Source organism: Hippocampus zosterae, chromosome 12, assembly GCF_025434085.1.
Source record: "Hippocampus zosterae strain Florida chromosome 12, ASM2543408v3, whole genome shotgun sequence".
Classification (NCBI taxonomy): Eukaryota; Metazoa; Chordata; class Actinopteri; order Syngnathiformes; family Syngnathidae; genus Hippocampus; species Hippocampus zosterae.
Genome location: NC_067462.1, coordinates 5512110 through 5582964, shown reverse-complemented (window position 1 = coordinate 5582964; position 70855 = coordinate 5512110). Strand labels below are relative to the sequence as shown.

Genomic DNA, 70855 nt, shown 5'->3' with positions numbered 1-70855 from the left:
ATGAGTTTGGAAGCGCTTTGAGGAGTAAGCCAAATAGTCATGAGCTTAGCTAACATTTACCGTCTCTCTTATTCACTCACATGCAGGGAGAACCTGTTAGTAGATGTACACTGAGTGCGGGCCGTAATTTAGTCATCCGAGGGAATAAAACTGAACAAGTTTTCAGCTTGCGCTGTCTGTTTGACAAATGCATGTGGTGTACGAATGAGTTAAATTAATTTTGTGACCACACTCAGAGCACCTTTCTCCATTGAAATGGATGGAAATGGCATTAATCCGTTCCAGCGGCCCAACAAAAACAACAATGAATTCAAGTGATAGCAACCAATAGTATTGTACATGATGAAAAAAGTCACCAAGTTCCGAATTGTTATGCAGATTATTTTTTTCTATCAAGTTTATAAATAGTCTGAGCTGTTGAGAACCTTTGACGCAAAGAAGATCTCAAAAGTAACATATTGCGCATGCTCCGTCATGTCCAAATGTTCCAGTGGAGGTGCCCCGGCCTTACGCAAGCTTTTCAGTGTGACGGCTCAGCGGCGAAAAGCAAAGCTGCAGTGGCAGCGCTCGTAGCTTGAGGTGACAGAATGTTGATGATCGTCGCAAGGACGATGCCCCGCATGTGTCAAACAATTGGCCAAAGAATTGATGTCATCTTTTCCACTGTTATTTCCGCGGAGGGGGCACTAACTGTGTTGCCGATATCAAAGCTCCTGCAGGGGAGAAGGCGAAGCCAGGGATGTGCAACAATAAGACGGATGGAGGAAGCCAAGAAGAGAGAGTGGGCCATGGGGGCGGAGGGGTTGGGGGGGGGGGGGGGTGCCAGGCTCGCCATAGGCGAGGAGACAAAACACGCGTGGCCGTCATTTGTCCGACACCTTACGTGATGCGAAGGCCTTTCTCTCGCCGCGCCAAACCCGTGTGGCGGATGATGTATGTGTTTCTTCAGTCCCGTGATTACTAGCATGGAGCTGCGGAGCGATGCTCTTCACATCATCAGTTCCACAGGCTGGGCTGCGAGGTGGCTGAGGGATTCGCCGCGAGATGCCTTCTGACACGCAGCACAACCGGGGCGTGGAGCGGCGTGAATATTATACAGTGCATTTCACCACAGCCACCCACGGTGAACAGATCAATCGAGGTGGATGAGGTGAATTACAATTTTAATAGGGTGCCCGGGAGCAGTAATTAAAAAGAATGATTAGATTTTTCACTAAATGTATGAAAAGGTGAACGGTCCATTGGGGCGGTGCAAATCTGCTTTGGTCTAATGTATAATGCCCGTTTGCCTATTTGCCTTATGTGTCCTTTGTGGAAACTTTCCATACTCAACTCCAGTGGCAGCGCTATTGTGATTATTATGGTTTTGTAGAATCCTCATCAATTTCTTCATCAGCCTGTCGGCGATGTTCATGCGTCCCTATGATGGGGCCGACTGATTTTGAAACACTGTAAACATCTGGATTGCGCTTACGCATTGAGCACTGAGCTGAACAGACTTAGCTAAACCAAAGCTATGTGGAGGGCGGCCCGGTAGTCCAGTGCTTAGCACGTCGGCTTCACAGTGCAGAGGTACCGGGTTCGATTCCAGCTCCGGCCTCCCTGTGTGGAGTTTGCGTGTTCTCCCCGGGCCCATGTGGGTTTTCTCCGGGTGCTCCGGTTTCCTCCCACATTCCAAAAATATGCATAGCAGGCTGATTGATCACTCTAAATTGTCCCTAGGTGTGAGTGTGAGCGTGGATGGTTGTTCGTCTATGTGTGCCCTGCGATTGGCTGGCAACCGATTCAGGGTGTCCCCCGCCTACTGCCCGGAGACGGCTGGGATGGGCTCCAGCACCCCCCGCGACCCTAGTGAGGATCAAGCGGTACGGAAGATGAATGAATGAAAAAGCTATGTGGTTGATTTAAACCAACGGTGTGTCATTCTCTTTGTTTCATGTTTAATTTGGCATCAATTTCAACTTGCAATAAACAGATTAAAGCCTCTTTAAGAAAGACTTGACGACTAGCTACTCGCATTAAAGTGTGTTAGTGCGAAGATGTAGAAAGCATTGTTGGGCCACCGCACAAAGCAGTTGACCTGTAAGTAACACTGACACCTCGTCGTCCCGCACCCATTAATCACTTCCTCGATGTATGTCGAACATCCATATTATGTTTCACTTCATTTGAAACATCACAGGCCCGCTGCTGTCTTTTATAAAACGTGGACGATGCGCAATGAAAGAAGCGGCTCATCCAAGAAGATCACTGTCGTCTTCAATCGTTTCAAATCCAATGTGTGTCTATGGGTTGTTGTTGGGTTTTTTTTTTTAATGTTAAGCAAACTTCAAGTGTAATGCCAAACAAACCCCGGTTCAAAAGCTTGACCAGACATTGGTCATGATTAATTTCCAACTGCAATCGGTCTGACACCAAGAGACTCTTGCCAAGTTGAACAGCGGGACAGGAAGGATGTTGTCACTTGAAAGTTCACGACTAAATCTTCCTCGCCGAGCTTGGACTCATTTAGAGTGCTGTGGGCTGTCTGTCAACAAAAATATCCGTCTGTCTATCTGTCATTGTTCACCCGGAGAGCGAGAGAGATGTTTTTGTAAGGTGACCCTGCCAACTATTTTGTGTCAACTGGTGTCAGGATACAAGTGCAATATTAGAAGCCTGCCTTCAGGCTCAGCTCCAAACTGCAGCCCCTTATGTCCCGAACGACATCAGCAACTATTCGGTTCCTGAGAGGGCCAGCAGAGGCGACACAGATGCTGTGACCAGACGGGAACACACTTGGCCGACCTTTGTTGTTGAAGGCGCAGATGAGAAAAAAGGTGTCTGCACTGATAAAAATGTCCCACACTGTCATCATCATATATGTCGTAAGAAAAGCCATTTGAATATACGGTCCTTGACATCCACCTTTGGTTCCATGTTCTTATTATGAAGATAATTCAGTGCACGAGTAGAACAACCGTGTCCAAGTAGCATGGGCGGGCGATATGATCTTAACCCTTTCTGGGACAGTGGTGACCTACAGTGGACAGCTTTTCATGTTATGGGGTCACAGGGTGCGTGAAAAGGTTCAAATAATAATAATTTTTTATCCGTTTGTGTTCATATTGTATTTAATTGAAAGATGTTTGTTGTTGTTTTTTTTCCCTCTTTCTCCTTTCTTCTTTCTACATACATTCTTGCTGCTGGAGGCTGTAAATTTCCCCATTGTGGGAAGAATAAAGGATATCTTATCTTATAAAATCCTAGTTTTTATTTATTTTATTATTTTTTTAACCAAAATCAAATTTGATTCTTCACGCCAGCATATTAGGGTCAGCGGGTACAGAAACCCCAAAAGAAGATGAGATTTAAAGTCATCATGGCGTAGTCAACAAGATGATATTTTAAATAGTCGTCGCAATGAACGGTTGATGAGAAAATCCTGAAGTAGGACATCCGTGGCAGCATTTTAAGTGACCGGTCACGGTAAGCTTTGTCATGTTGAACCTTAGTGTAAAAATTGCATATCAGCATGCTAGAGAAGCCAATAAGTGATGGGCGGGGTTGAAAATTAACGTGACCTCCCACCAGAAAAAAAACAATATCAATGAAATTAATTATTCCCCCAACCCGAAAAAAAAATACTCAAATGGGTTTGCGTAGTTCCACAAGACTTCCGTTCCTCTGGGAACGGAAGCTTTCTTTCCCCATCAAAGAAGAGGAATTGCCCGGCTGCTGACATGATGCCGTGCCCCCTTCAGCCTCTACGACGCAGCACCTTTCATGTCGCGGTTAAGAGGAAGAAGAACAAGCCAACAGCGCTGCCTTTGACCCCCCGACTATTTCTCAGAGGCTCGCACGTACGCTCCGCAGACACGACATGAAGCACGCCGGGGCTCTGTCCAATGAGATGCAAAATTCCGAGAGAAGAATGCTCCATTTTGACCGACAGTCGGAGCAGTATTAACTTCATCCGTCAATTGCAAAACCAGAGGTTATGCTGTATACGGTACAGGGGGGCAAGGTTTATATCCACAAATAAATAAAAAAAAATATCACTCGTTTCTGTGAAAGTGCTGCAAAGGTCTCGCTTTGAATTGAAAATGAAAGAAAGCCGATTGAGCTATCAGGGCAAAAGCTACGAACTATAATGCAAAATACATATCTGTTGGACTAAAGCCAAGAAAGTGGAATTCATCCTTTCATGCACCCTGGAATCGGTTACAGTATTATGATAAGATGTCCACTGTCGTAAGCGCTGTCCCTCGAAGGGCTAATATTCATCTCAGCCCCCCCCCCCCCAACAAAAATTTTTTAATCGAGTCACTGGCGTTCTCTTTCAGCCCCCCCCCCCAACAAAAATTTTTTAATCGAGTCACTGGCGTTCTCTTTTGAGATTGCTCGACACCATTTTAATGAGTTGAAGAAGCCAGAATCTTCACACTGCAGATGATTTTCTTTCGCATGTTTTTTTTTTCCATAAGAACTCTTTGACAAATCTTCATTTTATCATATTTAATATCATCGAGGTGAAAAAATACCAAAGCCAGCAAGTATAAAACCGAAAAGATGTATAAACATTTGGAAGTTTTGAGAGACAAGACCAAAACCTTCAAAATCTGGTCACTAGACCAGGTGCAGTCTTGAGTGTTCCGACACTACTTTTACGTATGTGTGCCATAGAGCAATTTGAAAATTGTATTCGACTACACTCACTGCATTGCCAATTTAATTTTGATTACGTATTCAGCCCTGGCTGTTTTTTTTTAAACCTTTCATGCAACCTGTAACCGGATAACATGATAAGCTGCCCATTGTAGTAACCAGTCCTTGAAAAGGTTGATCTTAACATGAGATGACCGCAATATGTAAGTGTGATGTCAGTATCCATAGCCAGTCACCAAGCATATATTAAAAAAAAAAAAAAAAAAAGAAACTGGTTGGATTATTTTGAAAGGACAAAGTCTTATCCCACTAGCAAAGTTTTCCTTCTTCTCATTTTTGCCTTGCGGATACAAAGCAGGCCATCCAGTTGAGTGAGTTTCAAAATGGGCTGCGGAAAAACTCATTAGGTTCCCCCTGAACCTCCCTCAGCTGCGGTTGAGCCGCAGCAGGTTAAGTGTCATTCAGAAATTAGCATTCTCCTGCCGAAGCGCCGGACGTCAAGTCGGCTGTGACCATTTTTTTTCCCTTCAAACTACATTAAACAAACCCTCCGAAGGCTTCAATGATGCATGCAATCTTAATTTTTATTACGGCAATTTATTATGCACTCCCCGAGTTTATGACAGCCCCGACTGCCATTAACAGATTAATTAGAATACCCCCCCATCCCCATCCATGCCTCCCTCTCACCCCACCCCACGTTCTCCGAGTTAAAGAGAAACAGGGAAGACATACGGGCTTCTCTTCAAAACAGAAGAGCCGATTCCAACGGCTTTTTCCTTCCCCGGAACGAAATTAAATGAAGGAACTGGGGCTCTGCTTTGGAGTTGCTGTGCATTACAAAGCGCGCGCACACACACACACTTCAAAAAAGACACCACGACCAACACCACCTCCCAATTCATCTTGTCAACTCCTCCTTGCTTCTTCACCCACTTTGCAGCAAATCTCCGCACACATGTTGACCCTCTCTTCAAACTAGCAAGAAAGAAAAAAAAAACTTCTACGTGATCACATTTCCTCATCGCCCCAGGGCCTATAGCATCCTTTTAACTGTCTCTTGCAGAAAGACACAGTGGCTGTCTTGACCTGGACAGCAATAAGCAAAATGAAATTCAGTCCGAACAATACTGCTCCGCCTGGAGCAAAGCTACAAAAAAAACAAAACTAATCATTGTTTTCACTGCTATAGTGCATTATTTTACACGTTTCTGCTGTTTATTGAACGCCGGGAGAACAGTTATACATATAAAGACATTTGCTGCTGTCGGCCACAGCTCACACCCAGACACTCGCACAAAGACCACACATGCTACCACAAGAGTGTCAAACTCATTTTTGTCGCTGGCCACTTTTGAGTTACGTGTTCGGAGAGCCATGACAGTGAAACCAAATAAAAGTTGAATCATCTCATTGTGTAATTATTTGTACACAAAAACTGTTTTGTCACTAGTTTTGAAATCAGTTACCTGTAATAGTTTGTTCAATGATCGTTTAAGTGAGCGTGAACAGCGTGAGAAAATTATTGCAAAATCTCTACGTTATTTATTCCACACTCAGTTATTTTTTTCATTTCGATACAGATTTTAGCAATCGTGGAAGTTGACACACATGATTGGATTTCGCGGGCCACATAAAATGACGTGGCGGGCTGGATCTGGCCCCTGGGCCTTGAGTTTGACACCTGTGTGCTAGCTCATTTCTTTTAAGACCGTTTTCAGAGCACAATGCCGATATTAGGTTGTACCGTCCTTGTGTGCCATTATATATTTTAGAAATACGTCTTTAGAACAACATCAAATTTGTCAATTCGTTCACGTAAAAAAAATAAATTAAATTCGGCTGCACTGAAATGTGCCATTTGATTAGTGAAACATTTTTTTGCAATCATTGCTTCGCTGCTCTTGGATGTGAACAAAGGGCAAAGTGAAAAGATGACATTTGCAGTGGAAACAAAGCGAGCGTTTTGCCGGCTCAGCACGTTTGCGAGGACGTGACACCGCTCCCTGGTTTGTTGCATGAAAAGTTCAATTTCTCACCACAGTGGATTTGTTATGCACACGAACCAAATGGCACAACAATTCATTTTCAACGATCGTCATTGAAATCTGATTAAGCGTCGAGGCAGCGAATACAGCCACAGAATTCATAAGGCCACATGTTTCGCTACTGTTAATTACATAAACGATGCTGCACTTTTTTTTCCAAAGTATTTTCCCAAATACTTTGGAGCCTAAATGCTCCTCACGCTGTTCCTTGACGATACGGTCGACACCTCGTCACACGGAGGATGCTGTTCCACTACGAAAAGGTGTCAACAACAGTCCCAGCAGGACCAGTTCCTCAACCTAAATTTCCCACGTCCGAATCAGGTTCATTTTCAGAGGAAGAGAGAAATTCCGTTTTCACCACCCTTCAAGTTTACATATTGCAAATCGGGCAGAGTCGTGAGTGGCGTCACATCGCCAGCGTATGCTGAGCCAGCAAAACATTTGTCTTTGTTTCCAGTGCTAATGTCACATTTTGACTTTCCCTTAGCGTTGTCCTCCGAGAGCAGCAAAGCAATCGGGGAAAGAAAAATAATTAAAACTACACACAGTTGATTGTTAATCTGCACTCAAAAACTGTCAGCTTTGATTTTTAATTTACACCGGAGGTTATTTAGGACTGTGTGGGTGTATTATGAAATTAAACCTGGGGGGATGAAACTTGTTCTGTTTGATCACATAAGTGTATTTTCCTTTATCTGTACCATCACAAAATAAATAATAATATATTATATGAAATTAATGATACTACTAATCGGCTTGTCCTCATTTTATCGCTTAGTGTCCAGGGTGATACGATTATTTTAAAAAAAAAAAGACTAATTTTGGTAGTTCCCAAAGACCACATGTGGAACCTGCAGCCTCCTGTATAAATAGCCCACCAGTGGTGACACAATGTGATTTGCCCGGAATTTTGAAGAAATTATCATTGAAAATGTTCAAACTTGCAGTGATTGTAGACGTGTACAGTAATAATCTCTTTCCTAACTCCTTGATAATGTGAGAAATGTGATCAGTGTCTTCACATTGAATATCAATAATTATTCATACAGACATACAATTAAAGCTACTGTCATTTGAGCATATTTTGTTTTTGTTTTTCAAAAATGTGCACATAACTCGTCAACCTTTGCATTATTCATTATACAAAGAGTTTCAAAAGATTTGGTGACCTCTTTATTAGAAGCTTCAATAAGGCGTTGCAGTGTCTCACCATAAAGTCTTGAGCGCGTCCTTTGTAATTCGCGAAAACAAATAGTTGGTTGTTGTGTTTACAAGGGAGCAACACATCTCCCAACAGTCTTCTGATGTCTGAGGTGCTGTTGTTTTTGTCCTACTTTTTGCCTGGAGCGTATGCAATGCAACAAGAATAGCAACAGGAGTTGTCATGCATTGTCAGCACTGCTTTTCTCTGCAGCCCTTGGTTTGAGCATGGATAAAGCTCCTGCGTTCGTCTTTTAATATCAGTGCAATAAGCAGGCAACATGCTTTTCTGCATGTTTTATGTGCAGTTCACGTGCAGGTTGTCCTGACAGGGCAAGCTGACTCAGAAATGCCTTTTGTCATATCGTCACATAAAGTCGTCCGGTTTGAGAAAGGTTACGGGAACATCGGTAAAATTGCTGCGCTTTATGTTGCAATGCAAAGTAGTCAAACAAACAAATAGAATGGACTTATTTTATTAACTTGTGTGGCTGTACAATGCAAGACTCATATTTCTTATTTACGACATTAATATCTTGCAATGTGCTGTGTTGCTATCTATCTGTCCATCTAATCTTACTAGCTAGCCTCCTGGCTAGCGCTAGCTTCCTGGCTAGCGCTAGCTTCCTGGCTAGCGCTAGCTCCCTAGCTTGCTAGCTAGCTAGCTCGAAAGTGGGGCTATTAATTTATGTTCATCAAAACAACAGTGTGGGGTTTTGATTCACAAACAGTAACTTTGACACATGATATGTAAACTGCAGTTGACAATGGCGTAGAAGTGTGTATCATACCGAGGTGTTTTTAAATGTGATTTCTTTGGCGAGTGAGTCGATACGTTTAAGTTATATCTGAGCAGGCCACACAGTGACACGTTTATTCAGCAAGATAAGGGGATCACAAACTTGCCAGTTCTCACTTCTCACAGGAAGGATAGTCGGCGCTCAAAGCAAATATTAGAATGACAGATTGATACATGGGGACGCTAGACCATGATGATAGTAGCAATCTGTGTGGAGCACGGGCCAGAGAAGCAGCAAGAAATTACTTTTTTTTTTTTTTTTTTTGATGTGATGCATGGATCCCGCTGTTGAGCCTAGTTCATGGAAAGTTCACCTAAGCAGCCTGCTCTGTCATGGTCCTTTTTGAATAGATTCATTCTGCCCTATCTCCCTGGCAGGCCCGAGGTAATGGATGAGGTGCAAGGCTCTAACAAAAAGCACATCTGCATGCACACGATAACGTGTTTCACAAAGGAGTGGCGGCTTGCTTTGAACAAGGACCCTCTTGGAGATTTCCACACATGGTCCTCATAAACAGTTGAGATCCACAAGTGACCGAAATATTCCCGGACTGGGGTGGACTGCTTGTATTATGCACTTTTTTTTCCAGTTGCTATATCCCACTACACCTAGAATGTAGATGTACAACTTGGAATTTGAACATTTGGGGGAAAAGCATACCTCTTAAATTGCAGGACATTGCAAGATGGCAGAACGTTATGTTGGGTCCCTTTGGTCAGCGTGAGTTTGGTTTTTCTTTGGCTCTTGATACCTTGTTTGCACGCTTCTTGAGTGAGTGGTTACATGAAATATAGATAAACATGTCATGGGAGATCTCAGTGTACCTCACAAAAGCGCAGCGCCGTAGGTTCTTGTTCTTTGGATTTTAAGGTGGGAAACTGGATTGTGGACATAGGTGTGTTTAACTTAGCCCAATGAAAACTCAAAATGGAAGTCATAGCTTCTGTATGGCCATGTGGGTACCCAGTTTATATTGTATAAACTACCAGTTTTGGGCAGTAGCGGCATTACAATTTTAACTACCGGTACATTTTCCCGTAGTGTTTTCATAACACATGGATTAAAACTGCATGTACACAACATATCTCTGTTGAGTAGCATCGGTATAGTGATGCAACATTTAATGTAGAATAAATTAGCTCATTACATTTCCAAACAAGCTTGCTCAAAATTGTTATTAGCTGCAATTTACAACTTCTATGTGTTTTAGCCCAAGCCTTTCAGCAATTAGTCAATGTTTTCTTCACCAAAAGGGATTAATCTGCCACTTTCTGACATCATTGTTTGGCCGGTATAGAAAATCGAACAGCTGTGGGAGTCCATTTGCACTGATGCTAACATTTGGACACATTTTGCTAGACACAATAGTATGTGAACAAAATTGCTCTGATGAAAGTGCCACTGTGGCTATTAACCACTCCGAAATGCATTCCTTCTCTGCCCTTGCTTCACTGAGCACACGTCATTGCTCGGCATGCACACTATTGTATAATTGACTGGCTGGCCCTGAGGCAGCTGGAGGTGTTCGCCATCTCTGCGGTCACACCTCGGTGCCTCACAGTTGGCGAGGGCGTCCGTGCCACAAATCACACCCTGCTGACAGCCACGCTCTTTACCTCGCTTCCTGCGGAAATGCAGCCGCCGCTATAAAAGGCCTGGAAGCTAAGACAACGCCTTTGGAGCATTACACCAAAGTTTTGCCTCTGCTTTATCTGCAAAACCAGACCTGATTAACTGTGAGCAAATGGCGGTGGCATTTACCCCGCCCGTAACCTTTAAAAATGGCTGAGGAAAACCTCTACTCCAGTCAAGAGGATCTTTTTGTCACAGAAATGCATTTCGTCACACTCCCGAGAGGGAACAGATGGGGGCGAGTGCTTATAGACGAGCCGGCAGCAGTCGAGAAAAGGATGATTGTACATTCATGGTTCCGAATCGTAGGCTTGAAAAGTCAGAGGATTTGCAGCGGAAATGTCCTGGATTGACAAATACACATTTATTACAGGGGAAGCCAACGCAAAAATGTTCTATGCAGCACCACCAGTCTAAATACGGCATTCTGATTAATATCACCTATGGAGAATACAAATTAAGCAGTAAAATCCATCCGTTTTTGTTCACCTCAGGGGGCGGCCATTTTGCCACTTGCTGTCAACTAAAAATGACATCACAGATACTCAGGGCTCAGGAAACAACCAATCATGGCTCAGCTTCAAAAAACAGGTGAGGTGTGATCGGTCATTACCAGACATATACAGTATGCATACACACACACATAGATTTATTATTTGTGTGAGTGTTGTGTAAATAGCCCCTGAGGGTTGTAAGGATAATAATTGGTGCATCTCGAGCAGGGGACCGCAAATGCATTCAGATTGTGCCTGGTGGCTTGAGTGCATCCCAAAAATGTTCAAGTTTGATCGGAATCCCATTTATCATTATTCTCTTTGGCAAACACAATAGCAGTCCTTCCCAGAGGAATTAGGGCAGAACTGCAGAGGACAAATAATTTACTAGCACTTTGCCTCACTGAGCAGCCCTGTCAGCCTGCCAGGAAGCATCCATTTTAAAAACGTACGTCTTTGCGTCTCCAGGCGACACGATAACTCGCCGCGTTCAATAAATTCAGGGAAATGATATACTTACTGTTGTTGTTATTATTATTGCTTTGCACACACTGAAATTTGCATTCGGTGTGTTATCATTCGTCAGGTTCTGTATTGATTGCTGCATGCAAACAAGCAAGCAAGATCATTGCACACCTTCTTTTCCATTCAATTCTTGTGCAACTAATGATGCAATTTTCATTTTTTACTGTTTGTCTCCGGTGAATGATCAGAACTGCCCATCACAGAATATAAATGGTACTACCCATCCATTGGTAACATCATACACATCCTTCATAGACCAGGAGGAGCAAATTCTTGGAGAAAGATAGACACCCCCCCCCCCAAATGTTATCACGTTTTTTTTTTAAAGGATCATGTTTTTCATGTCTTTTTCACAGTGTACATACATACTCTAATGCCCTTGTATGGGGGGGGGGGGCAGCCACATTCGCCAATTCAGTTCTTGAGCGCTTTGTCTATTCTCCATATTTCCAATAGGTAGCGCTAATGCAACCTGTGTGAGCGCCATTTCAAATTGACAAGAAGAAGACATTTTTCCCCCCCCAGCATTTATAACTACTTATCGTCTTCTAACAACTTTGTTTATCACTAATGACATGTTTTAGCATTAATGACACTTCTTCTCCTGTTGCGTGTCTCCCTCCGCATATAGAAATTGCACTTTAACTGGCTCCATTTTTAAAGGCAGCGATTCGATAAGATGCCCACTTGGCAGCTTTTTCTGCAATGACGCCTCCGTGCAGAAAGTAAATTAAGTGGGGAGCGGGTGCAGCGTGCCGCAGTGGGAATGTGGGGCCCGAGGCAGCCCCCGATGCTCCAGGGCAGCTGGAGTCCACATTATACTGCGGCGGCGCGAGCCACCGTGGCAACGGTGGCTGACAGCCCCGCGCCCTCGGCGGACGCTCTCGGACCGCCGCCACCATATTCTCGGGGCATTTACATTATTCAAAGATGAATGCATTGTCAATTTGGTTGTCTCCAAACACTAGATATGCGCGCCGCTTCACTCCTCCCGCAGCCAAAGGTGGACTCACCTCCGCCCGCTGCAAGACATGCTACAAATGAAATCAAATGTCTTCCTCAGCAGTGCAGAATTACTTAACCGCTGTGCTCTTGCTTTACACGGTAAAGACAAAAGCGTAGAGGAGGAAAATACGGGGAGTAAAAGTGTCGCTTTGTATTCAAAGGGTGGTTGTTTGCATCACCATAATGGCTAAACAGTGAGGAATCACAAAGGAGACTATTCTGATGCATGGGGGGAAAAAAATGTGTCAGTGCTGTTCCCTCAGGGATGGCACCTTTGACTACATTTCATAGATTGATTTCCAAAAATACATTCATCGATTAAATGTCATATTTTTATTGTCATGATGCCTTGATATACGAGTTTAATTCTTTCCACGACAGTGCTTGTTACTCAAAGCATTCAAATCATCTCTCTCCATTGAAATGGATGGGAATGCCATTAATCCGTTCCAGCCCACCTATAAAACATCTTCTTTTTTTTTTTTTTTATATCAGTTTTTCATCTTTGTCAATCATTATATATAAGATTTTGGGGTTCGTTTTGAATGAATGAATTTCGGTATTGCTGTATGTCCAAATCGAAAGACGGTCAAACAGTCGTTTGAGAATCATACCAGGCCAGCCCACAAATGGCTAAAATCAAGGTTTGTACATGAGGTTCCACTCAATGCTATTTTAATGAGATGGATCTGACTCTCTCTCATTTTCTCTGGCTCCGAATGATCTGAACTCCTGTCTTGATGCCAGTTCTGTGTTCAACCAGCACCTCTTCAACTTGCAACTAAGTAGTGCAGTTCATTTTTCTCACAATTACTCGATCCAGCCAACAAAATTGACCAAATTACTAACAATCACTTAATTGTTTAATGGATTACCCTGAGCCTCCCTTAAAACTTTGACTCCAGGAATCGAAAAGTGGTCTCCTCGTAAAATAGGATTTTGGATGGCACTCGCTACTTTTTCCCCCACATTGATGAGCTACGCAGACAACAACATTCGGTACAAGTACACAATCTGGTTGATCTTCCCCTAAAAAGTTCCTGAACTTCCTGCCTGAGATGAATTGGTAACTTTTAGATTAAAATTGTTATTCATTCCACAATCGCCCACGTATTGTTAAATTGCAGGCTACTTTATTGAAATAATGTGTCTGAGATTACAAATGAAAACGACCGGGGATCATTCTTTATCCGGAAGACAGATTAAATTCCAAAGCCTGTTACTGTAATAGGCGCACTTGTAGCTTGCCATGAATTAGAGCTCTAATTATATTAGGTACTGTTTTAAACAAAATAACACATTTCTTATGATCCATAGGTGTAATTTATAGCAAAGCCAAGTTCATTTTGCTGGGCAATCAATTCTGCTGTGTAGCAGAAGACTAATGTCATTATGGAAAGCGCCAAGAGCCGAGTATCGCACCGAGCACAGCAGGGGTTTTCCAAAGATAAATGAAGATGCAATATATTCACTCATAATTTTATACGGAAGGAAATCTGTTTGGGCATCACCAAAAGAGTGCAGGCGACTAATCCTGGGCAATGGCGGGGAAGGGTGGGGGGGGGTGGCGCTTGTGGGGCAGGCGTGGCTAATGTGTGTGTTACTTCAGGTTTCCTCCCATCACAGAGTTATCTCTCACCAGGGAGGAGGAGAGGAGCATCCTGGTCGGGCCCTCCTAAATCATAGCCGTGGGAGTGAGTCATTTATTTCACTTACAATTATATCTATCAGCCACACGTAAGAGCTGCCGTAAATCCCCACACTTGTGCTTCGCAGACTTCAGTTCACGTTTCTCAGCTAGTTACTCTTCTCCCGCTCACTGTTTCAGCGTCTTATGAATTGGCAAGCCTGTGTGTTTGGCTTTCAAGATGTAAAACGGCATTCCTCGAACTCGTGAGGCAATCGAAAAGGATCATCCACACTGGCAAGATTTGTTTTTATTTTGGTTTTGAGATGATGCCACCTGTGATTAAAAAAATATGGATTGTGAAGGCAGTAAATGTGTCTGTTAAGTCTACCCAGTAGAAAATAACTAAAGTGGCAAAGCGTAGACATTGACAACAAATGATGGAACAAAGTATCAAGTATGTATTAGGCTGTTTAAATTAACCGAAAGCAGACAATGTACAGTACATGCAAACAGCAAAATGTTCATATGTTGACAGGGCGGACAACGGCAGTGTGGACATTTTTGGCTACTGTAGGATTTAACGAGTAGATGAGTGGACCGCCACTTCCCAACATGATTCAGTTACAAAGTCGAGAGTGTATTATTTCAAATATATGCTTTTGAAATATCAAGTGATAGTGAACTATGACAAAGTGGATACGTTAAACGGCACACAAAAATCAGTTGATAATTACACAACAAAACCGTTATTTGTTTTTTTTTTCTGCTATCTTGCACTGTCTCGGGTTTCAATGAAGAAATGCAAAATGGTGTCACTGAAAACATTAAAAGGAGCGGACACTCCATGTTGACAGGGTGGACATCAGTCTCAAGTACACATGCAAAACTTACAATAAAAAAAAAAAAAAATTGAATCGTCGACCCCTGCATACTCGTGGAATATCTCTTTGCTGATTTTATTTTTCTATATTTCGAGCCGTGCATGTATATATCATATATGTATAATTCATCCATCCATTTTGATGGTGACTTTTATGATTCTGATGAGGATGCCGAACGTACTCTATCGCAATGTTGACCCATGTACCCTGTAAGTCGAGGTCGGTCTCCTGTGTTTTTCTTAGCGTGACAAGACGCACCTAGAACCCATCATGATTGTTCACATAACTGATTTAGTTGTGCTTTTTTTTATGTTTAAGACAATGTGGTGTCACGGGAGTAGCTCTCACTTGTGTTTTCAAAAGCAACCCTTTTAAATAAAATGCATTTACCAGCAGAAGGTTGTAAAAGACAGTAACGTATACTTTTGTCATAAAAAAAGTTAAGTGGCTCCATTAAATACAATAACAAAATATAAATACAGTATAGAAATTATTCACAACCTTACTGTGCCTTTTGACTGTTTATATTTCTGAACCTCCACATATTAACCACATGGGAGTCATTCAACCAGTAGAGTTCTTGTTTCAGGATATCATTTATTGTTGTAGCAATACAGAAGATTGAACTGATAGCTTCTGTTGTCGTCCGGTGTCCCAAAGCTTGTTTTCTTTTTACTGTATGCATGTTCTCAATCTGACAGCATCGTTAATGTAGGCGTATCAAATCAAAACAACATATCACTCTATTTTAATCAGCCTAACAGCAATATCAAGTTTTAGTACTGATAAAAAAAATAAAACACAAGTATTTCAAGTCTTTTATTGTACACATGAATATAACATTTAATACAAGTCTTTTTCTTCAGCATTACGTTAAAGAGCAATAGTAGTCCATAAAGTATACACCATAGGAAATCACTTGAAGTCATATTAGATTATTTACAGCATTAAATTGCTCTAGTGGTAGACGTGGTCATGTCTCAAACAAAAATGAACAATTTAATTCGTAACGAGCATTTTTTCCATCCTCTCCCGGATGTCCTAATTTTGACATCTCGTGCGCAGGATCAGTCCCAAAAGCAAAGAAGACTTGCACAGCACTTCACTTTACATTTAACAATCTCGCTTCTGTTGATTATGATGGGAGGGGGGAAAAAATCCTTCTGCGTGTCCCATTTTCAGTCATAAGTTAGTTCTGTATCCACCGCACCCGCAAGACTCCTGTTGTCACCAGAAGCAGCGAAATATAATTAAAAAGTTTTTGTTTTTAAAGTAGTCCCGCGGCGTGTCCATCCATATTCCACTCAGCGAGGCAAGCACAACATTCATCCTGACGGAATGGAGACGGATGCAGCCGGAAGTATCGCGAGATCTTCGTCCAGACCAAATTGAGCGCTCGTTTCTCCTCCAAATTGCATCTTTGTCGCTTTTAATTTCGACACCCCCCCCCCCCCCCCCCCACATCATCGGAGTCCGTGGAAGACCAACACGAACGTTAGCAAAGGGTGCGCGTGGACGTGTCGACGCCGCCACAGCACAGAGCACCCCTTGTTGATGTCCAGCCACTGCGCATGCGCTGCTGGAGCTCCAATCAGGGTCACAGCATGAGCACGAGGGCTGCACTTCACTTTCCATAAAATATAATTATATATTTAGAGATTTTTTTGGGGGGGGGGGGGGTTGGTTGACGCGTTTAAACTGACAGCCCGATTGGCTCAATGTATTTTACTAAGTGTTGTCCAACGAAAATGTCATTTTTAAAACCTTTTGTTTGTTTAAAATTCGTCCATTTTCACTGTAGGCTTTATTCAACAATGCCCAACGAAAGGACATCTATTTAGCGACATGATAACAAAGTACACCTAATTGTTGATTACATTATTTCTTCGATGGTATTTTCACTTGTTTATTCTTCTTTCGGTTGTTTGAATAAATTGAGTTAACCTGTGCAGAAAGCAGAGGTGTATATGGCAGAATAGATCACAGCAGTTGCACTAATGGTAGGGCTGAATAGTTTTGAAAAACAATCTAATTGTGATTACCCCCCACTCCTCATCAATATTGTGATTGCGATTTAATATGCTCTTATTTTTGAAGCAATAAATTAATCTGTGTTACAATAAGCATTATTAAATTTATTGCATAAAATGTTTTGGTTTTATAGCTTAAGCTAAGATGAATAGAATAACTAATATGAAAGCTACTTTATCGAGTTCAAATAGAATAGTTAACTTGGTAAACACTGATTTGCAAAACACTGTGTGAAATTGTCTAATTGCGCAGTGCAACATGAATTTTTTAAATCCATTTTATGACATTAGTTAAATATCGTTCATGTAATTGGCCTTTTTTTTCTTCCAACACTGCTGTTTTTAATATTTGCCATTAAGGTGGTACATGGATTTTTTATATATATATATATAAAACGTTTCCGAACCCTGCTATAGATATTTGTCATAATTTATTTTAAAAAATGGACTACACCATACCTTAACCATAATCGTAATTTCACAAATTATGACTACAACTCCAATTTGCGATGCCAAATGTTGAGTCGTAGGGGGGGACAGATTCATGGCAACATTTGAGGGAACAACGTGCACGCAGCGTGTTTATCGCCCCCTCCCCACCCCCGCCCCCCATTCAAGATTAGCCCGCACGGTTTGAAGTGTGTTCAGTGGATTTGGAATGCAGACGCTTTGTTGGCGAGGAGGAGGAATCAGCGAGGAGTCTGAAAGCGACGAGTTTTTGATTAATGAGCTTTGAAATGGCTCTCCAGGAGCAATAAAGGATGAACTGCTCTCTTTCTCTCCCACGTGAACGCGCGCATACATATTATAACGAGCACGCGCATTCTCTTTCTCCCTTTCCTCATGCTCGTCAATACATTAGATAGGTTTTAAAAATCCACCCAATCAATATAAGGATGGTGCTCATTTTCTTCTTCGTAATAATCAGACGTTCGTTGTCGTAGAAAATAATAAAACGTCAATAACCTGCTGGGGGGGCGGGCTTTTATATTTCGCTGAAATGCACTATATAAGTTGTATCTGCTGGTGTCTCCTTTATTGATCCTCTTCTCCTTGTTTGTAAAGTCCAGTGGCGGTCAATTGGTCCCCGGGTAGCCTGTAGCAAACCAAACAAGCCCATGGACATGATCTTTATATTCACAACGAAAACACACGCCGTCTCGTGGAAATAAAACCGTCAACTTTGAGCACTTTATTTACAAAATGTCCAACACAATAAAATAGAACATTTCAATCTCATCGGGGTCTGGTAATTTGATGAGTAACGACGGCAGACGATGAGTAAAAAAAACCAAAATGACATGCTGGTGTGTACAATATTTTGATACTTCGATAGTCTACGATTTGCTTAAGATTCCACACAAGATTAACCATGAACACATAGTGGTGCTTATACACTATAAAATGCCCCATTTGGCCCCGATGTACAATTAGATTTTTTTTTAATAACCCTGTTTTGCCATCAAGTGCACTGATCTGTCCAATCTTACAAAAAGAAAAAAAACACGTATAAATACTCGCTTATAAACGATAAATAATGTGCAATCATTAAATAATAAATAGATAAGAGCCCAAAAAAACGATTATTCAATAATCATGAAAATAAATAAATAAGATGACGAGGATGAGATCCTGACCAAAAAAAAACGGACTAAAAGTCCTTCTCACTACTGATGAGTTTCTACGTTCATCACCTACAAGCCTTACTTCAAGTCAAATATTCAGTCCAAAATGCGCATTGCACGTTATATATTTATATATTTTGGGGGGGGGGTCAAGAGCTCTCGGACACCCATCCCCACGTGTTCAATAACGTGGGAGAATTGTTTCAAAAAGAAAATGCACAATAATAGTCATATCAATACTGCGATGATGATAAGAATGCACACGACTCGCTCGGAGTTATTCGAATAGTGAGGTAATAAAAAAAGAGCGCGGCGTCTAAATATTGGCACACACACACTCACACAGATCCGCACTCCTATTACAAGTGCGTGAGCTTGGGTGCTTCCTGAATCCTTCCCTGAGTGGCTTGGTGCGAGGTGAGGTCCGTGTAGGTGGGGTGGGGGTCGCAGGGTCCGTGGTGGTGGTTCCCCGGGATCTGGGCGGCGCAGCTGTAGTCCACGCTGGTGGACGACGGGTGGGGAAGGTGGCCCAGGTTGAACACGGGCCCCGAGGCCGGCATGGAATCCACAAAGTTCCCTCCCACGTACACGGGGCTGCCCTGCAGGTTGGCGCCGGCGAAGGTGGCGCCGCTCTGCATGCCGTGGTGCTCGTACTCGGCGCTCTGGTAGCGCTTCTGCTGCGGCATGCAGCCGCCCAGCGGGGCCGTGTAGGCGGCCAGGCCGTACATGTTCTGCTGGGGCTTGGCGAAGGGCGGAGGCGACGGCGCGTCGTAGGCCAGCGAGCTTCCCAGCTGGCCCGAGTAGCCCATGTGATTGGCGCCAGTGAGCGGCGGGCTTCTGTCCGGGGAGTGCCCCAGGGGCGAGTGCGCGATCCCTTTGGACTTTTGGTCCTTTTTGTACTTCATCCTCCTGTTCTGGAACCAGATCTTGATCTGGCGCTCGGTCAGGTTCAGCAGATTGGCCATCTCCACTCTGCGTGGGCGGCAGAGGTAGCGGTTGAAGTGGAACTCCTTTTCCAGTTCCACCAGCTGCGCGCTGGTGTACGCTGTTCGGACGCGCTTGGACGCCGGCCCGGTCGGGCTCTTTTCGTCGCTTACCTCACCTGCGTGAAGGAAAAAAAATATATAGATATATAGATGAAACAATAAATAAATAAATAAATAAAACAATATATTATTTATAATATATAATATATATATATATATAATATATATATATATATATATATTAGCACAATTCGGATACTTTTGAGGTTCATACCGATTCTTTAGAAAAGTGACGGGTATTGCACCCTCCAGGTTGATTTTAGTGCACCAAATTAATCAACAACTACTATCTACTAAACAAACACCTGCTGTTATTTTTGGAAAAATGTATCAACATTTTTGCCTTTCCGACTAAACCAGTAACTGAATCATAATCCATTTATATTTGTGCACTTTCTGGGCTGTCATTTTGAAATAACGTGCAGTTGTTTTGATAAAGGGATGGAAATTAAAATGTCAAATAATTCTGACTGATTCATCAGTGGATAAAAAATGGCAAATTGATTGATTACTCAATAGTCTGTTGCAGCCCTAATGTACATACTTCCAACACATTATATATATCCAACACATTATATAAATAAATTATATCACAGAATTAATATTTTTGTCGTTTTATATTGATTGTCATTTGCTGATATGGGATATCCATATAGGTGGTGAAAAAAAGGATTTTGTAACAAAAACAATATTTTCACTATCTCACCGTAATCAAAAGCGGAGTCAATTCTTGGCACAAATTTTTGTAGCAAAAAATAAATAAAACAACGTGAATTAGATGCAGATGATTTGATTTATGGGCCACATGAAGTGGTGCGCAGCGGGCCTTATCTGGCCCCCATTCCTCGAGTTGGACACCCCTCGACATGATTACTAGGCGAGAGTGCCATAACGTGCACAAAGCATGTCCATCATACCTGCGGCGGGGCAGTTGTTATTTGTCTTCTGCTTTGCGTTCTGTCGCGTCTCCTTCATCCACGGGAAGATCTGCTTGGTCAGGGCGGGCGACGCGTTGCTGCTCCCCGGCGGAGGCTTCTTCTTCTGTGGCGCGGTGCCGGTGGATCCGGGCGAGGGTGGCAGCGGGGCTCCAGCCTGCTGCTGCTGCTCGGCGACACTCGGCGCTTGGCTGCTGCCGTTGCTATTGGGGTTATTGTTGCTTTGGCTACCGCCACCGCCGCTGCTGCTGCTGCTTTGCCGCATGCAGTCCCCATTTAAGTCACTCTCTTTGAGGGTCAGCGGCCTGACGGCAGGTGTCTGAATGGGGCACACGGAGCCCTGGTAGTCCGCGTCGATGTTGGCCGCGGGGTAGGGCTGGTGCGTGTAGTTGTACGAGTCAGCCTTGGGGTAAGTGTAACCCCCGAAGAGTCCAGAGTTGTCGTAGTACGTCGCTTTCTGCATTGTTGTTGGCTCACTCAAAGACAATCACGCAGGGAGCGTCTCTCCAATGGCATCAGTGGCGGTGCTTGTGTATTTTTTTTTCAAGTGATTGGCCTCCCCCACTTTGGCTCCAGTCTGTCACCTATGCGGCCCAAAATATGACGCACCATATTTGAAGGTTCAGAAACTCATATATCGTACTTCCCATGCAGTCACACTCAAAAGTGTGTTCGTTTCAGTGATGTACGTTCCAGCGCCAGTTAGGTCCTTATTCTTTTTTTTTTGGGCCACACAAAACAGTTAAAGTTTAACTTCAGCCCCAAAAGACTCTCTGTGGGGCTTCGGTGTGGAGCTGAATCAGCATTTGACACAGCAACACACAAAGGCCTTTTGACTTATCACAAGCTCTGACAAAAGCGCGTTGTGCATTGTTCAAGATGGAGAGACGCACTCACACTCACATGGATCTTCCAAAATACGATAACTGTTCATATTGATGCATGGAATGCAATTTGTGTGTGGGGGTTGGGGGGGCATACTGTGCTCGTCGGTGTGGGCGTGGTTGGCACAATTGCATATGATCTCAACACACCTTGCATAATCGAATACAATCGAATACTTAACAGTTGAAGCGCAGAGACGTTTCATTTCAATTTTAGCGTGGCGTGTGCAGTCTTGTTTCTAATGTTTTTGCACAAAAAATATAATTATTACAAACCTAATAATAATAATTATCATAATCATTCTATAATGATGACGATTATTAATATAATTATTATTTATTCTTATTATTGTTGTAATGACGTCCCTTTCCCTTATACATTTTCTCGACTTGCACACACATTTCCGTTCAAAAATAAACAGTGTGTGTGTGTGTGTACATATATAATGGCCAAATATGGTGAAGAATTAATTTTGCACAGCCGACCAGGTCGTAATCGGCGTCCTAAAGTCACCTCGTAAATATCAAAAGCAGACGGCGTCGTGTATGTTGGTGGTAGTACTCGTCGTGCTGCATAACAATTGCACCTGTCACTGTGAGCCGCCGCGGCCAAATTTATGAGCGCAAATGTGCGCGTCTTACACGCAAAGCAAAACACACACACTCACACTCACACACACTGCACTCGACTACAAGTGCAAAACAACGAAGCGTAGGTGGAAGGCAGGCGAAAGAATTTCATATGGTGCCGAGTTGCTCTTATAAAAGTGGGCCCGTTGCTGGCAGTGACGCAGAATTTTAGGCGCCATCAAGAAGATTTGCGTTAAAAATAATTCGTCGTTTTACGTTTGCGTGTTTATTGTTCGATCGGACGACGTGTTGCAGTTCCTCGGATATTGGGAGGCGAATAATGACATTTCCATGCCTCGTGTCTGCGTGTTTAGGTCATTGAAGGTTCATTTTATGTTGTTGGGGAGGGGGGGCGGTAAAACAAAACAACAAAAGGCTTTGTTTGTTGTGTGCATCGGTGTGTGTGTGTTACTCACCCAAATCTGCGCAAATGTCTGTGACGTCCTCTAAAAATACATCTCCCTTCCCAGCTCCACCTGCAAAACACAAGTACAATTTCTCACGGCACCAATCGTGCATCTATTGCGTAATAATAAACATTTCTACCCGTGACAAACATATATATTTTCATCCCTCGTTGAAATAACCGTTCGAGTCGTTCAAACAGCGTGTCACGTGACGCCTTCAACCCCTCGAAAAACTACCGCGTGTGCACTTTTAAACACAAAGACGAAATTCAGCATCCATAAGCTGTTTTTGCCTGACCTTTTGGGTCACGTGGCTTTGAAATAGACGTTTAATGAACAACGAGGAGCCGTTTGGAAAGCTTTAAGTAGAAGCCCGAATTGCGCAACAAACCCAAAAAAATAATCCGCCAACGACGCTTCACACCCGGCGGCGAGAAATTCGACCGCGTTATGGGAATGGACGGCTCGGATGTGGAATTATTTGTCAAAGCGGGTCGATAAAGGGCCGCTCGAGTGCTTCGGCCCACTGGGCGACTCGTAGCAGACATGCTCGCCTATTCAAGGCGCAGTGTTCCTCGCCTACGCGCTGCTACGGTAAGTTTGCTCCACACAATGGGCCCGACAACGCGTCGACACTTATTATCTCCACGATGAAGTACCGAATTATTTGCAGGGGGAAACGTAAGAGGAAAAAAATAATCGAATAAATAATAATTAGTCGTGAGTGCTGCGGTGAAGTTGGATAACCGCCGTTCAATCGAAATGTGGAGCTGCTCTTTGTATCAACTGCAGCCATTAAAAAAAAAAAAGCTCCGTTATGATTAAAAAAAATCACACTTCCGATTTAAATTCCTTCTTCCTAAGAAGAATCAAATTGTAATGCCGACTCTTTTTTTTTTAATTTAAGGCCATCGTGGCAGAAACTGAGAAAACTGTCTATAAATCGAAACGCGTTTCCTTTGTCCGTAAATCCCAACACATGACTTGAGGTTTTTTTTTAAACAAAGCCGCGCAGCTCAAACCACATAAATCACATCGAACGCCATTGTGACGGTAAGACAACAAATTAATGTGATTTACGATCCGGGAGTCAAAAAGAAGAAAAGTGCCTTCTACTTCTCCCTTCGCGATGGCTCGCGTGGAAATGAGCTAAAAAAGTGCAGCGGGTTCCGTTTCCATCACATTTCTCCTTCCCAAAAATTGCGAAGCTTCGTTTTTTTTTTTTTTTTGTAGATCTGCATCCACTGCATCCGCGAGCGCTTTAACGAGCATCCTCCACCTCCGCGTGGAATAAATCACGCTTGCATCAAATTAACCTGCATAAAGGTTGCTTTGCGCCATGCAGCTGCTTACCTGTGCGCGTCAATTCATCATTTACAGTAAAAAAAAGAAAGAAAGAAAAGAAAAAAAGCGAATGGCGAGCTCGCTCTCCGATTCCTTGTCGAATAAATCCTTCAGCCCCCCTTTTGTGTGCACACAATGCTGTCCTAAACCCGATCTTGCTCTTTTGCAGACATTTCCATACACCAGTGGAGACTGTATTCCCGAAAGAGTGCGAGGACTCAGCTACCAATAAACAGCCAACATTGGGTATCCTTATTTCTGCACAGCAAGGAAAGGAGAGAGGGTGGGGGGGGGGGGGGGTGGAAAAAAAACTCGCTGGCAATCAATCAGCAAGTGAAATAGCAGGAATTCAAGTGTAAGGCCCCGTATAGATTTGAGAGCTAAACAGTAGAATATTTGCTTTGGGGAGGAGGGGGGAGCTTTATGATGACAAATAAAGGCAGTGCCCAGCAAGATGCGAGCATATTTGTCCACGTGATTTGTTCTTCCTCCACCTCAGCGATCCGTTTGGACACAAAGGCTGCGTTCACATTTATTCCATTCATAAAATCTGCACGTTTCCAGTTGTAAACCTTTTTTTCGGGGTGGGGGGGGCAGGCTACTCATTTTACATATGACAAGCCATCTGGAAAGGTAAGGCCATTGTTCTCAGCACTGACAGGGGAGACAACAAGCGTGTCTTCTCCAACAACACAGCCAATGAGAAAGCATTTGTGGTGAGGAAGGTTTTTTGGGGGGGGGGGAAAGGCTTTTTGTGCTTGCTGTGAAGAAAAAGATTCAGCATATGTTCACAGGGTCATAAAAGTGAAAGATTTACAGTTTTCGAGCCCCCCCACCCCTCTTCTATCCTCCACCCCCTCCCCTTTTCTCCCACCCTCACACCCTTTCAGGAATTACATGGGAAGGATTTACAACCATGCACATTCCATTTCTACATATTTGTGAATTGATGGCAAATGAAATCGATGCACATGCACCCCCCCCCCCCCCCCCCCCGCCGGACAAAAATCCAAAATTAAGTGGCCACGCAAGATGCAGTAAATAATCAGACCTTACCCGAGCATCCATCGGTTCGGATGTGTCGCTCCCGACGCTGCTGCGCTGCTTAGAAGGTATTATTGCCCCCCACCCCCTACCCCCTTTCTCCTTCGGAAGATCTTTTCAGTTTTTCAAGTCTAGATAGAGTCCTCGCGATTAATGACGACGCCGAGCATCGAGGGGGGCAACGTGGAGCTGCATTAATTATCCGGACGGTCACGTGAGTTGCGGGGGGGCGGGGGGGGTGTTCGCAAGTTTCCAGCGAATGCTGTCGGCGTGGATTTTTTTTTTGTGCGAATGCCTCTCTACTCCGAAAAAAAATAAGACGACGCGCTGTTTGTAAGAGGCGAGGAAGGCGGAGGGGGGAGGGGGGGGGGAGAGAGAGGAGAGTCAAATATGGCCGGATGGGGAGAAGCAGCAGCGGGGAAGCAGCCTTGGCGCATGCGGCTGTCATTGCAAGTGGCAACGCGCCTTCGACTGCCATTTATTGGCGCTCGCCCATGTAGGTCAGCGCGGATGCTCACCCCAACACCAAGTAGTCCAATCACACACTTTCTTATAGATGCGAATGCTATCATGGGGGGGGGGGGGGAGGGGTCACCATGCATCTATCCGATGCGTTCAAGGACATCACTTTAATTCGATTTGGAGTCAAATACAGGAGAGCGTGCGATTGTGTGTGTGTGGGGCGGGGGGGGGGGGGGTCCACATGTCTTGTTCGAGGTCTCTCGTGTGATATTGATATGAGCCGCAACAAGGTGTGTGGCCTTTCTCTGTTCGGTGCCGTTTGAAATCGCGTTGGGGGATTTTCATGGGACTCGAGAGCAAGTCATCGGGTCTCACTTGAAATCATTTTATGTGGATTTTATGACCACGTGTTTTCCAAAAAGTCACTCAACGTTTACACCAAAGCACACACACAGCGCAAGCAGTCCGCTGCTTGCAATCATGCAAAGCATTTCTTTTCATTGTTATACTTTGCTTGAACTGCTCTCGTGAGCACGTCATTCGTCGTAAAATGCAACTTGGCTTGCGTTTAAATGAGAATGGTGGTTTGCACGCTGTTTAAAAAAAAAATAAAATAAAAAAAGTTGAGCGGATTCAAAAGTTCAACTCAACTCAAGGCTATACCAGCGTATATAAAATTGAAGTTGGATAATTTCAAAAACATATATTTTAGTTTTGCTCAGGTGAAAGTTGGCTTTCTCATATTTTCAACAAAAAATAAGCATTTACAGAACACATTTTCCATTGCATTGTCCCCACAACATAAAAGATACGTAAAAACAGCAAATTGTTTTGGAGCAAAAAAAAATTGCTTGTTTTGCTGCGCCAACCGACATTTTTACCATGGATGTCAATAAATTATCATTTAAATGTTGTACCAACACAAAAGACTGTCTTTGAAAAAAATCAAGTTGTGTTTTTGTCCAGTGCAGCTCATTTTGGCCCCTTTTATCTGAATCAGATTTACTTGAATAGCATATTCACTTCAAGCTGAAGATTTCAGTCTCACCTGGCAATTTCTACCATGTGTGTGTGTGGGGGGGGGGGGGTTATATATATATATATATATATATATTATATATATATATATATATTATATATGTATGTATGTGCTCACTACTTTACAAGACTGCGTTTGTGTTTTGCAACAAAGCATTTTTTAAAGGGACCTAAGAGAAATGAGGAGAGACTCCAAGCATAGAGAAAATGGGTCAATATAGTGTCAAATGTATTCTTACAGACACGGACCCTTTCCACGTGTATGCAACGTATATTTTTTTTCCTGAAGCATTTTAGTCAACGTTACCAATCAATAAGAGCAACCAAAAGGCGCACATTTGGCCGATGTTTTCCAAAAGCGCCCGTGCATGTGGCACCTCAGGCGTCAAAATCGACCCCCCCAAAAAACGATACGGTAAATATTTTCAAGCAACGCTGACACACATTTTTTTCAACCACTCGTCGTTTTTTTTGTGTGTGTGTTTACAAATTCCCTCATTTGAACGATTGAATTGAATTGACGGAAATCAGACACGTTTCTCCTTCTGCCATCATTTAAATGCATAATCAGTAGAAATCTTTATTTGTTTTCCAATATACTTCTCACATCCCGATGCACAAATACAAGGTTAGAAAGCATGTACAAAAATAAGACCAGTAAAAGACATTGCGTATTGACAATGACGCATCTATCCGAACATCAGAAACTGAGTATTTTTTTTTCTGGAGGTGGTCGTGGGGGGGGGGGGTGTAGAAAGAACTCCGTTGTAGAAATCACGCACATCGACTCGCTTTGAATATGCTTCACGGAGTTGTTTGTGACGGCGAAAAGGGAGAAAATGCAGCTCGTTCGGCCGGGTCAGGGGGTGTCGGGGTCATCCCTCGCGGCTTGAGCGTGTCCCCTGGATGAACCTGCCACCGACCTTCGTCTCAAATACCTCCCCGGCAAGACCTCCACGAGCTGGGACAGCTTTCTGGGCCTTCTCTTGTTTTTTGGACAATGACGGGTTTAAAACAAAACCGGGGGGGAGAAAAAAAATCTTTTTTTTTTTAAACCTGGCACGACACCCTCCACCCCTTTGTGTAACTAAAGACAAAATACATTCTCACATTAAACTAAGACGACGTAAAGCCATGCACAAATAGTGTCCTTTGTAAAAGATGACAAGAAGGAATAGAATTCACTTCATCGTGTCCGCGCGCGATGCAAAAAAAATGTACATCTTTTTTAATGACCAATAAATAAAAAAAAAAGTCAACAATTCTGCTAAATATGCGCAAGTGTTTCAAACGAACTCGGCGTCAGCTTCAAAAAGAAACTGGCGTGGCGCAGAGGTAAATATGAACAAGGAAGCATAATTATGGCTATTCGTATGCAAGGAACGAAGAAAAAAAATATTTTTATACAAAATAAGTTAAACAAGCAACGAAGAAGAGCGAAATATATAAAAGGAGATTTTGTTTTCCTGCTTGCGATTTTTCCTTCAAGTAAATTGTGCGTTGGCGAGAGAAGCTTTATTTTTTCTTTTTTTTTCTTTTGCCTGCGTGTAATTTTGAACGAACAGCCTCTCCGTGCTCAATAAAGCTACTTTTAAGACTTGAAGCCAGCGTGAATCCACGAGAGACCACGCTCTTAAATCCACTGACCCCCCCCCCCACCGCTCCGAAAAAACAAAACAAAATAAAATACAAAAAAAAATTAAAAAGGTTTGCTTCAATTTATGGGCGCCTCTTTACACTAAGTGTGTCGAACCTCTCTGGGAAAATACTGATTGGTTTATTTTTCAACGTCTCAGGCTCAGGTCAACACTGACTTTTGGTGTTAAATAAAAATAAAAGAGTAACATTAAAAAAAAACGATTTTCAGTCCATGCAAAAAAAAAAGTCAGATGAAGGTGAATTTGTTGTGGTTTATAAGGACGTGATGTCAGTGCTGTTGTCCTTGTGGAGGCTTTGCAGGTGGCCGTGGGTCGGCACCGACCTGCCTTTGGTGTTGGGCAGTTTGTGGTCCTTCTTCCACTTCATCCTCCTGTTCTGGAACCAAATTTTGATCTGCCTCTCGGACAGACAAAGCGTGTGGGCGATTTCGATCCGTCGCCTTCTGGTCAGGTAGCGATTAAAATGGAACTCCTTCTCCAGCTCCAGAACTTGCTGGCGCGTGTAAGCCGTCCTCGAGCGTTTGGGCTCGGACCCTGTGTAATCCGGATTCACTGTGCAAGGGATTAAAAAAAAAAAGTTATTTATGAAGCGAAATGTGTAAAGTGATGAAGGGGGTGGGGGGCGCGCAATTGTATGGGGTTTACATGCGCGCGCACACACACACACACACACAAAACCGCAATTGCAAGCACCCTTGAGCTTTTTAAACTCTCCTGTTTCGCGGCCTGTTATTCCCCCTCACCCCCCTTTCCTCAGCCATCAAATTTACGACTCGTGTAATTGGCAAGCCCTTTCAAAAAGCTCCCATAAACATCACACGGCGTGGTTTCGAAAGTAGAAGGCGATCTCACCCGTGGTGACGTGCACTTTCTTCATCCAGGGGTAAACCACCGCGGGCTGCTTGGCTTGGACTCCGTTTGGACTCTTGGCGTCCTGTTGACCGCGCGGCCTGACTCCGGCCGCTTGGAGCGACTCGCCCGGCTCCGTCCGCGCGCCGAACGGACTCGGTTGTCCGGCTCTGTCTTGGACGTGACCCCGCGGCTGCAGCGGAGACTCCCGCACTGCGTTGCAGCCGAACGCTTGCTCCGGGTAGTTCGCGCGTGGGTAAATGGCAGGGTGCTGAAAGTCAGCGTCCTGCGACTGGTTGAAGTAATCTGAGCCCCGCTCAGGTATGTAGTTATTCTGCGAATATTCCTCGCAGGGAGGAAATTTTGGATCCACATACTTGGAGTTGACCATATACGAACTCATGGCCATTAATTTGCGAAGGTAGAAAATACTAATTTTTCTCCAGTTGTCTTTTTTCCTGCCTCCATAAAGCCCTCCTACTTTTGGTGTCAACTGAATAAAGTTAGCGGACCATGTGACCGTGCGGGCCAATGGAGGTGACGCTGCTGCTCGCACGGGTAAACAGACGAGGAAAGAGCAATTTCATCCTCTCCAAAATATGCCCCTAATTAGACTCCTGGAGGAAAAAAAAATAAACCTTCAAACATCTGCTTTGCGTGCTGCGCGCCTGGAAATGAAAGGTCCCACCGCGGGGATTACAAAACCACTTGATATCTCGAATTATGCTCTAAAAGAAGACGTGCAACAACAACAAAAAATAATAATAAAATAACATAAGTCGAGCCTCCACCACCGAGCTCGGATGCGCTTGTGGTGTTGAAAAGCGACAAAGAAGAAGCCCCCCCTGGTATACAAGCAGAGTGAGGACAATTGATGGCGACTGTCTTTGTCAAGGGGTTGTGGGGGGGGGGGGGTCATCTAAAAGTTACACCAATCTCATCCCTTCATCTGCTGCCACATCTCGCAAACAATTGGCCGCCTCTGGGAATCATTCATTAAGGGCACAAACAAGAGGAGGGGAGGCGTGTGCGCCCCTTGCACGAGATTCGAACAACAACAACAACTTCTCTGTCAAAAACAGAACTAGCATTTTTTTGGGGTGGGGGGGCTACTATGGTGATTTATGTGCGAACAACTTCAAAATGTAAACAGTTCAAAACAACAACAGTTAAAGCTAAAGCTAAAGCTAGCAAGTTGTTGGCTTCATGCGGGGGCGATACAAGCACGATTAGTTTTGTAAACTCAAATTTCTTTGTTGAAAATGCAGTTGAGCCCCAATTTTCACATGAGCGAAACTTTTAATATTTTTTTTGAAAGGCCCAATTTCAAACTATCGACATTTCCCGCCTTGACGTTTTTGAGTTGTTGTGTAATTTGTCCTGAAACAGTCATTGAAGTTTGGAAAACCTTGAAGTATATATAATTAATTGAGTTTTAAGGCAACAATTTTTAGTTGGCCAGCTCGAAAACTGTTCGCCGAGTTGTTTTCTTTGAGTTTGGGGCTTCAATACAAGGACGACGGCTCACTGCTTCAAACAACAAAGCGTGTGACGGAAAAGTGGTTAGGACTGTACGACTGTCCGTGTTTTATGTTATGTGTTGTGTTTATTATTTTACTTTATGTTAACTATTTTGTTAAGCGCTTTGTTACAGCTGCCGCTGTTGTGAAAGCGCAAAATAAATCAGCATGAATTGTATTGTATTACTCCGAGTCTGAAGCTGTGCACTAATGCGTCAGGGGGGGATGACATATATATACATCGAAGTCTTTTCATCGACCATATACTCCCCTAGAATCGAATCTGTGACTGGACTTGCATCACACAAATTCGGTTCTACAGGGTATATATAGACGACGGCAGGCCTTCTCGAGCAAATGAACATGAATCAAAGTTGAGCTCAAGAAGAGACAAGTCATGCAAACTTCTTCACGTGGAACCCCCCTCTCGCCCCCCCAAAGACTTCCTTCCTATGTGTGTGTGTGTGTGCGTGTTTGACTGCAATTTCCGCCATTTTCCTGTTGATAATGACCCAGTTATTCCGGCCTCTTTTGGGCATTCCTCTCAATTAGAACTGTTTATTCACCTTTTCCAAGTTATATCGTTTCCTTCAGGTTTGCCTTTTTTTTTTTTTTTTTGCAAAACAAATTACGAGCCATCTGAATAAGGCAAAAATCTCACCAGCTGCTCAACTACCAAATTAGCATGGGGGCTGTTTTTCTTTAGCTGATTAAAGTTTTGTTTCACTTTTTAAGTGCTAGGTTCCTCCACATAGTGCCAAAAATTCTTCATGATAAACCAGATCTCTAGCCAACCTAATACTGCACCAGTATTTCACCTCCAAGTTATAGTAACTTCGTTATTTTTTTAATGCAGTAGGCTAATCATCTAATAGTGCAATATTTCCTTCAAGGGAGACATTAAAATAATTTAAAACAATAATACATTCAAGTATGCAGAACCATAAACCAGTGGTTTTATATACTCCACATCCCTTGAATATTAGTCCTCATATTTAATCGAAAGAACAAAATTGAATCCTCAATTTAGAGCTAGAAATTAACCCTAAAGAACCCAAATGTTGTTTTGCAAAATCTACAGCACCTTTATTTATATTTGTAAATAAACTGTCTGTGTCACCCAAGTCCTGGTCATCTCCACACAGCCCAGAGTTACCCCCCTGCCCCCCCCCCAAAAAAAATAATAATTCAGGCCCTCTGACAGCTCAAAGGGGGCATAAGTTGACCAATTCCCTTTTTAGCCATTAACTATAAGCACAGTGGCAGCTACTTACACAGCTCGGCAGCCAAGCTTTCACTCTTACTGATTAATTATTGTGCATAATAAACATCATTGACTTTTTTTTTAGATGTTCTTGTCATTTCTCCAGTGACCAAAACTATCCATTTAAAGTGAGCATGCATGTTGCTCCATAAGATAATTCGATAACTAACAGGTCATGTGCCTGCAGGAAAAGGCACTAGCAGGTTCCTTATTTTCCCCATATACCCCCAAAAAAATTTTTCTCCAAATGGAGTTTGGTAAACATTCTTGATTGGCCAAATTGAAACAAATATGAACGGGATGAAATTTTTGTACAGAGCATTTTAACTTGGCAAATTTCGTTCCAAATTCGTTGAAGGATAAACGTAAAAGAGGAAGACGCAAGACTATTAGCACGTGTGTGTCAGTGAGACAGGTTGACCTGTCTTTCACCTTGCCCAGGTCAGCCGGCACTTGAGACGGGTCAAAGCCGAAATGCAGCACAAAAGAATCATACAGTCAGCTTTTTTTTTTTCAGCGAAACGCTCCAAGCAAGTGTCTTGGCCTCTCTCCACTCAGCGGCATTTCTGAGGAATGCTGCTTTTAAAGAGGGCCAGAGAAGATCGAATTATTTGATTTCACACTGAGACGCGTTGTTAAATATCAGAAGGAAACCATCTGACTAAATTAGTTAAATTACTAAACCTAGAACGTTTTTTTGGGGGGGGGTCGTTTTTAGAGCACATCTCCGTCAGTTATTTTGGTTAAGAACTGAAAATAGGCAGAGAGGGTGTGCATCAGGCCCCGAGGCCACACACGACAAATATATATAATATAATATAGCGATGTAACGTTCATGCACCGGAGCAGCAGTGCAGATCAGCAAATTACCAGCGCTGGAATGTTCCAAATCGTGATGGTTCACGAACGTATTTAATTCCACGCGTTGAATTTGAATCACATTTGAAACAGGATAATTAAGAAGGGGGGGGGGGGGGTTACCATAATAAAGTGCTGTAAAACGTCATCTCCCGAACCCCTCCCAATTCCCCTCCACTCCAGCCGGCCCCATTTTCCTCGCAGGAATCAGCGTTTGGCGTGTGTGCGTGACATCATACGCCCATGCAGCAAATGATAAAACGCCGTCTTACCGCAGTACCGGCGACACACACACACACACCCCAGCACGACCGTCGCCTCTTCCACCTCCGTATCCGACACGCAGCCCCCCAGCGGCCGTCCGGCCGAGCGCGCTCCTCTCCGGCCCATCTGGACCCGCTCTCCGATACACAATGCGAATTTTATTTTGTCTTGTCAAGCTACGGGCCATAAAGCAAACTTTAATGGCGTCACGTGTTTCCTGCCAGCCACTCACGAGAGCGCGCGGCTCCTTAAATAATCCTCTGAAGTTGCACTTCTGCAGTAATGGCTGTGAGCCTGCGGAGCAGGCGAGGAAGGACGAACTAAGGAAGGAAGGACGATAGGAAGCATGGAAGGAAAAAGGAAGGAAGGAGGGAGGGAGGTCAATTTTCGTCACACCATTGGGGACACGTGCACTGAAATTGACAGCTTGCATTTAATCCTCCCTAGAAAATAATAAAATAATATCCATTCATTTGTATGTATTCTTGCTTAATTTATATTATTATTGTGATTTTTAAATTATTATTCTTAATAATAATAATAATAGTCATAGCAGTAGTAGTAGTTGATCCCGGAATTGACGTTTCATTAAAGTACCCCTCGAAAAAAGAGTTATACCACAACATCAATTATTTGTATTTTTATTGTAGAATTGTATTTTATTTTTATTTTATGGATAATAATAGTCATTTTTATCTTGTAATATAATAAATCACCGCAATAACAACCATAATGCTGATGAGTGGGAGCAATAGAGGAAAAATATCCATCATGAAATGGCTGATACATTTATGCACATCTAAAAATAATGGGGGAATAATATCCATTGATTTGAGTTGTTGTTTTTAATTTGTAGTCGTTTGTGTTTGTTGAGTTGTAGTACCAGCTGTGGTGTAGCAATTATCATTACTATCAGTAGTACTAATCCACGGGGTGATTGTAGTATTAGTAGTACTGTAGTGGCAGTACGAGTAACAGGAGGGGGCAATAGTAGTAGTATTGTCGTGGTAGTAACAGAAGTAGTAGGATAGTAACAGAAATATTAATAGTGGTAGGATCAGCGGGACTAGTAGGAGGAGGAGTAATAGTAGTTATCCTATTAGTAGTAGTCACAGTTGGCTAGTCTTAGTAGTCAGGGTAATACCGTAGTAACTGTAAGAGAAGGGCCAATCCTAGTTCTTTAGTCGTAGTAATATTAGAAGTAGCAGTACAAGTAGTCGAAAGGGTAATAGTAATATTAGTAATAGTAAGAGTGATACAAATAGTTGGAGGAGTAAGAGAAAATTGGAGAATTTCGCTCAGTTTAATTGAACACCTGCGTGGCAACAGGTGGACACAAACGTCAGTTGTACCTTCTGCCATCTAGTGGAAGAAATTTTCACTGTTCTGTCTGTCACTATATGTCGCTGGCACGGACGGATGAACACAGGTAGCGTGTTTGTGTACATCAATAACTATTTTCGGTCCAAATAAGCACATCTGATGATCCTTCACACAGTTGTTAGGAATCACTGACTTCATTTTCGTGCCGCCCATCAAAAGTGACGTTACACAAGCGTGCTGCCAATCCTCCCCCCTGTGAGGAACGTCAAGATGATAACGTTGATGGTGATGTATTCTGCATCTCACTCATCATGAATCTCCTTTATCAATTACTATATGGTTGAAGAAATACATCGCAAACTATTTTTATGGTTAAATTCATGCGGACAAATGCAGCATTACTGTCTAGGACTGTCCCATGAGCTCCTTTGAGGAGACGAGCAAAAGTAGTCACGTGACAGTGCTTTTCATCCAATCAGAGTGCAGCTCCATTAGCGAACGGGGACTGACTGTTGGGCAACACCGCCTCCTGCTGGAGGCTTGTGTATTGCACCCCACACCCCCTTTTCCACTCTCCCGACCTCCAAACGTTTGTACGCAGTAATGATGCGAGAAGAATGTTAAAGGAGGCACCTGTTGGAAATGTACATTAACGTGAACTTAATTTCGTTCAGTTTTACAATAGATTTCTTTGCCTCTGTTTGTCAGTGGCTGACTTGAAGCGTGTATTTCCTGCAGTGCATGTCTAAAGCCTTGACAGGCCTTTAAGGGGGAAAAACCCGTCTAATTACGCATTATACCAAAAGCACGTGACAGATGAGATAAAAAAATATGACTTATTACACTGCAAATATTTTGTGACAGTCAAACAGTGAAGCCAAATGTCTCCATTTAATCTTAGCATATTGAAATCTGCAAGAATATTCGCGAGTCCTTTGTGGAGCATATGAACTTAATCAAAGAGTAATACAAATGTAAAAGTAAAATGCATGTCGAAATACAGAAAGGCGGGCATGATTCCGTGTGTTTCCAGGCTACTCTGCTGCTGCCTTCTGTGCTGTGCACCCTCCATTTTGCCGCATTGCAGTGAGGCTGTAAATACTTTCGCAGCTGCCTGTCAGGCCACACTGAAATACTGTCTTTGTTCACTCGGCCCCATCTCCAACAGCTGAAATCAGCGAAACGTCACCCCACCCCCAACACCCAGCAAAAAGAAAACTAAAACGAAACAAACTAAAGAAACGGTTAGCATGAGGAAGCCGTTTTGATGTCAACGTGACAGAATTGGCAAGAACAAGTTCGCTAAACTAGTACGGTTTTAAGAAGTTTTTACACTCAACGCACTTTTTCAACGCACTCTATTCTACATACAAAATCATTTCAAATACATGTCGTACATTCGTCATGACGGGAGAAATGACTTGAAATGAAAAAAGAAACATCTCAGACAGAAGCAATCGATTGCGTAAACTGTCATTCGTGGACAATCGAAATCGCTCTTCGTTTCTTTAAATAAAGACGTTGTCGCTATACACCCCCCCCCCCAAAAAAATAAAATAAAATGATGATGATTATTAGCTCATCTGCACAGTGCGTCCAAACGACCTGCCACGCACTGTTTCTGCTTGGCATATGCAACATGAAGCTGTCAGATTTCCCATGCAGTCGCGTGCACAACAACTTACGAATCGATGGCGGATAATCCATGTTTAATCGTCGACGTGGACTCGTTTGCGTTGGACGCTGCCGGATCTGAAGTTGACCTCGATGAAGCGACGAGGCGACTGGCAATTTTGACATCGTATCGCTTTGGAGAGCATATAGACGCAGAATGAGGTGATGGAGAGAGGAGGGGGACGTGGGATGGGAAGGAGGGTGTATGAGGAGGCGGGGGGGGGGGGGGCTTCCGCCTGCCTGCCTGCATGGGAAATGAGCAAGAGAGCCATGAAGACGTTTGCTGCCTCGCACACATGACCAGTGTCATCCAATGACAGGCCATAGAAGCTCATAAAGGCGTCGAGTGCCAAGCTGTAAATTGTGCTCTCACAAAAAAAAAGGAATTTCCATTGCAGTAACTCTTCCTATTTTCTGGCGCATAAAGGCAAGGGGGCCCAAGCAGGCTCCTTTTCGCCTTCTGCTGCCTAAAATCTACAAAATGTTACCACCAAAGACGAGAAGTTATATGAAGCCATGTATTTTGAGATTAAATTAAAAAAAAAGAATTGCTTAAGCAACCTAGCCTAATAGTATTGAATGAATAAACCTTGCTCTATTCTCGACCTTTTGAAGTTTTTTTTAAACAAAAAAAAGTCCAGTTGACTCAATTCCCCACAGACATCAATCCCCCTATAATCTTTAGAGAGCACATGGATATATTTTTGTTGTATCTGTAAAGTAAAGATGACTGAGGCAAATATGTTATTAGCCCCCCAAAAATATATGTGTATGAGACTGCGCAGTATTTACAATGTGCATCAATACAAAAGGACCTCATTTCTCCAACCTCGGCTTTTAATTTCTAACCAAGCTAAATCCCACACCAGTTACATTACATATAATTAAAATGATTGTTAACTAGAATACATTTTTTGCTCGTGTCTAAAAGGTTTCAAGTCGTGCTGTTGCGCATTATTAATCTTGGCTTGCAGGCTTTCTGTTGCTGTACCTTGTTGAATTCTTTTGTTTTTATTCGCACTGCGGGCCAGTTCTGTGTCGTGTCTGTGCGTGGGTGTTTGTGTGCGTGTGTGTGTGTGAGTGTGTTTCATTCTTTCGGTCCTCTAAACGTTACATTGAAAATAAACCCCACTGAAAATGTTTAAAACAGTAGAATGTCGTCGTGCTGACAACATAATTACATATATATATATATATATATATATATATATATATATATATATATATATATATATATATATATATATATATATATATATATATATATATATATATATATATATATATATATATATATATATATATATATATATATATATATATATATATATATTTATTTATTTATTTATCTGCTAAGCTTTAAGCCCATTCCTTAAAACGTGTTTAATAATGTAACAGTAAGAGATAAAACACACATGACTGTTCTATTTTATTAATCTTTTTTTTTTCATTTGTATTATATTTATGATAATTTATATGAGAGTTACAGCGTCTATGGTATTATGATCTGGGTGCTGATTGGCTAGGAGAAATCACATGGTCTGACGGCCTTGAAGCGAGGTAGGCCGTGTAACATTTTCAGATAATAGGGGATCTTCATTCTTAAAATGACATTTCAAAGAAGAATAGACATTTTTATATTGTCCAAAGAAGTCTGCTGTTCTTTTTAAATGTTTAAATTTCATTTCTTGTTTTATAACCAGATTCAATCAGTTCTGCTTGGTTTATCAGCGTATCAAAACCAGACCCAAGCCAGGAGATTAAAAAAATTATTGGCGCGTGACAAGTAGCTTAATAAAACAAATAGCTAAAAAAAATCGCTGTGTTGAAAAGCCCCCCCCCCCAAAAAAAAAACAATGCTCATTAATATCGCAAATTTGCCACACTCAACCTAACATACTATATTTTTATTTATGTTGTGTTTGCCACTACTCTTTTTAACACATTTGTTTCAACAAAAATATTAAGTTTAGTCTTTTACACTTGACACGCAGAACGTGTGCGTCAGCTCTCTTGAAAACGCTACACACGCAACAGTGTGACGTCACACGCAGGCGCCCCAATGAACGTCATACTCGTGCTTCTGTCCTACAGAAGAAGATATTTGTCTTCGAGAATCTCACAGGAGCAACCTGGAATAATAAAAGTACCGAACATCAAACGATAACCATTTTTAATTCCGTGTATTAATATTATAGGCTGCTATTTACCAAATGTCACTGCCCAATATACATTATATTCATTTTTAAAATTGATCACCGTGTTTGATTTATTATTCAAATAACAATAATAAAAAATAGTAGTAATAATAATAATTTTATTTTCATGTAATGTAACCTAAAGGATATTATTCGTGACAAATATTTTCCTAATCAGAGGCCGTTGCACATTTTTATAGTCTTCCGAGGGCCTGGCATAAATATATGAAAACAACAGCATACGATTCCTATGCACAAATATGTATTTTGAGCTTTTGTGGGTAACACGTTTTAATGCTTTTTCTGACCGTCCCTCTAAGGCTGTATTATGTTTTGAGTGTTGCACGGCTGAGTGGATCAGATGCTATCACGGATCCAGGAGTCTTGTGGTTCTATTTGCTATAGTGCAGCAGAATACCACGTTAGTGATGAGCTATTCTTTTTTCTACTTTGTAATTTAGCACAGTTCGAAAGTGGTGCGGAAGCTAGAAAATGAAAAGTGCACGAATTAATCCTCGTGATTGATCCAAGTGATTGTAATTAAGGCGACTAATCACTCTGAGCCTTAATATAACATGCTTTATACTGCTCCATTAGTTTGGATTTCCTGGAACAGCCTAACATTTTTCCTCTTGGCAGGCCTCGCTTTTATGACAAACGATTAAACGACTGTTGACCTCGCAACACACACACACAGACACACACATTTCATCTCTGTATTTGTATAAAAAAAACCTTTGGGCTTGCAATTTAACGGAGTACAAATACTTAGTCACTGTACATTTTTTTTTAAATCAATTGCTTCGTTGTTTATGTTGCTGGCAACTTTCACTTTTACTCCGTTACAACCAATGAATAAATTGTATACTTTATTCCCCTTATCCATCATCCATCCTACTTACAACAAAATCAAAAAAAATAGTCCTGCCTGTCTTATTATGGTCGCTCTTTCCGGTTTGAGGTCAGTTGATGCCAGGACAGATCTTTAACTGCACCACTCAAGAAAACAAATCAATGTCAGTTAAAAATAGACACCCATTCCCTTTTTCTTTCATTTCTTAAGCACATTTCACATCAGAATATCGCTTTTTGGTTTAGCAAATGTCAGACATGTTACGACGACTTTCACGCAAGTAATATTCAACAATTCTTTGACCTCAACCAAAATTAATTTCTGTTCAGATTAAATATTTGTACTTTTACCCAAGTATGACTTTCAGGGACTCTTAAAACTTTTACTCAAGTGATATTCTACAAGGTAATTTTAAATTCTACGAAAGTTAGTTTGTTGTTAAGACAATTGTACTTGTACTCGTGTATCACATTTGAGTACTTTTAAGACTTTAACTCAAGTAATGTTCTACAAGATGAGTTTAACTTACATCAGTGATTTTCTTTGAAGATACTTGCATTTTTAATCGAATTCAAGTACTTTATAGAAGACTCATATCACTCTTGTATATGCTTCCATACATTTTCTAAGAGTTAGACTGTAGCCAAATATTTGAGGTATGAATGTTGTTTTCACTACTTATTACAACGTTTAAAAAGTATGGACCATCATATTTGATCAGATATTTTTAATTAAAAGCAGCAATAGTTTTAGTGACTTTACGGTTCTTTGTACATGCATGGTTATCTTATTTGTAACCTACCACCCATTTTTGTACGTTTGTTTTGTAATTATATAAACCAAATGACATCACGGGATACAGGGATCATTATTACGTTTAACAATGTTTGTCCTTTTTAACATCTTTTAATCAAAGTGTACATGATTGATCGATCCTTTTGTCGCCATTTTGTTTCGTTGACACTCAAAGAGCCACAGCGCCCTCTAGCGCCAAATGGCGACTCCAGTGATCGTGCGAAAATAAACAGAACACAACTGTGACCCCCTCAAAAAAGTTAATTTTGTGTCTTCATTCCGCATTAGGCGGAACTATCTAGCACAAGGGGGGGAGGGGGCACGACGTCGTTGAAGTGGAGTTTAGTTTTCCATCAGTGGGGCGCAGAATTAAGGAATTAACGGCATGACCACAAAGATGTGGGGGTGATTTCCTGTGCAAGAATCCATCGGCCAGACACCCTTGTGTCCACATTTGGATTGTCAGCAACACACGAACAAAAAAAGAATGGCCCGGAGAGGGGAAAGGAGCCTTCAATAGGATTCGGTGTAATTACTGACTGCCTGGACCAATAAACTCATTTAGGCCAGACGTCTCGCCATCTCTATGACTTTATTTCTTCCTGTTCTAAAGTCATTAAAAGCCCACAAACTGGACAATGATATCGGCCGATCATAAACACCCCCAGTGAAAAGTCTCCAATGAAACCTTATTTGGGATAAGATGTGAACCACTCTGATCATTTGAATCATGCCTCATTCACAGCACAATGAGGTGACATTCATTCGGAATTACGATTGTCAGATTTTACACAAAAGTATTCTTTATGTAGTTGACTATTTATGTCTTTGTTTGTAAAAGGAACGACATATAAATGTATACACGGTCACACGATTAGGTACACATAAGAAATCACCAACTTCGAGGCTCTCCTGAATATTTTATAAATATTACATATATATATATATATATATATATATATATATATATATATATATATATATATATATATATATATATATGAGTTTGCAAACATTTTTTTCACTTTTAAGCTTGTTTTTGGCCAACTGAAAAAAGCTTAATCCACGTCCAATGCACGCACGCCTGCTAAAAAAAATGGGTTCACCAAAAGACGTGCGTCGTAAAAAAATTGATATACAACGATCGAACATCTAAGAACAACCCGTGGAGACTCACACACACGCGCACACAGATGCGCGAATGACCACCTCCAAATAAATGTGCAATTCTATCAGAAAGGTCAGATGTATTACTGATAAAACATTGTTTATTACTAAACGCATCACACACACACACACACACACACACACACTTGACATTTTGTGTGTCTAATGCACGCTGCCTGCCTCCAAATGTGTTCCAACAGAAAGGTCAGACAAAAGAACGGTGAAAAATCTTTATATACAACTAAAAGCAAATATATGCCACACGTAAACATACACACACTCACGTCCCTTTTTGTCACCTTATTCAATTGCAAAAAAAAAAAAAAAAAGAAAATCAAGTGAGAAATGATGGCTTCACCGGAACGTGATCCACAGTGCCTCTTGGGTGCCTTGAAATCAAATCATAGAAATAGTGTTCTTTTTTTTTTTCAAAATAAAAATCCAAACTCGTCCTGAGTGCAATCCTATAGCTGCTCCTTTCCGCCTCTCTCTCGGTTCATCTTCTTCATTTTCATCCTGCGGTTCTGGAACCAGATCTTGACTTGCCTCTCGCTCAGGCTCAGGATGCGGGCCACCTCGTAGCGCCGGTCCCGGCTCAGGTACATGTTGTACAGGAACTCCTTCTCCAGCTCTAGAGTCTGATATTTAGTGTAGGGACAGCGCTTTTTTCGACTGGAGCGTGCGTGGATCCAATTCGCTGCCGGGTTGCCTGCGTGCACAAATTGGGAGCCACAAAAAATAATATGGATTGTTTTTGGAAACACAAGAGAAGCCTACATTCCCATCCAGGTGTTTCCTTCCGAGCATCTATTTCGGGAGTGTTGTGATTGACCCCCCAATGCGCGCAACCAAAAAAAAAGTGCAGAATCCTGTGTAATAACTCAAAAAAAAAAGAAAACAGGGCGGATTCCGTCCGTACTGGGCCGCGGTGTAGCAGTGGGCTCCAGGACACTTTTATGGGTCAGTAAAACATCCCGTTTTACGCAGTCAGCTCACACAGTTATAAATCAGCCCTGGGGGCGATTTGCATGCATGCGCTTCTACTTACTTGGGTCAACTTGTTTCTCCTCTTTGGGCTCGCTGTGGTTGGAAAGTTCACTTCCACTCTGCGCCCTCTCCGGACCTTCGGGGACATCCTCGACAAAAGGCCGACTTCGAGGCTCATGGCCCGGCTTGGCGTCGCGGATCTTCGGCGGGGAAGGCTCCGGCTTCGGAGCACAGGGCGCGCGTCGGCCGGGGGGGAATCCGGCGAAGCGGGGGACGAGGTCGGGGACCGGGTCCATCCAGGATCGCGCCCCGACGCATCTTGGGTCGGACTGGTGCGCGTACGGGTGGTGGTAGAGCCCCTGTGGGTGAACCGGCGGCCACGACGGGGGGAAGACGGTGGATTTGGGAGCGAAATTGCACGAGGAGAAGTCAGCGAGGTGCTCCCCGGCGCCCGGTGGCCTGGTGGGGGCCATCGTGTGCGGGGGAGGCTGAATGAAGCGCGAGCCGTACACGTCCTCCGCGTCCGGACCGAGAACGGCGTCCGCGTAGCAGCTGGCTAGGGCGCCGCTGGAAGACATTTTTTTGTTTTGATGCGAGCACTCAAAATAAAACGACTCGCACTCTTAAGGGGGAAGCTCCCCTCTATGAACAATCATAGTATTTTTTGCTCGCCTGCGTCTGCACGGATTGGTTACACGGAGCACGTGATCATATTTACTAATACTGCCAGTAAATCAAGCCTACCTTAATGCACCCCTTTGCTTTTTTTTTTCGTATTTTATCCCCCCCCCCCTCTCTGATTTGAATAGGAGAAATAAACACGACTCGATTACGTGTGTACAATTAACTAACTACAACACATACGTCGCGCGCGCTCACGTGAAAGCTCGTTTTGTTACTCTCAGTAAATACTTTATAGACTCCTGGAATCCTAATAAAATAGATGTAAAAACAAATGTTAAAATAAATGAAAAATGAACAAATAACAGGCGCCGATCTTCCTAATCGACTTAGAAACATGTTTTTTGTTCACACAGAGTTAGAATAATCGGGAATTAAATATTAAGAGAGTAATAATAATGACGCTACTGACCTAATATATATGTGTATCAATAAATGTTTTATGGAGTGTGTGAGTATACACGTCATCTATTAAAAAAAAGACTTGAGGAAGCACATCAGCATGTTCCAATTTAAATGTAGCTTTAATTTTTGTTTTGCAAAAAAAATACATTTTGGACTCTAACCAAAAGTGAGCACTAAAATTTAAAAAATAATTCTCCTTGGCCTCATTTGATATTTGCACAACTCCCTTTTTATCATTGTATAACATTTCAAATGTAATATTAATAAGTACAATTCCGACACAGAAAACAAAACTGTACACAAGCAGTGTTGATCATTTTATTGCAAGAGATTGTACATGCCACCACATGCAACACATATAAAGCATACATGAACCTTGTTTTTGAGCCCATTCACAGGCCAGTGGGAACACATTTTGTGCTGAGCTCATGCTTCACACGCCAACACGACCATACACAGAAACACACGGACAGTGGGCACCTATCTGCAGAAATCTACATCACACTGACCACTTTACTAGGGACTCCACACAAAACAATATTACAATCAACTCTGAATATGATACGGTGTAATTGGACACTACTTCAATCACTACAATATGGTTATTTTTGAAGCGGTGTTCAGAATGATCCCATTTTACTTTGTTGGTCCAAAAAATGACGATATTTAATGTATCTATCCATGCCAGTGACGTATAGTGACACCTTTTTTTTCTGAGATTTTTGTCCGTTTTTTTTTCAAATGTAAAATAAGTACATGCCTATGTGCTCAATAAATGTTGTGAAACGCTTCATAAGATTGTGTGAGTGTGCCTAATAAAGTGACCGTTGAACTGGCCAATAATGTCGGACCCAAATCGTGTGAGAAATAACACCAAGCAACGTCCACTGCCACAGTAAACCAAAAGTGAAAATTGTAAAGATAATATGAAGGTGCCTTGAGATACGAGTGACTTGCTTGACGAGTTATTCCTGATACAAATTTTTTTAGGGGATGGGGGTCTCATGAGTGCAAATATTATCTAAAAGTCCTGAACTTAATTCAGTTCACTTCACAATAAGCAGCGGTTTGGCAAATAGCGACCATTAAAAACGAAAGAGGTTTCAAGCTGTTTTTGCCACTGCAATTGAAGTTTACTGTCCAATTAAACATAAAACTCCGAGAATTTACTTAGTATTTCAAATTAGCAAGCTATGATGCCTTAGGAGCGACCCACCCTCACTAGCTTAATGCTAACATAAGTAGAAAATGCCATTGATATGCTAACAGTGAGCATCAATAGTCATGGTTTTACAAACCTTGAAGCATGTTGAAATGGATGGTAGAACACTCGAGATATATATCACGATACTCACAGACATATATTCTACGAAAAGTATTGAATATTATGGCAACTTACTGAGCGGTAGTAGAAAAACAAATTCTTCTTTGTTTGTGTCTGTCTTATACAATGCTGCCTCCTGGTGGTCGACGGGGGCATACTAAAAAGCGCTGATTTGCATTTTAGCATGAAGTTTTGATTTTTAAAAAAACTTCTAATGCTTTGTCGTTCTAAATGGACTGATCCACTACATTGTGTTTTTGTTGTTGTTGTTGTTTTTACCCAAAACGACCCAATTGTTTGAGTTGGTCCATACGAAATGAATTTGGGGGTGGTTTTGTGTGCTAGTTCAGTAAAATGAACCCCAATTAGTCTATCATTGATGAGTGTACACGATGTTTTATTGAAGTACAATTTTATAGAGTGCTGTTTTTTTCTTATTCAAAACATAAACAAAAACATCTGGAACAGATTAATGGCATTTCTATTCATTTCAATAGGAAAAGACGATTTGAGTGTATCGTATCTCGTATCTCAAGGCACCTGTGTAGTGCGAACATGATGCATCAATACTACTACAGGGAATCCACATGACACTTCAAGAGAAAGTGAGATTGCAGTTCAATTCCCGCACTCGACCTTCGCGGTTCATCTTCTTGAGCTTCATCCTGCGGTTCTGGAACCAGATCTTGACCTGTCTGTCGCTCAGGTTGACGCTCCTGCTGATCTCTAGCCGGCGCTCTCGGCTCAGGTACATGTTGAACAGGAACTCCTTCTCCAGCTCTAAGGTCTGGTGCTTGGTGTAGGGACAGCGCTTCTTCCGCCCGCTCTTGGCTGTCAACCAGCTGCCGCTTTGGGTGGTGGGATTGTGATCTGGGAAAAGAAAAACATACCAGGATTGAGACATGATGTACCACACATCCAAGGAGACACTCTTAAGAAAACTGCTGGGTTAAAAGTAAGACAAATTGGGTGGACTAGCTAACCCAGTGATGGGACCAAAATATGCTGGGTTATTTCCACCCAGTGCAGTGGGTTGAGGATTTGACGGACTCCATTTATTCAAGGTTTAGATCCAACAAGGGTTAATAATCACCCATATTGATGAGTTAAAGAGACTAGGAAACCGGTTACAAAAACCGAGGTCATTTTGTCTAAAAGTAACTTAAAATTTGGATCAAAACGAACCCAAGTTGGGTAAAATAGCGGACCCGGTTCAAAGCCAGTGCTGTGCCGGTTGATAATTTGACCTCATATATCGTGTCACTATTTTAATACAACAAGGAGGTATAAAACTGGACCCAGCAGTTTTAAGGATATATGAAATACATCTGAAATGTTCCAGGACCTTCCTCACAAACAATTCCTTTCATATCTGACAAACTCTGGGTTTTCCCCTCAACTTGGAAGTCCACAAAAGAGATCTGACGGCATTGGCTTAGGTCAGTGCACAAGAAAGAATACTTCCAAGTTCCAGGAGGAAGGTGTGGTTGAGAAGGCTGGAAATTGGAAATTTTCTGACTCATCTCGTATTTCAGGGGCAAAAAATATATGTTTCCCAAACTGTAAAACATTGAAGCTATACCACCCATAGGGATAAGCAATGTACATCTAAATACACCCGCAGTGAATGTACTCTTATAAAAATAGATGTAACGTGCATCCACTAAACAACTCCAATTTGGTGCCTCATGATAAACTTGTGAAAACTGGGGCACATCTCTCCCTTCTACACCAAGGCCAAAAGTGTTTAGTCACATGATGCGGAGTACAGAAAAAAAGTAGTACGATTGGCATGCATGTCACAATGTCAACTATTGTTTAAAAAAAAATTCCAAAGCCAAAATTGGTGAAATTCACACCCATATATCCATTCAACGATTTTTGTAACACTTGAAAGGACTGGAAAAATAAAACCTCTGTACTAAAGTTCAGAGTTCCAAGACATGAAAAGTAATCCAAATGAATATTTTGTTAAATCTATTTTGAGGATTATTTGTATATTTTCCCAGACCAAAATGTGGTAAAAGTCACGGATGAAAAAAAAGACCCTTAATGGGTACCAAGCCATTTCAAAGGATAGTCAAATTAAAAATAGCACTTAGGGGATTGTTTTGTACTTTGTCCAGGGCTTGAAATGATGCCAATTTATTTAATTCCACTTCATTGCAAGTATTCCAAACTAATGATAAAAATCGAAGAATACCATTTTGTGATGAAATGTCCAGTGCCAAGGGTAACCCAAGGTCTTATTTTTAGGCTGCTAGCGAAACAGGTTTGTCATTTGAGGGTGCTAGCATGACAGATTTTGAATCGAAACTGTTTCAAAAATAATCAGATTTGTTGTTGATTTTTTGGGGGGTAACTTTTCTAAAGCCAATGGGGGAGAAATGTTAAGATTAATAACGTGGAGGAAGAAAAATGCAGGGCTATTTTAGGAATTATTTCTTTATACCCAAACCAAAAAGTGATACCTGCAGTCAAGTGTTCAGGGTAAAAAAATGGTTATATTTGTCTACATACTGCTAAAAGCCCAGCGTCAAGAGTTAAACAAAATAATGAACGTCACTACTAACCTAGGCTGTTTTAGGTATAAAATAGTACATGTTTTCAAAAAGTGGCAAGCGTTAATGGAGCGGGGGCGGGGGGGGGGGGGTTGTACATTGGAGGGTGTTATCATTGCAAGTTACAGTCTCAACTAATTGGGGCTAATTTCCTAAGGCTAAACTGCAGTAAAAGCCAAGTGTGAAGCGTTATTAAAAAAGCAAAAAAAAAAGGAGAAAGACAGAATTAAAGTAAAAAAAAAGGATCAATTTCCTGACAGTCTCGTGACATTGAACAACGTCAAATTACACGACGTCGCTAATGTTATAATCTCGGCTCATATCAGGAACAGCGTGACTAAAAGGAAAAGTGGCCAGAGGGCTGGAAACAAAATTGGACGTATATGGCATGCAAAATCATTTAAACACTCAAGTAGGTTTTGCGTGACCAAAGCTTACGTTAATCGTTACGGTCAAAACTGGAACGCTTTACGAAATCCAATAAAACGGTTTATTGTCTCCAATGACGTCACCATTACTTTGTCTGAAGTGTTTGCAAAGATCGGCACGAAATACAATGTTGCTGTTTTTTTTAACTGATTGAGGGGTGGATGAAAAGAACAAAAATATTAGCCTTTTAACTGATATTTTTGGAGGGTATCGCGGGCAGTTTAGTTTTATTTAATTTCTTCTTAAAATTTGGGAGTTTTTGACTACAGTCCCTTCAATTGAATTCAGATCGATCGGGACTGATTGAATCATTACTTTGCTGCTGCGATTTATGAAAGCACAAATTCACACCACGCTATTGAATTTTCACAGTTCATCTCCGTGTACACCACATTTTTCATGTTTTCACACTGAATATTTATTTCCCTTCTCGCGTCAAATGGAACCCGGAACATGTGTTTCTACAGCGTAACATTTTAGGAATATTGCAAACATTCGGGCCCTTTTGAGGGGAAAATGAATAGTTCCTTCGGGGCTAATAATTCTCATCTTACTCCGTAAGTACATGATTTCAATGCGTTTATTTCACCACATCCAAGCCCCTTTGCAAATAAATGTATTGTTACTTAAACATTTAAATATCGTTTTCCCTTTCAACAAAACCGGAGGCCCATGCATACCCCCCCCCCTTTTTTAAAAAAAAAAAAAAAGAACTTGCACAGGAGAAAAGTTCACTTATAGCATTGCGGCCCCAATCTTGGCAAATAAAAAATACAATGGGGGGTATCATTGCAAAGTATCGTGAACGCGCACGAAGAGACGCGACAGCGCGCGGGCGTCCAAAGCCTCTCATTAAACATTATGACTGCAGAGGCTTGTTTGTGTTTTTATTTTCGCTTTTACGACGCTGGAGGCCAAACCCACCTTTGGCATCCCGCGGCACCAGCAGCTCGGGACTCGACTGTCTCTTGTCGTCCTCCTCCTCCTCTTCCTCTTCTCCTTCTTCTTCTTCTTCTTCCTCCTCCTCCTCCACGCTGGATGTGCAGCGCTCCGCCGGGCTCGCCGCGGCCACGGGGCTGCGCGGCGGGGCGTCCTTTGTTGCGGGCTGCGGTTGCGGTCCGACCCGGTCCAGCTGCATCAACGTCGGGCTCGGCTGCTGGGGGCAGTGCTGCCTCGCGCCGGCGTACGTTTGGCTGAGTCTGAAATAGCCCGGAACTGGAACCTCGGGGGCGTCGGCTCGGTTCGGTTCGGCCGCAAGGGGGGAGTACGCGCGGAGGGGGGCGTCTGGCTGCTGGCCGACAGTTTGCAGGCGTTTTTCGGTGAACATGCAGCAGTTGCCTTCCTCCTTGATGCCCTGCGCGTACGTACTATTAGGACTGACGGGCGCCTCTGCAAGTCTGCACGCCCTGCCCGGTTCGCCCCACTGGTGGGCGAAGTACGAGGGGACGCTCGTGGCCCCGCCGTGGTGGCCCAGCTCGCCCCTTTTGGCCAAAGACGGCACCTGTAGTCCACAGGTTTGCATCACGTAGTCGGACGCGGACGGCGTGTACGCGAAAGCGTCCATTAGGAAGGGGTTAGCCGCAGCGGAGTTGGTGGGGAAGGACATTTTGGCCGTCCTCTGGAAGCTGACATATCTGCGCCGTGAGTCGGCGTGCGCGCGGACCACATGACGAGCCCACCAATGAGCTTTGAAAGTGGCCTTGACACGCACTGCAGTGCAGCCCGAAGGCGCAGTCTGCAGCGACACCTAGAACCAGCACTTGAAATTGGTTCATACCAAGCACTGCTGAGGTGGTGGGGGGTGGGGGTTTGTTGTGGTTGGGGCCTGGCAGCAGAGGCTGCGCGTCTAACATTGTCCTTCAACGGGGAAAAAAATATATACGGTCACCTTATATATCAACAATTTTGGAACATTATCTCATCGCAATTTGTTTTCCTCGAAGTCGTTTTTTCCTCCCGTGAATTGTTTCACAAGCACAAGCAATATATTTATTTGTACAATAAGCAATATCCGATTCAGGATACAAATGTTTTGCTTCTACTTTTGATTTAAAATGGTTTCACCTCGAGCTGTGACACTTCTTCAAAGCACTCGTTCCAATCCGGAGACCACAATATCTGAAGCAATGTATTTCATGTTTACGTCATGTTTTGTGGTCAACCACGTGGGTACGACTACATTCTGTAATTACTTTCTTTTTGTGATCAGTTCTCCAATGAGTCCCTTCATTTAAAATCGATTGCATGTCAGGATTTTGCTACACGTTTTTGTGTGTGTGTGTGGGTTTTTTTTTTTTGCCGTGAAACACAATACCGTACAGCGCAAATAACAGAGTAGAAAAACTTGTTAAACGCTTCTGGAAGGATGAAGAAATTTATTCTCCCCAGAAAATAATTTATTCCATGCACGCGGAATTGGGTTATTTTGTTTCTGTGGTTGTTTTTGTCTGCACAAATGGCAATTTGCAAAAAGTAGCAGATAAAGCAAATTGTTGCGGGACAAAAATACATCTTTTTTTTTTAGTCATGTTAAAATTGATAAAGAAAAACATTTTAAGCAACCAATTAAAAAAAAACATGTTCCTGCTACATTAGTTACAAGTAGTTCAAATCCCGACTTTGTTTCAGCACATTTTGAACATTGAAATCGAGAATGAAATTATAAACCGTTTTCGTCAATGACGCGAAACACGGAACTGTAATGTCGTTTTTTTATTTTCCTTTTACATGCGTCACCATACACACACATTATGTACACAATATGTCTCAACGACAAACCCTTGAAAAAAATACGCGTGAGTATAATTACACACTTTTTAAATATATCTTAAAGCAAAATACAATCGGGGTGGAGCACAGTTTTAGTGGGTGTTACATTTGCACCGAGACGTTAAATGATTGCACCGAGACGTTAAATGAGAGGATCTGTATAAGGAATCCTCATGAAATCCCAGCATAGGGAAAATTTGTGCGTTCAAGTTTAAAAAAAAAAAAGATTGTACATACAGAGAGAATAATTATTACACTATTCATGGATTATTGATCGGTGTGTTTTGTTACGTATTATGAACTCGCCACTGATGCTCAAAATAAAGCTTAAAAATGTTAACGTTAAATAAAATAGTATGTGTGTATATATATAAATACATACACACACATCCGTGGGACTGAGCCGAAAATAAACCGCAAAACCAACATGTGTTGTAATCATTAAGTCAGTTTGTTTCGTAGATTTCTTCAACCCACTCTACGAAATTACAAGGCTGCCCTCTTGTGGTCGTTTTCCAAAACGACGTACAAAGTCGCTAATGTCATTTCACTGCTGGATTTTGATGGCAAAGCAATTAAACGCTTCGTCAAATTTATTTAATGCCCCCCTTTTTTCCCCGGTCAATTCGAATTAAAAATACATCAACGCATCTCATCACATGGATTTAAGGAGAATGAGGCAGTCACACTCACGTCCATTGAGAAAACCCCAAAGTCCACATCCAGGTTGGTTCATGTTGAATGTCCAACATTTGTCCCAAAAAAAGATGTCTCCGGCTCCTTGGACATTTGCAACTGTACTTTGAGGCAGGAAAAGAAGGTCTGCATGTGGAGAAGTTGGATGAAGGCGAGGTTAAGGGGGGGTGGGGGCCTCGAATGTCCAATAGCCCCTTATTTAGCAGTTTACAGCTGCTTTTATGATTGTGTCTAGACGGTTCAAGGTTTAGTAAACAATCCAGTGTGTGAAAGGAGGGGAAATAAAGGCGTGAGGAGACACATTTCTCCCAAGGCTTAAAAAAAAGTTTCCCTGTCAGCTGTTATTTATTTAGTTTTACATATTTGCTTGACACGTATACACCACATGACATGCATCCTTTAAATGGACATACGCACGAATAAATAATATTCCAAAAAATAGTTGGTTGATCAGCCCAGGAGAAATTAATAAATAAAATTGAAGTAGAGGCGTGACGTCACACTGCCGTTTCGAACAAATGGCGCCTGACATATGCAGAAGGAAGCAAGTCTTTGGCATATATATATATATATATATATATATATTATATATATATTATATATGAGTATTGTTAGTGTATTTGTACTGTGTATCAGAAGAGGGGGTTGCCAGTGAAGTACTGTAGACGGTCGCGGTTGAGCTTCTTCTCCTTCATTCGTCTGTTTTGGAACCAGATCTTGACTTGGCGGTCGGACAGGTTGAGCATCCTGGAGAGCTGCAGGCGCTTTTCCTTATTGATGTAGACGTTGAAGAAGAACTCTCGTTCAAGTTCTCGGATCTGGTACTTGGAGTAGGGACACCTTTTCTTCCGTGACTTGCTGGACGAGGCTGGACGCAAACGGACAAGACGGGGAATTGGGAAAGTTGGAAAGAAAGCAGAAACAAAATCAAACAGAGATTCATTTTTTTTCGAAAAGTGTGTGAAAATATACGAGCGATTTCTTTTTGCGTGATCCAGTATTGCGCTAGAATTCATTTTCATCTACTTCAAGCTTTTTAGTTTTTCATCATACTGTTTGTGCATATTTAACAGAATCAGTCGGGCGATTCTCCATTGGTTAGCATCAGTAAACCGCTTGCTTTGAAAGAGTTAGCTTACATTGCTATCAAAATATTGCGCGCGCAAAAAAAAAAAAAAGAAAATACGCCGACGCGTGACGCTATTGATTGAACGCGTAACACGAGCAAGAGGTGCACGCAAATTTTTGAAGGGGTTGTCAACCATTCTCAGTGAATTCCACGTAACTTGCATTTACATATGCATAAATTACCAATAGGTGCATTTATATATATATAGATATATGACATTGCACAACATGCTTTCACCGTAGCCCTTTTTGACATGTGCAAACACCACGACCCAATAAAACGACTCCCAGTAACGCGTTTATCTCTTCAAATTCAACTACATTCCATTTACGTCGTCTCAAGTTAAACGCATACGGCGCAGGATGCACACTTATCATGACCAAAGCAAAGCAATGAGGCTTTCTCTCCTTATTTGACCATCGCTCGCTCATCCAATTATCGCCACAGGAAATGACGCTAAAAAAATCCCAAATGGTTATTCGTGTTCATGTAAAAACACATTCGACGATGAGGCAGTTTTTTAGACTGACACAATCGTTAAATATAGAAAAGTACCCAGTCGTATTTAAAATTAAAAACCAGTATTTCAATAATTGGTATGGTGGTTTTTTAAATTAATCGGCACTATTTTTGTTTGCTTTTTCCTTTTTAGGCGCCCATGAAAAAAGTGCACTTTTATCAATCCGATTCCTTTCCAACTCGATCATGAAAACTACACTTAAACATTTTCCTCCCCACTTATTTTGCGCACATATATGCGCGGTAAGGTCAGCGTATATCTCATTCGTCCCCTATGTCGTAAATCAGAAATGCAACATTTGAGGTATAATTGTACACACATCGTTTCCGGTTATACAAACGTAATGGCGAAAACTGCATTTAAATTAGTCTTATTTTTTTTTAAATAGCGCGGAAACATTTACTTTTAGACACTTGTATTCGCGCGTGGCGTGTAACAATATTTCTTCTTTTGGAATCAGTATAATAAATTTGAAAATTTGGTTGTTGGTGGTTGGGTGGGGGGTGGGGGATAAACTTCTTGCCTTTCAAGGTGATGTTGCCAGTTTATTTGTGACGCTCATGTCGCCAGAAGAGAGAAACTTGACTGGAAAGATGTAAATAAAGCTCTTTTGTGGGGCTCCTGATACAACAGGCTGGCCCACCGGAGTACAGCAAGGGCAAGCGCGCGCGTATGGTAACCGTTTCCCATTGTAAATGCCTTTACTGCCGTAAAGAACATCTTATTGGGATATAAAACGCTTTTGCATGCTTATAAAGCCCGCACACGAGCGTGCGCGCGCGACCGCGGCGAAGGACACGCCATTGTCCACGCTGGACTCTTGCCCTAATAAAGGGGCGCTATACAACCCACTCTGTTGGCTGTTCTTGTCGCCACAGTTGGACGACGAGTCGTCGTCCACGCTGGCCGTCGCGTCTCCGGCGCCCCGGTCCGCTTTGGCGTCCCCGGCCGCGTCCTCGCCATCTTTTTGCCTGGGCTGCGGTGGCGGAAGCGGAGGCGGCGGTGGCTCGGCGGCGTTCTTGTCCGGGTTGTTGGATCCGTCGAAGAACTGGTCGAAGCCCTGCGGTAGGACCCCGTTGCGTCCCACGCCGGGGAAGAGGTTGCAAGGCGAGCCGGCGCCCGCGTGGTGGTGTCCGCCGCCGTACAGGGGCTCGCTCTTGAAGGACGATTGGATCAAATCCCGGTGCATGATCTCCTCCGAGGAGTAGTAGGACGCGTAGTTGCCCCGGTAGTGCCATTTGCTCGGGTGCTCCAGTCCGTAATCCCTGAAGGAGACCTCGCGAACAGGTTGTCCGATGTTGGCCGAGTAGGGGAAATTCACCTGGCACGAGGTGCTTTGCGGCAAAAAGGAGGAGACGGACGTGAAATCGGGTGTGGAGACGTAGTAAGTGCAGCTGGGCAGATACATGTTGGACGCGCGCTCGTCGTAGTCCGTCATGTCTGCGGCGACGGTTGGAGAAAAGCGGAGGAGGAGACTTCTCCGCGGCTTGTGTCCTTTCAACTTAGCCCGTTTGCGCTCAACCAGCCCCAGACGCGAAGCAAAGAGCCGCGAGCGGGCTCGCTATACATCTTGATCGATTCTTGAGGTAATTGTGTCATGTGATCCACGGCCAAGAAATTACCATACATCAATATCGGTCATTTAAAAAAAAAAAAAAAAAAAAAGCCGTCCTGAGAAACTCATGTGAGACGGTGGGAGAGCCTTCATTGGCTCTCTGGATGCCAGGGGGGTGGGGGGGGGGCACTCCTCTCTTGCGCCATCGGGAACAAGTACAAGACGAAGAAGAGGAACTGCAATATTTTCATTCATTGACAACAAGTTGACAAGTTGCCGTTCGTGAGGTTGCCCCACACACCCCTACCCACCCACACCTCCTCCCACGCCCGTCCGTGGACGCGGAAGCATTGACGTTGACCTCCAGCCTTATTAATGAAGGGCGTACGAGGCGGCAGGAAGAAAAAAAACCCCGCCAAGGCCACATGCACGTCCATGTTAGAACAGCAAAGCAGCACAAAGACGCCACATGTCATTGTGCACTTGAAGCCTCATTGCGCCGGGGCGATATGATGCTTGGCGCACTTAAACAAACGCGCGATGGCTTCTAATTCGACATTCTTTATTGTCCTGCGCGCAATAAAACAGACGCTTGGATAAATACAACACGTACGGACCACCCCACCCCCCACGCCCCCCCCCCCCCCACACACACACACACGAGCACACTTCCCTTCCCCACTTTCCATTCCCGTCCCTCGCGAGGGAAGTGATAAGCAATCGTACAAGAAATTAACTTGAGGAATATGCACTTAAAATGCAATTAAGAGGCTTGATGATGGCTCAAATGAGGACGAAGGGAGTGGTAGGAATAAATCGCAGTGCACGAATCTCAAGCGTTCCGACGGTGCACGCGTAGGGTTGAACATGGCTGCAAATTCGTGTCAATTTATCGATAGATAGATAAAAGGGAATGAATTTTCCCTCAATGTTGCGATTGTTATTTGAGATGTACATACCAGCAATAAATTCATCTGAGTTAGAATAGAAACACTATCTGATTGACTTTATGTACAAAGGTTTTCGCCTAAAATGTTTTCACCCGAAACTGACACGCCCACACACACACACACACACACACACACACTAAACTGTCTACAGCATGCATGTCAATAAATAAGTGCATAAATAAAAGACTAAATGTAGGACTCTACTTCTAGCTGCATTTGCCTGTATTGTCTTGTGCTCCCATGCCGATTACTGACGGATTGCATTGTTTAAAAAAAAACAACAACACTTTAAAATCAAAAGCAGTGTGTAGTTGCAGCCTATAAATAGCTTGGATCGTCCGGTGTCTATGTGGTGAATATCTTTTTGCAGCATTACATTCCGAGGGGGGGGGGGGCACTATTTTAAAGGTAAAAATGGAGAGTAACTTTCTTGTTTAGTCTTCACTGAACCACGCGCACTGTGTGTGACGACTGCAAACACGGCCGCGCGCGCGCGCGCGCACACACTCACCCACCCAATAAACACATTATGCAGTTTTAAAGCGTTACGTTACCACATGAAAGGCTAAAAAGCCCAGAGCAGTAGTTTTTTATTCTATTTTATTTATTTACTTGAGCATCTGAAAGCAATTGGCTCCCTTCTTTTCTTATGTGAGACAAATTAAAGGCACAAAAAAAAAGATAACTTGAAAATAATTTGTCTCGGAAAGGTGCTCTCTAAGCACTTTGACATACACTACAAAATATTTTTACGACAGACTATTTAAAAAAAAAAAAGCTTTATTTTTAGGTGTGCTTCTATTTAAAAGAATAGATTATTCCAACAAATAGAGATGCATTTCATAGCTTAATGAGTCTTGCATGTTGTGAATGATGAACGAGTCTTGTATATTTTTGCTTCCCTTTGACACCCTCGTGTCATTATATTTGCTGTAAAATATGCCACGTGTTTTATTTGAAAAAAATACACACACACACACACACACTTATAGACGAGGGAGATAAATAGAACCGTTCATTTGTACGATTCTGTTTATCATCCTTCCTTGCATTATTATACAAATAATGTAAAAAAAAAATAAACTCAGTCCAAATGAAGTGCAGTCACGATTTCCAACAGTGTCTTTTTAAATTGTATTTACTTTACTGCTAACTGTGTTTAGTATTGCCTGCTTTATTTGTAGCTTATTCGTCCATATTTTTCAGCACAGTTATGACCGAACAACATTCCACGAATACTCTTTTTTTTTTTTTTTTTAAAGAAAACTCGATCCTCAAAATATGCATGGATCAATAGTTGACTCAGTCATATTGTGAATCAAATTAAGTCCGACTTTATCTGTTTCTGGTTACAGAAACAATAAAAAGCGTATTGACTAAGAACCACACCATTTATTTAACAAGGGAAAAGACTGACGCGGCTCACAATTGATCATTCATTCATTCATTCATTCATCTTCCTAACCGCTTGATCATATTGGTTCTTTATGTATATTAGATATGTTAGGACACCGCAAAAATGAGAATGCGTGGGAAGCTGGAATGCTCAGTCCACTAACTTGACCTTAACTTTGTTTTGGCACCCCCACTGTCTTTAGGGCCCTGAGCTAAATGACGCTGTCTGGCCGCGTTTTACCGCAATAAAGCAATAAAGTCACAAAATGGGGGGCGGAAACGTCGCACGGAGGAAGCGAGCCTTTGCAGCAGCAGTAAAAAGTCACCAGAAAAAAAACACACACAAAAAAAGATGCCTCGTTTGAGGTCTTAGTTATCTTCCAGAGCGCAATACCGCGGCGAGGACGTGTTACCACGCATTTTAAATAAGATATTGGAAGATTAACCCTTATTCGCACCCACGAATTTCTAATGTCTGGGGGTCTGTAAGATTAAGATCTGCTCGTCCAGTTTATTGGCATGAGCAATGGAAAGCGGTTAAAACCCAAAATCCAGTCAGACTGTTTAATTTTATTCATTTTGAATGCATAGATTTTTTTTCTACCATCATCTTTTCAATTTAAAATGCTGTAATCCTGTAAACTGTATTTTAACGATGTGAAGCATTTTGTGAGGGCCTCCAATAATAAAACTCTCTTACTTACCTAAATGCAGCTATGGTCACCTTCAAGTGACTTTGCAACAGTGTGTGTGCGTGTGTGTGCGTGTGTATGCGTGTGTGTGTGTGTGTATAGGGGAGCGGACTGTTGTACAAAACAAAAGCTCTGATTTTCCTTGAAAGTGACACAAGTTGCTCACTGGCCCGTTGTTTTGTGGAAGTTGTATAACAGATAGTAACAGTAACAGCTGCCGTAAAATTTTCCTCCCCCTCAATACAAAAATAAAATGAGGAAAAAGACTTTCAAAGACTCAAAAGGGAATACTTGATAGCTACTAGTATTTATTATAAACAACATGACGTCATCCTGCTCTATACAATCCTATTTTGTTGTCCATTAATTGGATACGCGTATGGAAACAGGTTGGCTAAAAAGAGAGATATTTCTTTAAAAATGGTATTGCGTAAATATAATTACTTTTAATTCTACGTGTCATTGACAAGTACTAAAAATGCATTTCCGTCAGAAATCGATGTTTATTTACAACATGCGACCAATTCCGTATCATTAGCATAACAGCACTCCCGCCTAAATAAACTTGAACTCGTTACCACGATATCATTAGCCTAATAGCATAGTAGCCTATCAGTCATATCTGGATGTTTTCACAAAATGAGAAAAAAAAACAGCAAGCATTTTGTTTTTCTAGATATCGTTAGCTTAATACCTTCATTGCCAAACTCGTTTTACACTTAAGGCCCATATTTGTTAGCCCGTTGTTAGCATAGGTGAAGTCACAAACCAAGGAAGGGAAAAAAATAATCCAGCAAGCAAATGAATACATATATATATATGTATATGTGTGTAGTTTTTAAAATGGCTAAACTGCTAGAAGTTTGCTTGCTAAAAATTATTTTCCCCTCTCTTTCGTTTTGAGGAAGCGTTCATCGACGTCATAGCTAGTAAGCTAACGCCATTGCTCGCCAATTTTATTTATTATTTTTTGTCTCTGGATTCTAAGTCATCAAGGCAACTGGACGCTACTTGTTTATTGAATATGTTCTGTTCTCTTTGATTTCTGAAAACCTTCTCAAACATGACCTAGGCAGCGAAACTATTAGGCTAATGTTCTTCAGACGTGGAAATAAATTCACATTCCAGCAGTGAACATCATCACTCTTCATAGTCCCAAAGCGTAGTTTGGGGAACAAAATACGTATTTATTTACAATAAAATGGATCGAATCAAATAATAGACAAGCATGCATATGTGTAATACGTCTAATCGAATGGGCGTCAACGTGAACTTGAGCTTCTCGCCACACACAAGACAGAGAGGGGAAAAACGCCACGGTGGAGTTTGGGGCGCCTCCAAACCAGCCACCGCCAAGTGTGAAATGTCTGCCGTGACGGGGATTCCAAGCATTTCACACAGGATTTATAAATAAAAGCCCAATCCAGTCAGACGTGGCGTGACGTGACGTGGCGCTGCCGTGGTGGTCCACGAGACATGTAGCATTTCGTTCTTTCTTTCCTTCCTTCTTTCTTTCTCTATTACTTTCTTTCTTCTTTTTCTCTTTTTTTTAGTCCATCAATAAGGAGCAAAGACTTGCTCCCGCATCATGAGTCTCTTCTTCTTCATCCTGCGGTTCTGGAACCAAATTTTCACCTGCTGGTCGCTCAGCTCCAGTCTGTCCGACAGCTCTTTGCGCTTCTGCCTGTTGATGAATTCGTTGAGCAGGAACTCGCTCTCCAGCTCAGCTAACTGAGGCTTGGAGTATGGTTTTCTCTTCTTTCGGCTCCTCACCTGCTGGGACGAGCACCAGGGGCCACCTGCACCCACACACACGCGCGTGCACGATTAGCCTTCTGATATCGGTTTAATCGAGCGTGAAAGATAGCTATCCATCGATGCATCGATATTGCATCGATAGATATCCTGTCGATGCAAATCTCGTGACACATGGGTGTCAAAAAAGAGAGCTACAAATACTGTATAATCAAAATACATAATAGAGAGTGTAAGTCAAACAAGTCCACTGTTGTATAACATTTAGTTTTAAACAATGCGTTTAAGTATATGAACCATTTGAAATTTGTCGATCGATCTGAATTCGGACCACACACACGGGACACAATCGATATTGTCCGTATTTAGATACACCGATACGATCTATATTCGTCTATAATAGACAGAGTAAAATGCACCCCAGAGGGAATTATAACCGTGCATGACTGAAAGGAGCTAAACGATACACCAAAATATTTGGGGGGAAAACGTGATTTTTCTATTGTTTGCGCACAGTTGTGTACAATGCGGCAGTTACAGGTTTCTCACAAGTTAACTCGTAGAAGTGCCGTGTTATCTATGCCCGCATGGATATATGGCAATGACAAGACATGGTAACTTTTTCCATTTGACTTCTGTTTTAATCTCAGCTGCATAAGAACAAAGACATGGCACAGTTTTGTGCGAACGGCGGACCTTAAAATACTCGAGAAAAATGCACGTGAATACCATTTTTTTCAAGAACCGGGTCAATAAAGTTTTTTTTTCTTACAAAATTGCGGTTACCTGTAGTGATAAATACCGTGTTAATCGATTGATAAATATCTTGTGACGTCTATTCTAATTTACCTTCGCAGCGAGAAGCACCGACATGACGATAGTGCTACGCGGATGGCGAAATGGATCTTAAAATATTGAAGAAAATAATTTCTACATGATTTGTTAGTGATATTCTGAATGAACAAAATTCAAGAGATTTTTTTATAAATTAAAAAAAAAGCTGTAATGGCCACGGCAAACTGAATCTATCTATCTATCTATCTATCTATCTATCTATCTATCTATCTATCTATCTATCTATCTATCTATCTATCTATCTATCTATCTATCTATCTATCTATCTATCTATCTATCTATCTATCTATCTATCTATCTATCTATCTATCTATCTATCTATCTATCTATCTATCTATCTATCTATCTATCTATCTATCCATCTATACGTCTATCCGTCTATCCGTCTGTCTGTCTGTCTGTGGTAATGACAAACACATGGTGACTTCGATTTGAGCTACATATTTCCATTTATGACAGAATCTATACGTAATACGGTCTGAGGCACTATATGGGTGCCTAAATTGACCTAAAATGTAGAATAAAGTTAATTGAATCCAGCCTGTTGGAAATTATTGCTCCATTTCACACACAAAAGAAGTTTATTTTAAATGATTATTTTTGTTTCAAAAAGGTGTGCAAAAAATAAGGTGACTATATTTGAATGATTATACTCTGGTATTACGCATAATTCTTCCAGCTGTGCATCAGAAATAAAAGGAAGGCAATCACTTTAAGGAGCTGACATGGAACCCTAGAGTATTTATGTTTCTGTCTATCTGCCTGCGTGTCTGTCCATGACCTTGAAAGTGCTTGAAAAAGTGCTTGAATTTGATCTTGAAAAGCATCCCGCAGAGAATGAGTGGTCCACTTGATTTCTTGCAGACGTAACAGTGTTTGATAATCGCCGACAGATCAGAAAGCTGTTATACACATGTTGTGAATAGACATGATTGCAGGATATTTCAACAGCGAGTTGCTTAACAATGGGGGGGGAGGGAGGAAAAAAAAGGGGCTACTTGACCTTCAGCAAAACACGCGAGAGTGGAAGGAGGCCGGGCGATGTCTTGCTGCTTGTTGTTTCCGTGCAGTCGTCTCGCGCACTCCTGCTCCAGATGGCCCGCAAGGGAACCGTGCCCGTCCAAGTATCCTCGCAGCTCCTCGGCGTAAACCTCGTGAGGTGCGCCCGACTGCGGCGCCTTGTGGTCTGCGCCCTGCGGGCATCGCGGTGGCGTCTCTTCTTGCAAGGGAGACTTCTCGCCGATGTTGTTGTTGGCGACGGCGGCGGCGGCGTTGTTGTTTGTTCCGGGCGCGGTCGAGTTGGGGCGAAACGTCGGGCAGTAGGTTCCAAAGGCGCGGCTCTGCGTGGGCGCCCCGGACGCGCACGAACTTGACCACGGGAGCGTGCACAGCTCTGCCCTCCGGTTGTAGGGGAGGTGGTGATGATGGTGATGGTGGTGGTGGTGATGCAGCGGGGGCATGTGGTGCGGCCCGGGGTTGGCGCCTCGCAAGTTGGACAAGTAGAGCGTCTCGGGGGTCAACAGAGGTCCGACGTAGCCCGGCGGGCTCAGAGGGTTCCGTTCGCACATTGCCATGGAGCTGGCCGCGCGCACGCTGCTCCCGAAGCGCCTTAGCAACTTCTCAAGACTAACGGCTAGCTAATTGGTGATTTGTCAACGGCTGATCACGTGATATGCAAAGTGCGCACGGCGGCCCCACCCTGCGTGAAAGCTCCGAATAGAGCGAGACCGATCATTCCACGATGGTGAGCATAGCGTGTGTGTGTGGGTGTGTGCGCGCGTGTGCGTGTGCGCGTGCGCGTGTGCGTGCCTGAATTCATCCATTTTCACCTTTCGTCTGATTTATGGGCATAAAAAAACCGTAAAGCCTCTATGACAGGAGCAGGAGGTTTTACTTTGGGGATGCACACGAGAGGTTTTTCACAATAAAAAAACACACAACTTATATTTGGGAGGGGGGGGGGGACAGTCATTTAAGTTAGGACAACTTTAAAATATTAAATTATTGATATTTTTGGCAACCTTCGTACGCACAACAAACCAAGGATATTGTTTGCTCCAAAACAGTTCTTTGAGTTGCTTTTACACCTCGCTAAGTTAATGGGGGAGGGGGGCAGGGCGCATCAATGGGATAAATAATTCTGTAAACTTTCTTTGTAGAAAATGCGGGAAAGACAATTTTCTTTGCAAAAGTTCAATATTTGGCTGACTTGCCCTACTTAATTGCCCCTGACTGGCGTGAGGACAAGCGGATCGGATTTTTTTTTTTTACCAAGTTACTTGCTTTGAAATCTTTAGTTCACGCAACTTTGTTATTATTTCTTTTACAGCGTTGTTAGGCCAACCAAAAAGAGCAAATAATCCACAATTAAACCTACCAGGTCATAAACAACCCCAATTTGGGTCAAAAACTGGACCAACCCGCTACTTTTGTCAATTTGACCCCATTTTACGTTGTTTTGTCTAAAGCAATATCAAATTTTGGTGATAGTTTGGTACAAAACCACCCATGAAGGTGAGTCAAATTTCCCTAAGTAGCGGGTCAGTCCAATTTCTGACTCAAATTGGGTTGTTTTTCACCCCGCAGTTTCCACAAATAATACTGAAAAAAATGATACCAATACGGTCAAAACACACCACATTTGACTCACACCGGTCTGCTATCTCATTATATTTCGTATTTATTACGTAATGCTGTGTCAAGCATTTCAATTGTTGAACCAGGCATTCCTAATGGTTTGATTTGTATATAACTTTTTGTGTTAAAATATAAAAAGTGTGAATGTATTTCACACATTTTCTCCCTTAAACCCACTTGAAGTACTTTGTGAGTCGTCTTTGTAAAAAGTCTCAAGGAAATAAGAGTCATTGTTGGAGTTAATTTTAACTATACCCCACAATAATCCTCAAAATAATTCCGAATCTCCGGACAGTATCAACATTTTCTTTAACACCACATGTGAAGCACTGTCTGAGTTATCTTTATACTCTATTGTTACCTTAAATGTTCTCGTTAAATGGACGTATACTGTTTTTTTTTAAACTATTGCCTTGAATAACGTTCAGCATAACTCAAAACGTTCCGGACCATTTTTTTCCCATAAAATAACGCATATGAAACATTATGTGAAGGCTACCTATTGTTTTGTATTTATCCATATCATACAATCATTCATACCCCATTTATACTTTTCCCATGAAACCACGTTTCAGCTAAAAGATGATAATTCTCATTTTTGTAGTTTTTATTAAAAAAAATCACCCTCCCCTTAAAAAAAAAGAATTCTTAGCACAAAATCCTCCATATTCTTATTCGGTGTCTGACCACAGTTACAAAAAGCACTTGTGTTCATTATAAATCCAGAAAAGGGACATTAAAGACTATAAATACCGCTTATTGTATACATTTTGACTTTTTGAAACCGAATCAAAAGCGCCCGAGCAAATGGAACGTTCCAATCATTCTTTTTTTTTCAAATTCAGAGAGTCATCATCGTTATAAAATGATGCTGATGCATCTTAGGACTGTTCTTCTTTTGTGCAGCAGCATTTGAGGGTCACCGTGTAACAATGAGGCGATTCTGCAGCAATCCTTCGTGTTGGGCTTGTCACGCACATTTTATTGGCCACTTGCATAACGCACATCCAAAGAAAAGAAGAATTTAGTACATTAAAAAAAATCACTGTAAACAGGGAACGTTGCATAATGTGCTCGAAACATTGGACTTGATTGTTCTTTTGCTACACGAACTAAAGCGAGAATATCTGTGTAATTTTAACGTCTGATTTCAAATCAATAAGAATGTAAAAAACAAGACGTGCGGAGACGCCTTCGCGGTTACTAAAACGCGACAGTGGTGTAATTCTAAACCAATAGATGAAAACGATTTTTTAAAAAATCTCAGTATGCAAAGCTAAAAAGTCTCGGCGTGTTTCGTTGAACAACCCGGTTGAAGCCATGAATGTTTTTGTAGGGCAAAGAGAGGCATGAAAAAGTAGGTTAATACGAAAAACACATGCACGTTTTCCCTGTTAAGCGAATGCGAATAAACCAACGTCTCGTGCGGCCTCGGTGGAGGACAACCTCAACTATTATACGAAAAAACGACTTTTCTTGACAATAGGTTTGCCAAAAGGGGGGGACTCGCAATAAAGGATTCGGTGGACGTTTATTGGGAGTTAAATCGTGTCACGGGGGGCGTAATTTCGCAGATATTTATTCACACATAGAAAGCGTCTTGAAATTGGGGAAAAGTTCCTCAACGTAAGTTCGTGGATGTAAAATATGTACGTGTTGTGTTGTTTTACGGCTCTTTGTGTGAAGAGCTCCACAAGTGTGGTTTCCTGCCGAAGAAGCTCTTCCTTGCACTATTGTCCTTGGTAATAAACTTGCTGCCTGTGTTGCAGCCGCGCTGGTTGTCTCGTTCAAGTTCTCTGCTGCTCTGCACGTCTGTCTGCGACACACACACACACGCACACACAAACACAAGGGTGGGAAACTCTTCACGTCTCAATTGGCACCTCTTTGCAAGATAAGTTCTGTGCTGTGTCTGAAATATAATTATAACATTAACCAAGCTAACTTTTGTTGTAAGGCTTCATAGGATTGCTTTACAGACACGTTTTACAGGCTAAAGTGTGTGTTCGCGTGTGTGTGCGTGTGTGTGGTGCTCCAAAGGTTTACAAAAAGCCAACTTGAGACTTGTTTTAAAGGGCTAACCTTACAAGGGTGACGCAGTTAAATCCCTATTCAGACCGTTAACAGACTGTAAAAGTCGAAAGTATTGTTGAAATCTTCACGCTTTTTCGTCGTATAGCGAGCTTTCGTTCGTTCGAGAACGAGCAAATGGTTAGTTATAAGGGGTATGTTCACATATAGTTAGCCGACTATATAGCAGAGCTGTAATTATTTTGAACGTTTTCGGGAAAACAAGAAAAACATAAAACAGCACAGAAACGACAAAATAATCCTGTTTCTTAGATATAGAAACAAGAAAGGGGGACAAGCTTTTTGGGGGGAGCACGTGACAGTGTGACAGGAAGTGAAATGACGCAGTGAAATACGCTAACGATGGTATACGGGATATTTTATTAATTTTGTTGCAGAACGAAAGGCTGAGCTGCTGCAATTGGTAATACAGTAATTATTTTACTATTGCAGTTCAGTTATAATTGTTGATAATTAGAACTGCAGACAATACAACGGCACATTTCTGCGTGATTGTTTCCTGCTGCGCTGGGAAATAATAGTCTCGTCAGTTAAAGAAAGATCAATTCAATTGAACCAAAACTCAATGTAACGTGTTTAATTTTAATTTTTGGCTTTCGATAATTCACTTTGTTTCAGCTCTTAAATTGAGGATTTTTTTCAGCTGTTGAATTGGTTCAAATCACACCGTCTTAATTCGATTGTTTTAAAGGACGCTCAGTCAGCAGAAAATAAATCCTTGTGCTATTCCCCTGGATCCATGTTGAACAACTGTATGTTCTTTTGGCCAATACTAGGATTAATGCAAGGACCATTAAGTTCGCATTGGAACCACTTGTTAAACCTAAATTCCAGTACCCAAATGCGGTTCCCTTTGATGCGTCCTCGTCAAAGAACCACTTTTAATAAATATAGAATCTTTTTTTGTGTATACGGTGTAAAATGCTTCATGGAGAACTACATAACCGCTTATGTGAACGTCTGATAAACGAGTCGTGTTAATGCTGGCGTTGGAATTTTATGGACGGTGAACGAATGCAACCAGTGAGATGTTTAACGTTTTTAAATCAGGGATTCTGTTAAATCGAAGTAAGACGGATAAAAAGAAAACACGTTTAAAGATTATATTTATTATTCATACATTAGCCTCGCAGTCACGACAAATGTAAAATTCAATACAGAATAGTGTTCTTTATTTTTTTCGTAGTTTCTGTGTGAATTGCACATGGGTCCTTTTGCACAGTTCTTTTATTATCGTTCAGCTGTGTCTCACCAGAAATTATTGTTATTGTTTAATTGCTTGAAAGAGGAGAAAGAAAACGACTACTTTCTGTTCTCCCGCTAACACAATCACTAACTGGCTCTTTAAATTGACCTGTCAGCACTTTAATACGACCAATGGGCAATTCTCTCGCCGCCATTCATTTGTATTCAGCACAGTAGCTAGTGCGCATATTTAATTAATTAACAGCAGTTTAGTATCCCCTTAACTATATTCCATTAAAGCTGCTATACTAATTCACACTTTAAATGGCCAATTCAGAAGAAAGCTGAATGATGCCCTTGGTAAAGTGAAATCAATCTATCTAACTATCCAGCTAGCTAGCTAGCTATCTGTCAGTGTCTGTCATCGAGCTATCTGTCACGTGGGTGATTGTGTATTTGCAACACCCAGTCGAGCATGTTTTAAATCTGAATTGAAAAACAACAACGATAATAAGGAAGGTGTTGCATTTGGAATTTTATTATTGTAACCTGGAACCATTTGTTGAAACCCGTATGACAATTCAGGCTGCCGTTTCAATGAACGTTATGGGCGCTGGCTGTAACTGCAACGATTGCTCACTAGATGGCAAGCTAACGCAAGCTAACGGGGCCTCAGACGCCATTAGAGCGTAAAATAAAAATAAATCCCTGCAGTGCTTTAAAAAACGACCTCAGGTTTGATTTAGTATTCATTTTAATCACAGCCCGTGAACCTTGATATTTTACACAAGGTCACACGTTTACTCATCTTGTGTGATTCATCATGGCTTCATTTTATTTCTCAGTTTAGATGATGCAAACGCCAATTGCAATGAAGTTGGGAGGTTGGGTGAAATGAAAACAACACAAAATGAAAATTATTCTGAGACTTCTCAATCTATAGTTTGAAGTGAAAAGGTTTAGAATAGATTAATCAGTTTAAAGCTAGCGCAACGTGAATGCAGACAGTCGAGTGGCTCCAAGAACACGTGCGAGGATGGTGAAGCCACGAGAGGTTGCAGTTCTTCAAATGTCCACTAGATGGGAATGAGTACCCACATGTTCTCAGTTTGTTTGGCATGTCGCTTCTGCCTACTGCAGTGAACATACACATATATGCACAATTAAAAAACAATACAATTAAAATACTAAAATATAAGACTTTTTGTGATACATTCGAACTTAATCGCTAATGCCTAGCATGGTGAGAAGTGGTCACCAACCCTTTTAAACTGAGAGCTACTTCCTTGGGTCCTGATTCATGGGAAAGAATACTACTTTGATACACACTTCTGAAATAACATATTTGCTCCAAGTACTTTTGATAATATCATTGTTGTTATTAATAATAAATGATTTTTAAAATGTATTTTAAGACAGTGATCATGTTGATGATTTCTTACAATTTCTCCTGTATTCCTAAGAAGTCATTATGCCCCATTACTGGTCAGTTATTTTTAGAAGACGTCACTGGGATGCTAATGTGGTGCTCGGAGTGTACCTGGTGCCCACAAGCACCACATTAGTCTCTGCTGGATTAGCACCTCTGCCTCACAGATCTGAGGTTCACGATTTGAATTGGTTCCGTAAAAGTATATCACACCACATAATTTTCCCTGAAGGTCCGCTAGCTTAATGCTAACACACAATTCAAAACTCCAAAGACCGTCTTATGAAATTAAGATTGACGTTGTGAGAATTATATCCATTTAAGCGAAATAAATTTGAAGACAAACAGAGCAGCCACACATGTCAACTAACAATATAGCAATAGAGCAATACTCACAAGGATATATTCTTTATCCTCTGCAAAAAATCATAACTATTACTGCTGCTAACGGAAAACAGTTTAATATAATACAAACTCATATGGTGGCTCGGACATGATGCGGCTATATCGATGGTGCACCCACAATGGGAATTAGAGCGGAAAAGAGCACTTTTGCATGGAGAGGGGGGGCTGCTCACACATACAGTATTTCCCCGTCAAAATGACATTTTTGGCATATATCTTATGAAAAAATGCTGATGAAAAATTCTCCCTCCTCCGTTTGTGTCGCCCATTCATGATTGAAAGCATGAAATCATGATGCAAAAACGTAAATGTTGTTCCTCAATGTTTTTAAATGAGTACTGCAGTGTTATTATTATTATTGCCTAACATACTACTACTTTTTGGTGTCTTTTTGGGGGCAGGGGGTGAATGAAACGACCTAATGGCATTTCAATTTATTTCAATGGGGCAAGGTGATTGGGTGGTATTTTCCGTATGGTCACGAAATGAATTTCGCTCTTATGTCAAAGCCCCTCCACTGTATGCATGGTGTGTGAAAACCTGCAGGGGGCGCCAGAGAACTCCCAGGGAGTCCTGTGACAATGCTTTAAAAGTCTTTGGAGCAACGAGAGCCCTTTGCAATGCACGCATTTGATATTCCCTTATAAGGCAACTTCTGTGTAAACAATGCAAGATGAGACCGTAGGACAATTTAGGGACATTATGATTTTTTTTAAACTACAATTGATGTAAAGTGAGATGTAAAGTGCAAAAAGCACCGGAATAGTTGCTTTATTTCCAAAAAATGTGCAATAACCAAGTTACGTTGTAAGCATATGTATATATAAGGACGTCAAAAAGGCTTGGAAAAAACCCACATCTCTTAGAGAAATGAAATCAGCATTAAAATTCACACGCAAGACACTGGCACAACCCCAAAAATGAAGCAAAATAAACGAAAAGGTGGGGGTGGCATTAAAGGCTTGAAAGCGGAGGGGAGGGCCGGCGGGGGCTGCGAGGGGAGGGAAACAATAGCGAATCAAAGCATAATAATATTCCTAAATGAAGAGGGAAATGTTGCAGCGCTCATTTTATTAATCAGACTGTCAAAGTGAGCAAGGCGGGAGGCCAAAAAGGGCCAAAGAGCTGCGAGGTGCGCCCTCAAATCCTCACTCACTCCTCTTCTGCTCTCCTCTTGGATATTATTCGTCTGACCGAAGGCCGCCTCCATCATCAACTGACAGCCCTCTCCTATTTATTTGCTGATAAACCTGTTACAATAAATGATCATTGGAGTCGCGTCAGCCTGCAGAGAGTATTTTTTTTTTGGAGGGGGGGGGGTGAATGACATATTGTCGGCGTGCAGGGGAGGATGCCAGGCACATTTTGAGCACGCTCTCCTCCATTTCTTTCATTTATTGCGTGTTGCTTATAAAACGCTTTAGAGACCTCGCAGAGACACTTGCATGCGGATTGAGCTCCCGCATCCAGCCCCCCGCACAGGACCACTTTTCTTCTTCCTCCTCCTCATCCTCCCCGCACGCCTTGATGATGGAGAGGATAAGAAAGGAGATGATACTGATGGAGAGGGGGCTGCATAGTCCGGTGGCCGCCAAGAGGCTCTCCGATTCGGCCGGCAATTCCGTGCTGGAGGCCCTGGAGAACTCCCCGCACGGAGGACGCCTCAGCCCGAGAATCACGTCCGCGTCCTTGCACGGGAGTCTCGCGGACATGCCCAGTAAAGGCAAGTTCGAGATCGACAGCCTCTTCGGGTCACACCAGGGTAGCGAGCAGAGCCCCTCGGCGGACATTTCGTCGTCTGAGAGCCGGAAGAAGATGAGCCTTTACTCGGAAGTGTCCCAGGAATCGGACATCAACAGTGATGTGGAAGTGGGCTGCCCCACGCATCGCTCGCCAAGTCAGCACAAGGAAAACAACAAAGGTAGCGTTAAATTAACTACTGCATTATTATTTTGAAAATTGACACTAACATCCTCATTTCAGTGATAACAATAAATTTGTAAAATAGGCCCTAATAAACTTTTTTTAAATCATCCAAATCAATATTATTTTTTTTTAATCTATGCCCCCAACCCCCTCCAGGTTATTCAGATTCTGGCTCGTCCAACACAAGTTCGAGCTCCCTGTCCGGTATGAACGGAAACTCCACGGGGGCGTCCAACAACAACTCCAACGCTGATCAGGTCAGGAGGTACCGGACAGCCTTTACCAGGGAGCAAATCGGCCGGCTGGAGAAGGAGTTTTATCGGGAAAATTACGTCTCCAGGCCGAGGAGATGCGAACTGGCCGCTGCTCTCAATTTGCCTGAAACCACCATCAAGGTAAAGCAAATGGAAAAATTGCTACAATTATTTTTTTTCTGCAGATCGCTACGTGTGTGCGTGTGTGTGTATAATTTATTAATGCACAAACTAAAGATGCTCGGACGTATTCCCTCCCGTTTGGCAATTCTTTAGCTATGTTTGTGCATTTTCGCATGAATAGTTAATTCGAGATGACTAAGTCAAACGTACATTTTTGGTTGCGGTTTGTTGACAACTCGTCAATGCATCGTGAATTTAAACGAAAGTTAAAAAAAAAGTAATGGTTTGGATTGCGCGTATGGTATTTCTTGTTTTTTTCCGGTAATAGTCGCGGCGAATTTAAAAGTAAAATGAAATATATTGTTTTGGTTGTTTCTGTTGCCCGTGTGGCAATATTGCTATTTTTGCATGTGCAGTCAATTCATCATTAATTTCGGAATTAAAAAGAGTAATGAATGTGTTGTTGCTGATTGATAGTCCTCATTATTATTTTATGATTATTAATATTAATATTCCCCGGTTACTTTATACTAAATGTAAAAATAATTTGTCCGTATTTGCTATTTGAACTGAAAAAAAATATGACGAGGCAAATCATAATACCGGTTTTGGTGGTTCTCGGTGTCAGGTGTGGTTCCAGAACCGGCGCATGAAGGACAAGCGTCAGCGGTTGGCCATGTCGTGGCCCCACCCGGCGGACCCCAGCTTCTACACCTACATGATGACCCACGCGGCGGCCACGGGGAGCCTCCCGTACCCGTTCCACTCTCACATGCCCCTGCACTACTACCCGCACGTCGGCGTGACGGCGGCCGCTGCCGCCGCAGCCGCCTCGGGGGCGGCGTCGTCGCCCTTCGCCACTTCCATCCGGCCCCTCGACACCTTCCGCGCCCTCTCCCACCCCTACTCACGGCCCGAGCTCCTGTGCAGCTTCCGCCACCCGGGACTCTACCAGTCGCCGGCGGGCCTCAACAGCTCCGCTGCGGCTTCGGCGGCGGCGGCCGCGGCGGCTGCTGCGGCGGCGGTCGGCGCTCCGTCAGCCGGCGGGCCCTGCTCGTGTCTCAGCTGCCATAGCAGCCAGGCGGCCGGCGCGCTGAGCTCGAGGGCCGCCGGCGCCGGAGCCGACTTCACCTGCACGGCATCGGGACAAAGGTCGGAGAGTGGATTTTTGCCCTACTCGGCGGCTGTGCTCAGCAAGACCTCCGTGCCCTCGCCGGACCAACGAGAGGAGACATCACTCAACAGATAACTGTCAACAACACTCAACGGCCCGATTTTTTTCTTTCTTTATTTTTTTTACCCTCAAACCCAGCTTTATTTTCAACACAGACACACAATCCCTCTTTCTCTGTTTTTAAATATAAGTTTA

The 70855-nt window shown here is 42.3% G+C and overlaps 7 protein-coding genes across 7 annotated transcripts in view; 1 reads left to right on the top strand and 6 right to left on the bottom strand.

Annotated features, from left to right (window-relative positions):
* Window positions 1-18055: 18055 nt before the first annotated feature.
* Window positions 18056-35915, bottom strand: hoxd3a (homeobox D3a). The gene is made up of 4 exons (XM_052081556.1): window positions 35732-35915; window positions 22432-22491; window positions 20484-21085; window positions 18056-19622 (listed from the first exon to the last, which is right to left on the bottom strand). Exons 3-4 carry the CDS (start codon window positions 20962-20964, stop codon window positions 18880-18882), a joined length of 1224 nt encoding a protein of 407 aa, XP_051937516.1. The 5' UTR covers window positions 20965-21085; window positions 22432-22491; window positions 35732-35915; the 3' UTR covers window positions 18056-18879.
* On the bottom strand, window positions 26865-30349 carry hoxd4a (homeobox D4a). The gene is made up of 2 exons (XM_052081557.1): window positions 28821-30349; window positions 26865-28520 (listed from the first exon to the last, which is right to left on the bottom strand). Exons 1-2 carry the CDS (start codon window positions 29224-29226, stop codon window positions 28222-28224), a joined length of 705 nt encoding a protein of 234 aa, XP_051937517.1. The 5' UTR covers window positions 29227-30349; the 3' UTR covers window positions 26865-28221.
* Window positions 35916-40782: 4867 nt separating the features above from the next.
* hoxd9a (homeobox D9a) lies at window positions 40783-42425 on the bottom strand. The gene is made up of 2 exons (XM_052081550.1): window positions 41782-42425; window positions 40783-41442 (listed from the first exon to the last, which is right to left on the bottom strand). Exons 1-2 carry the CDS (start codon window positions 42296-42298, stop codon window positions 41198-41200), a joined length of 762 nt encoding a protein of 253 aa, XP_051937510.1. The 5' UTR covers window positions 42299-42425; the 3' UTR covers window positions 40783-41197.
* Window positions 42426-43110: 685 nt separating this feature from the next.
* On the bottom strand, window positions 43111-51152 carry hoxd10a (homeobox D10a). The gene is made up of 3 exons (XM_052081548.1): window positions 50583-51152; window positions 48045-48977; window positions 43111-45000 (listed from the first exon to the last, which is right to left on the bottom strand). Exons 2-3 carry the CDS (start codon window positions 48724-48726, stop codon window positions 44726-44728), a joined length of 957 nt encoding a protein of 318 aa, XP_051937508.1. The 5' UTR covers window positions 48727-48977; window positions 50583-51152; the 3' UTR covers window positions 43111-44725.
* A 24-nt stretch (window positions 51153-51176) lies between these two features.
* Window positions 51177-54048, bottom strand: hoxd11a (homeobox D11a). The gene is made up of 2 exons (XM_052081549.1): window positions 53087-54048; window positions 51177-51453 (listed from the first exon to the last, which is right to left on the bottom strand). The coding sequence occupies exons 1-2, from the start codon at window positions 53670-53672 to the stop codon at window positions 51218-51220; spliced, it is 822 nt and encodes a 273-aa protein (XP_051937509.1). The 5' UTR covers window positions 53673-54048; the 3' UTR covers window positions 51177-51217.
* Window positions 54049-57114: 3066 nt separating this feature from the next.
* Window positions 57115-61074, bottom strand: hoxd12a (homeobox D12a). Its single transcript, XM_052082452.1, has 2 exons — window positions 60440-61074; window positions 57115-58625 (listed from the first exon to the last, which is right to left on the bottom strand). Exons 1-2 carry the CDS (start codon window positions 61008-61010, stop codon window positions 58384-58386), a joined length of 813 nt encoding a protein of 270 aa, XP_051938412.1. The 5' UTR covers window positions 61011-61074; the 3' UTR covers window positions 57115-58383.
* A 6637-nt stretch (window positions 61075-67711) lies between these two features.
* Window positions 67712-70855, top strand: part of evx2 (even-skipped homeobox 2) — a 3206-nt gene continuing 62 nt past the window's right edge. Inside the window, exons 1-3 of the mRNA XM_052082441.1 lie at window positions 67712-69104; window positions 69266-69504; window positions 70115-70855. The exon at window positions 70115-70855 is cut by the window's right edge and continues 62 nt beyond it. Coding sequence (XP_051938401.1) covers window positions 68507-69104; window positions 69266-69504; window positions 70115-70735 — 1458 coding nt within the window. The 5' untranslated portion in view covers window positions 67712-68506 and the 3' untranslated portion in view covers window positions 70736-70855. The remainder of the gene's footprint in view (window positions 69105-69265; window positions 69505-70114) is intronic.

Coding starts and splice junctions, on each gene's coding strand:
- hoxd12a (XM_052082452.1), bottom strand. CDS start 61,010: ATGGCAATGTGCGAACGGAACCCTCTGAGCCCGCCGGGCTACGTCGGA. Junction 58,626..60,439: donor TCTCGCGTGTTTTGCTGAAG/GTCAAGTAGCCC, acceptor GTGTGGGTGCAG/GTGGCCCCTGGTGCTCGTCC.
- hoxd9a (XM_052081550.1), bottom strand. CDS start 42,298: ATGTCTTCCAGCGGCGCCCTAGCCAGCTGCTACGCGGACGCCGTTCTC. Junction 41,443..41,781: donor GGAGAAACAAGTTGACCCAA/GTAAGTAGAAGC, acceptor TTGTGCACGCAG/GCAACCCGGCAGCGAATTGG.
- hoxd11a (XM_052081549.1), bottom strand. CDS start 53,672: ATGACGGACTACGACGAGCGCGCGTCCAACATGTATCTGCCCAGCTGC. Junction 51,454..53,086: donor CGACAAGAACAGCCAACAGA/GTGGGTTGTATA, acceptor GTTTGCGTCCAG/CCTCGTCCAGCAAGTCACGG.
- hoxd4a (XM_052081557.1), bottom strand. CDS start 29,226: ATGGCCATGAGTTCGTATATGGTCAACTCCAAGTATGTGGATCCAAAA. Junction 28,521..28,820: donor GAAAGTGCACGTCACCACGG/GTGAGATCGCCT, acceptor TCCCTTGCACAG/TGAATCCGGATTACACAGGG.
- hoxd3a (XM_052081556.1), bottom strand. CDS start 20,964: ATGCAGAAAGCGACGTACTACGACAACTCTGGACTCTTCGGGGGTTAC. Junction 19,623..20,483: donor TAACAACTGCCCCGCCGCAG/GTATGATGGACA, acceptor TCCTTCACGCAG/GTGAGGTAAGCGACGAAAAG.
- hoxd10a (XM_052081548.1), bottom strand. CDS start 48,726: ATGTCCTTCCCCACCAACTCCGCTGCGGCTAACCCCTTCCTAATGGAC. Junction 45,001..48,044: donor GGTGCCGCGGGATGCCAAAG/GTGGGTTTGGCC, acceptor TTCTTTTCCCAG/ATCACAATCCCACCACCCAA.